The following is a 71425-nucleotide window of genomic DNA, read 5'->3' as shown; positions in this document are numbered from 1 at the left end:
ACATGACCGGAGTGTCTTCCGAGGTAATTACACATCGGTTAAATATTGATCCTTCAGTCCGGCCTATAAAACAGAAGCAAAGACTCTTTGCGGCAGAAAGAAATCAAGTCATCCATGACGAAGTCCGCCAATTACTGAAAGCGGATGTATTATTCGAAGTAAAATATCCTTCTTGGGTGGCCAATCCTGTGATGATCAAGAAAAAAGAAGGAGGATGGCGGATGTGCATAGATTTTACCGATCTAAATAAGCACTGTCCTAAAGATTGCTACCCCCTTCCGAACATAGATAAAAAAGTAGAAGCTTTGATAGGCTTCGAAATTTTCTGTTTTCTTGATTTGTATAAAGGATACCACCAAGTTTTAATGGATGAGAATGATGCTTCAAAAACGGCTTTCATTACTGACTTCGGCATTTTTGCTTATAAAAAGATGCCATTCGGTTTAAAGAATGCCGGAGCCACATATCAAAGGATGGTAGACAAGCTATTTCGGCACCTGATCGGAAAAGAGGTTGAAGTCTATGTTGACGACATAGTTGTTAAAAGTAGAAGCACTTCGGATTACGAAGACAATCTCAAATCAACCCTCGACGTGCTCAAAAAAGCCAACCTCAAACTCAATCCCCAAAAATGTACCTTTTTGGTAGATTCAGGAAAGTTTCTGGGTTGTTGGGTTTCAAAGGACGGACTCAAGGCAAATCCCCTAAAGGTTCAAGTTGTTCAGAACATGGCAATGCCGAAGTCCATACATGATGTGCAAAGGCTAACTGGATGTCTAGCCGCACTGAATAGATTCCTTTCCCAAGCAGCCGAAAAGCAACTGCCGTTCTTCAATGTTTTGAAGAAGGCACCAAAGTTTGAGTGGGGAGCCGAACAGAAAAAGGCTTTTGACGAACTCAAAAGTTATTTAGCCGAACTCCCTATTCTCTCTGCTCCAACAGATGCCGAAGTGATATTCTTATATTTAGCGGCATCAGATCAAACCATTAGCGCGGTACTTGTACGAGAAGAAGGCCTAAAGCAGCGTCCTATCTACTTTACAAGCCGAGCATTAAGAGGTCCCGAAACAAGGTATCAACCTCTGGAAAAAATTGCTCTGGCATTAGTAAATGCAGCAAGGAGACTGCGGCCATATTTCTATGCTCACAAGGTATGCGTCTTAACCGATCTTCCACTTCGGCAAGTTTTGACTAAGCCTGAAGCGTCAGGCAGAATTGCCAAGTGGGCCATAGAGTTGGGAGAACATTCAATAGAATATCTACCTCGGAAAGCCATCAAGGGACAAGCCTTGGCAGATTTTCTGGTAGAGGCAAAGTTCGATCAAGCAATCCCTATTATTGCCGAACAGAAAAGCCCTACCAATGATGAACCAACACAGCCCCAGGAACCCGATGTAGAGCCGCCGGACTGTTGGATTGGATTCGTAGATGGAGCTTCGAATAAGACGGGAAGTGGAGCTGGTATTCTACTTATCGCTCCCGACGGACACGAGGTAACTTATTCACTTCGGTTCTTATTCCCAACCACTAATAACGAAGCCGAATACGAAGCCCTTCTTGCCGGACTTCGGTTAGCGCAAAGTCTATTTATCAAATCTCTCAAAATCCATTGTGATTCACAAGTCATAGTGAATCACATGTTGGGTACAAGTGAAGCCCGAGATGAAAGGATGAAAAAATACTTGGACAAAGCGCAAAGCATTAGCCGAAGTTTCTCTTATTTTCGGATAATCCGCATTCCCAGAGCGGAAAATGGCCGAGCAGATACTTTAAGCAAGTTGGCCTCATATCCGAGCTCAAAAGTGGAGGAATTACCGCACAGAAGCATTGATGATGCTGAGGTACTTTCAGTAACCAGCTCGCCGAACTGGATGACGCCAATATCAAAGTATCTAGATCAAGGACAACTGCCCGAGGATAAGAGAGAAGCTCGGAAAATCACATGCCGAGCACTTCGGTATGAACTTCATGAAGGAGTCCTATATAGAAAGTCCTACCTTCAACCGTTATTGCGATGTGTAGGACCAGAAGAGACGGACTACATCCTTAGAGAAGTTCATGAAGGATCGTGCGACAGCCACATCGGAGCTAGAGCTTTAGCTAAAAAAGTTCTGAGATGGGGATATTATTGGCCAACTATGGTACAAGAAGCAGTACAGCTCGTTAAGAAATGTACGAAGTGCCAAATCCATGCAAATATCCCAAGGATGCCGCAGACCGATCTATGTGCTATGCAAAGCCCTTGGCCTTTTATGCAATGGGGCATAGACATAGTAGGACCACTACCACAAGCTCCTCGGCAAATGAAATTCTTGATCGTTGCCTTGGACTACTTCACAAAGTGGGTGGAGGCTGAACCATTAGCTACGATAACGAGCTCGAAGGCATTGGATTTTGTTTGGAAGAACATAGTTTGCCGATTTGGCATACCCCATATCCTCATTTCGGATAATGGGACTCAGTTCACCGACAAGACATTCAAGAATTGGTGCCAAGAGTTGAATATTCAACAGCGGTTCACTTCGGTCTCTCACCCACAAGCAAACGGACAAACGGAAGTAACAAACCGTATTTTGGTGAAAGGATTAAAAGCTCGGTTAGAACAAGCCAAAGGACAATGGGTAGAAAATCTTCCTCAAGTCCTATGGTCTTACCGAACTACACCAAAAACCTCCAACGGTGAAACTCCGTACAGTCTAGTGTACGGCACTGAAGCCGTAATTCCGGTTGAGATCGGCATACCCAGCCCCCGAACACTCAATTTCTCAACAGAACTGAATGATGACGGACTGAGAGCCGAACTAGATCTTGCCGAAGAAAGAAGAGAACTGGCCTGCATAAAAGCAGCCAAGTACAAGGAGCAAGTAACCCGGTATTATAACCAAAGGGTGAAAAAGCTGCAGTTTCAAGTGGGAGATCTCGTATTGAGAAACAATGAAGTAAGCCGAGCAGAAAAGCTGGGCAAACTTGAACCCACATGGGAAGGTCCGTATCGGGTGTCAGAAGTCCTGGGAAAAGGGTCTTATAAATTGACTCACATGTCAGGAGAACAAGTACCCCGAACATGGCATATTTCCAACCTCAAGAAGTTCCATTTGTAAGAGACAAGGTCCGGTCAGTCTTGTATCTAGTTCGGTCCTAGGGATATGTGCTTTCATGTTTCTATTTGTCCTTTATGCTGGTCGTTTTATAAAAGTTTAAAATCTTTTTCGTCTTTTTTATTTGTCTTTATGTGCGTTTAGTCTCTATGTGCGTTTTGTCTCTTATAAATATTACTGAGGTATATTGATCTTTAAAGGCTGATCCCCTTTTTAGATCATGTATTAAAGACAATTGTGAGTCCAAGCTTCTAAGGAAGATACAAGACCACAATTCAGCTTAAGAAACAAGCAGTTCGTCTGAAACGGACTGCAATAAGCCGAAAACCAATTCGGTCAACCAGGGAAAGTCCAATCCAAGCGATAAAACTCGCCAAATTAGGACACAAAGGGAAAGTCCAATCCAAGCGATAAAACTCGCCAAATTAGGACACAAAAGGAAAGTCCAATCCAAGCGATAAAACTCGCCAAATTAGGACACAAAGGGAAAGTCCAATCCAAGCGATAAAACTCGCCAAATAAGGACACAAACTAAGTCCGGTCAAAGAAGAGTTTTCTTCATAAGACTGAGGACGAGTCCGGCCAAAGAAGAGTTTTCTTCATAAGACCGCGGACGAGTACAATAAATGAAATGAAAAATCGCTGAACTGTAAATACGCAGTGATAGAAGCGAAATGAAAAAATTTCATTTATTAAGTCTTGTTCGGCATACAATTTCGCTGCCCTACGAGAAGGCGTTACACCATTACAAAGGACTATTCTACTGTCCACGGTTGCTAAAGTTGAGCCACCTATCCAAAAAATCCTCATGATGCTGAGTTCGGGTGTTCCGAACAGTTGAAGAATAAGTAGGTCGACGAGATGCTCTGATCGACCTACCGCCCCTTCCCTGAGTCCGGGAAGTTCTAGCACCTCGGCGGCGAAGAGTCTCTTCACGAAGCATCCGCTGATCTTGCTCACTCATAATCACAACTCCTCTACGAACTTCAGGGCGTTCTCGTCTTGACATTTCCGGTTGTTCCGGAGTCCGTTGCTGACTTGGAGTACGTTCTCGTCTTGACGTTTCCGGTTCATCCTGAGTCCGTTGTTGGTTTGGAGTAGAATCTTGAGCAAGTGGATTAGAGGTTTGAGTTGGAGTGTGAGCATCTGTTGGCGGGAAACGCCTAAGGAATCTCTCGATTGAGGGACGCCGGGAAAGAATGATGTCGTACCGAGAAGCCAAGCGCCGCAATGACTTCACAACTTGTTGGCAAGCCGAGCTCTCCAGCGCATTGTTCTTCCGGAGTACATGAAGCTCCTCCCACAGTTCATCAACTTGATTCTGAACTTCAGATATGGTCATTCCCCCGCGCCCGCAGATGAAATCCTCATATGCAGTCCTCTCAGCGATGACAGTGTTCAGCTCGGCCTCCAGATCTTTCTTTATGGACTTTAAGTCCTTATTGTTGGACTCCAGCTCCACTAACCGAGCCAAGAGTTCGTCATACTTCACCTGGTCATCTATGGCTTTTTTCTCAGCTTCGTTTAAAGCCGAAGAGTATAGCCGCTTCCAGTGAAGTACCTCCAGCTCCTTAGAGTTAAGAATACAAAGCAGCTATGTCAGTTCGGCATTTCAGTTTACCGAGCAGGCAGTAAACCACAACAGGAGTAAAAGAGATTACGAAAAGCTATAAAGAAGACACGAGTGTAGAAAGAAGATTTTCTTCATTCACAAGAAAAATTTTTTACACAAGGAGGGCTTCAAGGCCATTTTACAAGGAGAGAAAGAAACTAAACTAAGAGAAGGGAGACGAAATCATACTCCGCCAGTTTCGTCTCCGGCTCCTCTGTGGGTTTCAGCCTCCTTCTCCTTGCCTACTTCGGCTTCAGCCTCGGCCTCCCTACTCCCTCCAGCCTGCTCGGTGCCCCCATCGCCGATCTGCTGCACCTCCTGCTCGGCATGCCCGTCGCCGGCCTGCTGATCCGTCTGCTCGGTCTCCTTGCCGGCCTCGTTTTCCTGCCCACCCTCTTCGTTAAAGATTGAAGCGGGTGAAACAGGTCCCAAGGAGGCAAAGATGGCCTCCATGTTCTCGTCCCGGTCAGCGCGGCAGTTACGGACTCTTTCAGCAGAGAGCAGGACCGAGGAAGAAGCAAGCTCCTCAAGGAGCGGCAGACTCTGGAGACGAGCTGAAATCTCTCGGCCATACAGCGGCAGGACGACTTCGGGTCCCTGCTCAGCGTTATCGGTCATCAATTTCAGCAGATCACCGATAAAGGCCGAAAATTGATTGCTCAAAAAGAGTTTCTCCGCGAAAACACGGAGAGCCTCCCCCTGAGCAACCACGGCGGCAGCCTCCCTCTGTTTAGATTGCTCTCTCTGGATGATGAGCTGGTTTTTGGCACGCTGAGCTTCATCCTGAGCCGAGATCCTAGCGGCCCTTGCCTTCTCAAAGTCTGCCCGAGCCTGTTCGGCCTGGTGACGAGCAGCATTCAACTTCCTCTGCATCTCAGCATAATCGTTGGACGCTTTGGAGAGTTCAACGGCGACGAGCTTGGAGAGCATATTGTTCCTCTGAAAATGGAAAAAGGAAAAAGTCAACAGAGGGGCCACAAAAAATATAGGAAAAAAGCAAGGCCAGAAAATCAAGAAGAGAATTCACCTCTACAAAGTCCGTTGGCCATGCAAAAGGCTCACAGACATGTTCCGAAGGGGCCGCCAAGACAATGTCTTTCTCCGGCGCTCTTGGGGGTTTCTGAATCTTCCCCTTCCCCTTTGCCGAAGTCGACTCCGGCTTTTTTGGATCCGAAGAAGAGGTCTTCTGCCTTTTCGGATTCTTCTCGGCATCAGACGCCGAGCCGGTGGCTTTCTGTCTCTCCGGCTCATTAGATTCGGAGGATTTGCGACCGAGCTTGTTTAGCATGTTCACTGCCAAAAAGCAAGAAAACAAGGTTAGTCTTCGTCGTTAAAGCAGTAAAGCATAAAAAAGAAATCCTCACCCTCAGTCTCTTCGTCCGAAGACGAGATATCGAACACGAAGTCACCCTTGACGAGCTCAGATTCCGAGTACTGTTTCCTAATCATAGGAATCTTATTGAGCTCGCCCTCGAGCTCGTTCAACGGTTCTAACCGAGGATGAGGAATTACGGACTTCGGCCCTCTCCAGGGAAAGCCCGGAGCCGCTGTCCTATTGTAAAAAAAGAAACGATTTTGCCATTTCGGCCATTTGGTTTTACAAAAGGCTCTAAAGGGCTGTAAAGGGATCAAGTAAAACCAGGATCCCTTCATCTTAAACTGAAAGAAATTAAGGATTGCCCTCAGAGACAGATCCTTTCCTAATCTACGCAGTTCGGCAGCAAAGGCCGATAAGTGCCTCCAAGAATTCGGAGTCACTTGACCTAAAGGGAGTTGAAAAAAATCAAGAAGCTCTACAAAGGCAGGGGGAAGAGGGAAACGAAGCCCGCATTCCAAGCAGGCTTCGTAAACGGTGGCGTAACCCTCCGGCGGCGAATCAGCCCTATGAAGGTCGTAGGGAATTACCACTAAACCCCCAGGTAGAAAATATTTTCCGTGTAAGGATATCACAGTATCCTTACTCAAAATGCTCGGAAAATATTCTACCGTCTTCTCCCCGGACTTCTTCCGGCCAAGAGACCCCTTACCCCCCTTCCTACCGCTACCTGATTCAGAAACAGATTCAGAAGAAGAAGACATGATTCTTACTCTCTGATGGTCGAAAGTCTGAAGAAAGTCTTGAAGAAGCGGAAGAAAATTTTTCGAAAAAGGGAGAGAATACAGAAGAAATAATCGCAAAAGTGTTTCCAATGATGAAGAAAGGAAATATTTATCGGATTCGCAAAGGCATTTCAAATTCGTCGCACCGTTTCAAATCCCACTTTTTCTGGATTCAACGGCCGGATTTACTGTCACATTTAATGCAGACACGCGCATGGCACGTCCCCTGACGTCAGCCTCCCCCTTACATTTATCCAAAATGCCGAAGTGATTCACTTCGCTTTTCGGGGGGGTGGTGATGGGGTACGAACTAAACAACTAAACCCTAGTTGCGAGCCCAATAACAGTGACGGCCCATCAGCCCAAAACCCAAGAAAGAGTATCAGTTCGGCATGACCAAAGAGTTCGGTTCGGCACAACCAAAGAGTTCGGTCGCAGCCTACAGCTCGGTAAAAGCCAACCAATCAAGCTCTACTCTCAAAACCCAAGAAAGAGTATCAGTTCGGCATGACCAAAGAGTTCGGTTCGGCACAACCAAAGAGTTCGGTCGCAGCCTACAGCTCGGTAAAAGCCAACCAATCAAGCTCTACTCTCAGATCGGCAAAAGAACCAATCAAGCTCTACTCTCAGATCGGCAAAAGCTAATCGGCAAAGTTCAGCAGTTCGGTCTCAGTGTTCGACCGAACAAGGAGATAGTGGACCCATGCAGGATCTCCACGACCTCCATTACACCCACGATCTATTTAGTGGTGTTAAGCAGTTATCAACCATCCACGATCTAGTGAGTGGTGCTGCAAACCACGATCTTAGTTCAATGTATAAATAGAACCTAGATCAGATAGACAGAGGTTAAGCTCTCTAGATCCTGAATCTTATAGCAAATCAGTATTGTAATCTGTAAGCGAAACCAAGCAATACAAATTTGCCCTCTTTTCTTCCCGTGGACGTAGATTTACCTCAGTAAATCGAACCACGTAATTTTCCGTGTTGTGATCGTTTATTACTTGCATTTATTCCCATCAAAAATTCGCCACACCATCATATTCAATCTTACATTAGTGATTAAATTTTAGTTTGGATGCTTCTGGAGTTCTACTCCAAAGAAAAAATAAAAAGCTATTGGGATTGGTTTAATTTATCTCATAATGTGTAGATGGTGCTTATAATTAAGTTGATTTAATCTAGCAATTATCATTGACATTTTTTGAGATTCTAACTAAATTTAAAATTAACATGATTTCTCAAATATATATATATATATATATATATATATATATATATATATATATATATATATATATATATATATATAGTAAATGATTTCTCATTATTGTGTTTGTATTCGGTATCATCCGAACAAGACTTCTATCTATGAAGGATGAAATCAATGGTTTCATCTTCACGGCTATCTTTATTCTTCCAAAAATGGCCCATTCATCCATCAATCATCGTCCCAATCATAAAGAAATAAAATATGAAAAATTGCTAAAGAAAATCATTTTTGCGGATTACTTTCGTTGACAAAATCAACAACTTAAATAGCTAAATCTTTAAAGATCTTTATAAAATTCAGATTTTGAAAATAATCACCAAGTTTATATTATTTCTTTTTCATATTGATAAAGTGATGATTCAGACTCTACTGTAAATGAGTTGATAACTTTTTCTACTTATAAGGTTTTTTAAAAGGATAAGTGGTCTGTTTCTAATGTAGAATCAAAGCGAGCCTAAGTCAGTAATGTGTTTCTTTGTTGAATGTGTAGAAGTCTGATTATCATTTCGGCTCATACATTGCGGGAGTGTATTGAAAACTCCTTCTTGTCACGCATCGACAAATTGATGATCCTGACTCTTTGATAGACAAGACCTTTTAAACACGGACAAATTGGTGATTATTACTTTTTGTAAATGCTAGTAGTAGAATTTTGCACCTTCCCACAAATTTTATTAGATGGTTTGTGGCACATTACAAGTAGAATCCAAGTTAGATAAAATAGGTGTACCTAGTTAGTGAAACCGGGCACAAATTTTATCCATTTAATTAGTGTATTTGATACTTATAAAACTAATATTGATAGATCGTCATATTAAATGCTACTATTAGGCACATTTCAGACTAATATTGTGTCATTTGTAAAAACTTACTCCTAGTACTTTGAACCACGTATCTTCGGAGTATTTTCTACGTGTAACAAAATAATGTTATAAATCTCTAATTACGAGGACAAACAAAAACGGAGAATTCTCGATATTTGGAGCTCAAATGTGACAATTCGAATAAAGTTTTGTAGCATAGTTTTTTCTTCTCTGTCAGAGGAAGAGATCATAGATTAAATATCAATCCTTTCATTCTCCAACTGAATATAAAAAATAATAAAAGTAAAAATATTAAAATCAATTTGTATCCTTGTTCATATCTCGTTCAGTAAATTAAACATTTTGTTTTAGTCAAGAGGTTATGCGTACAATTAATTACAAATTTTCCCACAAATAACAACTTAGTTCAGTATGTAAATAGCGTAAAACTTGAATCTCATTATTACCTGGCTGGCCTAATACCTTTTAGGTAAATACTTAATATTTTAATAAAGTAGTTGTTCAATCAAAGCCCCCATTTAAGTCATTTATCAGTTCATAAATAAAAAGGACCATTAGTCCATTAGCTTTTTAAGATGGATAAATGGCCCATTATATGAATATTTAAAAACTTGCAATTCAGTATGATTATTTGTTTTCGAGTTTACATTTTTTTTTGTGATGATAGTAATTCGTACCGAAAATAACTATTGACAATTCTATAGATGGACACTTGGAAGAAACTCTAACTTGTCCATACAAATATATTCCACTATTTTCTCTCTTCACCAATCACACAAAATAACACCATATAAACTCTCGTGTCAATCCCTAAATGTATAATATATTATGAGACAGAGGGAATATAATTTTTGGATAAATATAAAAGCACTCCTATATAAAAAAACAATAAATTTATATCCATTTTCTAATAAAAAATAAATATATGTTTTGATGGTTAAAGAGGTAATGTGATGCAATTTTAGAATTTAGAGTAAATGGAGTTGAATGAGTAGAGCATGCTTTTTGACCAAAAAAATTCAATCTCATTGAGTAATGATAGAATGCGGCGAGTACTCACCTGTACTCCGTTTGTCGCAATTGATTGCTACAAAGGAGAGGTTGGCTGGCTACATATAGAATAACACTGACACTGAGTTTGATGAGGCGTGGGCCGTGGCAACCACCACGATTGTACACGTGTCGCATAGTATTTATGTGGAGCTGGACCAGGTGCACACTCGCGAAAATAGTGGAAGCTTCTCGTTAAACCACAAAAAAACTGGTTTACATAAATACGCTCACTTATCGGTTTATTATAAAATTCAATATACAAAATTAAAATCCAAATAATTATGTAAACTCAAACTTTTATGTACTGAAATCATGCTGAAAAAATTAAAAAAAATAAATGAAGTAAGAAAAAAAAAAGAAAAAGTATAATAAATGATGGAATAAAATAAGAATAATAGATATTTTGCTTTTTATTAATTGAGATATACTCCTACTATATATATGTATGTATGTATATCTAAATTTACTTGAGTGTATTTTATTTCAGAATAATGACTGGCTCATCAATTTCGAGTATCATATTTTGATTCATTTATAAGCTGAGAGATCAAAAGTTGAACAGGTGATGAAAGCAAATCACTATCTATTGGGTAAAGACAATGGAGTATACTACTTTCCCATCCCATCACCGGTGATCAACTTTTTTATTTTTAGTTTTCTCACATAAGTGATTAATTTCTTTTTTAACAAAAGACAAAACTTAACTCTCCCTATTTTATTCAACCTCTCTTATCTTATTCTATCTTTCTTATTTTATACTCTCTTACTTTTTCCCCTCTCGTACTTTTTTCTCTCAACTTTAACTCAATATATATCATTTTCTTAAATCTCATGCCCAAAAGAAATCCATCACTTGTGATGAGCCAGAGTGAATATATAGTACTCCATCCGTCTCACAAGAATATGCACTCTTTCTTTTTAGTCTGTCCCACAAGAATATGCACTTTCCAATCTTGAAACTCTTTTCTCTCTAATAAGGTGAGACTCATTCTCTGCTAACAATACTTTAATTACTTTTTCTCTACAACTCTCTCTTATTTTACCAAATTTGCATTAAAACTTGTACCGAATCAAAGTGTATATTCTTTGGGGATGGAGGGAGTATTACACATGCATGATTATATAGTGAAAAAAATGAATCCACTCCCTTGCTCGAAATTTAACCCATTCCACTATATTTTGATCCCTTTCAGATTAACATCATTTCAAGGCGTTTACAAATGCTTCAAGAGGTACATAACCAAATAATGCTCAATATCTTTCCCTTTTAAATGAAAACAATTGAAAGCCTTTCTTAAATTTATTTGGGCCTACCACTTGAATCCCAAGCCTTAACTCTCTTATTTAGTTGCTATAGTAATACTCCCTTCTTGGATAGGTAGGGAATGGAATTTAAATTAGTTAATCAAAGTTTTTGCAATTGATTAAAGTTAATGCTCCGAAAAAGCAACTTTATACGCGCACTAAATATAGCTTACATTTTAGTTTATTTGTTACTTGAGGCTTTGATCCAAAATTATTGTGAGTTCTATGGAAACGTGACAGGTTAACAAAAGTAGAGGAGTAATGCGCATCTTTAAGTTTTTTCACCTTAATTTGGGTAAATAATTGATATTGTACCATCACTTAGAGCGTTTATTCAAAAATGTATTTACTTTTAATTAGAAATTGACACACAATATCTGATTAAAAATTAATTTCTTGGTGAGTTTAATTTTTTGTTGTGCGGGCGTTACACATAACCGCATTGTTTAAATATTTCAGAAAGACGTACCAAAATGATTTATCAAAATTCCTTTCTAGAATATCAAGTCTCTTGCCCATCATTTTCCTTTATTTTCGGACACATTTTCAACAAGCAAGTTGCTTTTGTTTTTAGTATGGACCAACTTCGAATTATCTTTTCTATCTGGTAACCAGCGTTAGATACAAAATGATTGTTTTAACATTTTCTGCAAATCATAAATAGCGGTGGGAATAAATACCGAAATATCAAAATTCTGCACTTAAAGTACATAAAAATACCAAAAATATCGGTTTTTCGGTATGGTAACATTATCAATTTTCCTATACCGATGTATACTGTGGCATATCGAATATTCAGTATATACCGAATCCATAATACTTAAAGAAACCGGTATATATTGAAATATTATACTACTATATATTATATTACATTATATAATATTATATTTAATTTATATAGTACAAAATAGAATTAAAAAGAAAAAAATCCTATGAAACCTTACTTTTAAATATTTTTGGTATAAAATAGATTTTTTTCGGTATTGACGATATTACGGTATACCATATCGTATTTTGGTATACCGCAATAATGGTAAGATAAAAATATAAAAAATTAACCATACCAAATTTTCGGTGAGATAATATTTTGTCATATCGAAATTTTCGGTACACTATGCATTATGACGTTCTTGATACAATATACCGTACCGATCTACCTCTAATCATAAATGTTTTACGTATGTACAGGCAACAAGGGAAAATAATATTGGTATAAGAAGGAATTTTGCCAGAGTGAAAACAAGGTATAATTACTAGTAAGTACTATTTTCTTTGAATTTTGAGTAAAAACTTATTTCTCTGTGATATTTTGCATATTTTTCTTTACTTTCTTGTGTAACTAAAGATGTCATCGTTGTATTACATAATCTAGGAATATGCTAAAGCATATGTTGTCTATTAAGGCTTACAGATTTTTATTCTTTAACTTTATTTTTATTTTGCTTTTCTTTATTGGGTGGGGTACTATAGGCTCTCGTTTTAACGAAATAAAATTGGGCTATAAAATTAGAATTCAGGGACCATAAAATGTCAGGGCTATAAAATGTCATATTCAGGGCTATAATATGTCACATTCAGCATTCTCCTTCATCACGTTCACCACTTTTTTTTTTTTTTTTTGATATGATGTGATATGTATGAAATATGAATTGACATTCTTTTCTTATCTTGAAACTAAAAATCAAGCTTACTTATCCTACTCCTACATACTCCCTCACGTCTTTAAACGCGATTTTGATCGGTCGATGGTGACTATGTATGACTTGCAATAATATAGGAGTATTGAATTTATTGAACAAATTTAGGTCTGATCTGTGCTTTCTTCAGAGATTCATTTCTGGAAATTAGTATGACACAAAACCTAACACTTCCATGTATTTGCAACTTTATCCATTTCCTGTTCAAATTATGATGTCATTGCACGACACGTGATAAGAGGATGTACACATACTAGATTTTAACCCATCACTAATAGTTTCATATGCCAGAGGATTTAGACTGCTTTACAAATATTTCCAGTGTAGGATTTAGAAAATTCTCTCTCATATAAATAAAATCATGAATAAATCTTTATATGATGTGATGCAAAATAAATTAAATAAAATATATTTAGAGGGAAATATAATGATGCGAGGGGTCATATCACATGGGGGTACATTCAACATATACACTCACTTGTGTGTTGTTTTACCTCACGTTTCAAACTTTTATCACAAAACCTTGTTAGGTTCTAAATTAATTTGGTGCAATTTCACCACAATGCTCATACCAAATCGAGGACTTCACTGCCTTGCTTCAATTTTATATCTTTCATTTGATCATAAGTGTTTCATATCACATTAAAAATTTTAGTTACTAATTAAGTACAACGCTTCACTATGTGGGATACATAATGTGCATATTTAAACTACATTTTGATCTATAATATAGGATTTTATGTTGTGTCCATATTACTATTTACCATTGTAATAGTATAATTTTTGGCATTGACATGAGTGTCCTCAGAAGGACATGGAGAAATAGAGATGTTAGTGAGAGAAAAATTAGAGAATGAATGATATAAACAAGACCATATATATGACGACTTTCGTTAAAGTTTGACATTGAAATAACCGATAATGTCGGAAAAGCAACAGTGGCACTATCACGTTAATAACGTTTTTTTCTTGACGACTAAACATTGTAACAAGAAATTAAACTATAGTATTACATTTCCGCATATTGTCATTCGAAATCTTATACTAGTATTCTTTCAATAATTTTGCTAAATATCTTTAATTAGAACTTTACTATTACCTTCAGTGTAGAAGATTAAGCAATAATCAAATACTCCCTCCGTCTCTAAAAGTTTGTCTCATTTTTCCATTTCCGTCCTTCCCACAAAATTTACCCCATTTCACTTTTTACTATTTTTTGGTTGTAGACCTCATATTCCACTAATTCATTCTTACTCACATTTTATTATAAAACTAATATATAAAAATAAGACTCACATTTCACTAACTTTTTCAACTCACTTTTCATTAAATTTCTTAAAAACCCGTGTCGGGTCAAAGTGAGAGAATATTTGTTTAGAATAGATATCAATAGTGTTAATATTGAATTACTTATGTTTTATGATATATTTTCATATTATCAAAGTTTATTACTCTCTCCGCCCCACTTTAGGAGTATCATTTGATTTTAGCATGAGTTTTAACAGATGTAAAAGAAAGTTGGTGAAAAAAATATAATAGAATGTGCGTCGTACATTTATAGTATTAGTTTGTAATAAAATGTGAGTGAAAAAAAAATTAGTGGAATATGGGGCCTATTACCAGTTATGGAATATTTCAACAGGGAGTCCTAAAGTGGGACACCCAAAAATGGTAAATCGGAACTCCTAAAGTGGGACGGAGGGAGTAATAAATATTCAATTAATAGTACAATATATTTATTTTCCAAATAATTAAAACTAGCAAAAAATAATGATTAATATTATAAATAAATTAATTAGAATTTTCGAAAAAGAATAATTTTATGAAAAATAATAATTGCATCAGTGAAAGTAAAAGTAATTTGGCAAGTTATGTGAAAAAAGTGTGCTGTGCTTTGTTTGGTAAAGAATAGGTGGTACAGCAAGATGGGCCAAATTATCTGTAAAATGGCAATGGGTATTTGATAAGAGCAAATTGGATATCTGTGCCAAAGAAGAAAAGTACTATCAAAATAAGAAATCTGTGCAAAAAAGAAGAGAAAAAAATGGGTGTAATTAAGTACACCAAATTCAGAGACCACGTGGCATTCCAGCTCCGCGAAGATGTGGATATTTCCTCCGTCCCCCAAATTTTGTCACGAGGCACGGGTTTTAGAGCATCCACAGTGGGGTGGACGATGACACATCCATCGTCCGCGCCCTATGCTTCGTCCGTGGACGATAGGCCTTCGACCATGCATCGTTCGCGGTATCGTCCGTCCCACCGTGGGCGACGCGGACGATGCAACACATTTTCTTCTTTTTTTCAATTTTTTTTTTATCTATTTAAACCCCATTTCACTTCCATTTTCCATACCAATAATTCTCTCTCATCTCTCACTTTCCCCACACACCATTATTTCTCTCACAATCTTTCTCACTGAAAAAATAGACCCGGCGACAACTGGTGTACATCGGAGGGCATTACTCAGGCCTTATTCGATTGCGTTCATGAGGCTGCGGCGGAATGCTTGGCCGAAATGGAGAGCGAGCGTGAAACGGTGGAGCAGGCCCAGGCGGCGGCGCAGATCCCGAGGCTGATTCGACGTCAGACGTTTGTCCTCTACGAGCACGACGTAGCTCACCAACGTCTGTTCGCAGACTATTTTTCCGAGCAACCACGGTGGGGCCCGACGGTTTTTCACCGCCGTTTTAGAATGCGGCGAGATTTTTTTCTCAGCATTGTCCAAACGTTGGAGGCACGTGATGAATACTTCCAGTATCAGGAAGATGACATCGGTAGACCTGGACTTACGCCTTTGCAGAAGTGCACGGTTGCGCTCCGGCAATTGGCCTACTGCACCACGGGGACATGTTCGACGAGTACCTTCACGTCGAGGAGACAACTGGCCGCGAGTGCCTGAAGAATTTTTGTAGAGGAGTTGTGGAGGCTTATAGCAACACATATTTGCGAAAGCCGACGGTTGAGGATTGCCCGGCCCTGATGATGATGCACGAGACGGTGCACGACTTTTCTGGAATGTTAGGGAGCATCGATTGTATGCAATGGGAGTGGAAGAATTGCCCGACGGTGTGGAGAGGCCAATTTACTAGTTGATACAAGGGCAGTCAGTCCTCGAAGCCGTCGCTGACCATCGGCTCTGGATCTGGCATGCTTACTTCGGTGTAGCGGGGTCGAACAACGACATCAACGTCCTCAACTCATCCAACCTCTTCACCGAGCAATACAATGGCAACGGCCCGACCATCGAGTTTACTGCCAACGGACGCCAATATCATATGAGGTACTACTTGGCCGATGGCATATACCCAAGGTGACCTGTTTTTGTGAAGACGATCAGCTGCCCAATGGGTAACATGAGAGTTTTATTTGCGCAAAAGCAGGAGGTTGCGCGGAAGGATGTGGAGCGGGCATTTGGTCTGCTCCAAGCTCGGTGGGCAATAGTGAAAGGTCCGATGCGTTTCTAGTTCAAGGAAGTCATCGCCGATGTCATGTATGCGTGCATCATCTTGCATAACATGATAGTCGAACACGAAGGTGGAAGAGTCACCGATTGGGGGATGATGAAGATGGATCTAGCTCCAGCACGACGACCCCGCCCCACGTTCGAGGATTACCGATGGACTTCAATGAGATTCTATCTAGATAGGCCTCAATGCGTAACCAACAAGACCATGCTCAGCTCATGAACGACATGATTGAAGAAGTTTGGAACCGTAACCGCCATTGAGAATTTGTAGTTTTTTTTATTTCGCACTGTAACCTTTGAACTTTCAATGAAATGATGTTTTTTTTTTTCCAATTTTTGTGGTGTTTTAAATATTCAAATAAATAAAATGTTTAGGGCGGATTATAGGGCGGAAGGAAATAAAAAAAAAGCAATTATCACATAAACTTTGAATTTTACTCAATTATCCCATATATTTGTATCTTGGATGAAATATTGCATCGCGTGAAAGCTGGAATCCATATTTTTTGCAAGTTTTTATACCCAACTAGCATTAATTTCCTTCCAAATCCAAAATCACGAGACAATTGAAACTTATGAAGCAAATTATTTAATCATTCAATTCCTTTCCACAAGAATTGACATACTCCCACTCCCACTCACACTCACATCAATCATTCAATTCCTTTCCAATTAAACAGAGGTCTCTGAAAGTAAAGTAGGCATTACATCAGCCTACTTTTAATGAAAAGTGGCAGCAATAGAACTAAAACCTCCAAAAATGGCAATGGTGATCAAACGGATAGCACCAAATTTCAAAGAAATAAATGTGATGCGAATCATCAAAATCAGGCCCCATTTAAAAAGTTAGGACATTTCAGGATTGGCCTCTGCCCTTTTTCACCACATTCTGGTGTGCAAAGATTCAATTCCAATCTACCTATAAAGCTTATTCCTTACACGTCCCTTCTTTCTCATTCTCGTCTCATAGTAGCAAATACTACTACATCCCAAACCCAAAGGAAGTGCTCAGGTAATCACGCACGACCATTCTTTAACTCACAGTATAGAAGCTCAAAAAGCATTGTAGAAATAGAGTAAGCATCAAAATGTAGGTTTTATCAGGCCAATCCTAGATCATGATGTTCTTTAATAATTGAAATACTTACTACTTTTTATATGAGAGTATTTGAAAAGGTTTTGAGAGAGGGTTGATTCACGGCTGCGGCTGGGAGTGGAAGCTAGGGAAGAAGAAAAGATAGGGAGAGCTTTCTAGGGTTTTCAAAATGGGGATTTTTGGTGTTAAGTGTTAATTCATTTTGAATATGGCCCAAGAAGTTTATATAATTTGTTTTGAATATAGACAGAATGGATAGATTCACAGCTGCTTTGATCCTACTTTCGTGGCTTTCTTTTGTGACCATGAATGCTCAAGTCCCCGATTATATCCAAAACTTCACTTTGCTCGAGTCTGCTGTTGCAAAGGGAGCAGGTTATCTTTTATTTTATTTTATTTTATTATATTTTATCCTAGTATAACTGACTGAATTAAGCCGTTGTTTTTGTATAATACTACTAGTTTGTTTGGACGGAAGTCCACCAGCATATGCTTATGTTGAGGGCTACGGTAGTGGATCTTCAAACTGGATTGTTTACATGGAGGTAGGTATTTGAATTAAACCTATAATGTATACCTAACTAAATCATTAATTTGTTTCCAAAAATATTTATATCATGTGTACTCATATTTTAAAGGAAATCTGGTTTACTCATGTTAGGGCGGTGGATGGTGTGAATCACTAATGGACTGTATAAATAGATCAAAAAAGTATCATGGAAGCAGTAAATATGAAAATGACACCAACTTTGTTGGAATACTAGACTCAGACTCTCAATTGAACCAATGTAAATTTACTCAACCAATGATTTTTTTATTGTATTCACTTAATAGCAAATTAACTTTCTTTCTTTGTTATTTTTAGATTTCTACAATTGGAATAAAGTCTTTATTCATTACTGTGATGGCTCAGTGTATATGTCGGACATCAAGAAAGTAGATCCGGTAAGTCATCAAACATATAGTAATATTCATAGCATGTTTAGTGTAATTAATTAGAATATGATAGTTTAATTAAAATCGTTTCAGAGTAACAACCTCACATTTCGAGGTGCGAGGATATATCACGCTATGATGGAGGAGATGCTTCACAAAGGAATGGGGAATGCGCACAATGTATATATATGCTTCACTTCTATCATTAGCCTATATTCATATTGCTATTAATTATAAAGGTAATATATAAGTATATAATTTTGATTATTTGTAGGCTATCCTATCAGGTGGGTCAGCAGGTGGATTGAGTACAATTCTACACTGTGATAGATTTAGATACCTCTTTCCGAATACTACTAGAGTAAAGTGCATATCCGATTCTGGTTTTTTCATCCACGGGTAATTATTATTGATAATTTGTGCTTTTATTTCAAGCACACACCCTTAGTTAGTTCTGTCGCATGTGTATTTGTGTTGAAAATAAAAAGTTTCCTTACTTTGCCAACAGGGAAGGTGCATTGGCAAACAAATCTGGACCACATTTTGCTCATGTGATTGAAACACATGTATTATTCTACTCTTTACTAAGTATCCGACTTTTATATACCATAATTTATGATGGCCTTATTGAGATATAGAGTAGAATTGTAACATGCGTGTTTTTTGTGTCACACAGGAACTTGGTGCGTTATTGCCTAAATCATGCACGTCTAAAAGAGACCCCAATTTGGTGAGATAACTCACTATAAATATAACATATTTAAATCATATACCTTTTATCCAAACAAGACAACAACAATAATATTTTATTGAAATTAATTTCAGTGCCTCTTCCCAGAGTATTTGATTGAAGATGTTTCCACGCCACTCTTTTTAGTCGAAACCGCTTTTGATTCCTTCCAGGTAAGTAACAAGACAATACTCAATACATCCATATATATATATATATATGCATGAGACTACTTCAAAAAAACTTAAATTACTGACAAATGACATATATAATGCGAAATAATAACATTATAATACAACATACATGCCAAATCATGATCATGAGATTTTCCAATCTAATGGTAAATAATTATGCATCTTATACGGATGTCATTATTAGTTAGTTTTTAGGTCATTTTATAAAAATCAGAATTGAGGTCATTTTTTATCATTTAAAGTCCTCTTTCTAAAATGACCTAAAAATAAACTTACAATGACCTCAGTTATATCTTAAAACGACCTCTGTATTTTTGGTCCATTGTTTGCATAAGATTGAGTTTTGCATAGATCACAACTATATATATATATATATAGGGTCTTGTTAGGTTGAGTTTTTTTAGCTTAATTGAAAATTGAGATGTATTTTCAGCCACTCATTTTGAAATGTCAACTGCAAGTAGATTATGTCAACTAAGGGGTATTATCGTCATTTCATTTCAATAGCCAGAATATCAAATGTCAACAACTCGTATTAAAATGTCAACAACTAAAAAAAATTTAATTTTTTTAATTTTTTTAATTTTTTTTAATTTTTTTTTAAATTTTCGCGCGATGTCAACTACTGAGACATTATGTCAACTACGATGTGTAGTCTGCACATCAAATGTCAATAGCTCTGCACATCAAATGTCAACAGCTTATAATTGACATTATATATGTGTAGTTGACATGAATTGTATATGTAGTTGACATTATATGTGTGTAGTTGACATGAATTGTATATGTAGTTGACATTACATGTGTGTAGTTGACATGAATTGTATATGTAGTTGACAAAAAATAAATAAATAAATAAAATAAATAAAAAAATAAAAAATCGAAAAAAAAATAATTTTTTAAAAAAAAATAAAAAAAATATTTATTAAATAAAATATATGATGAAATTACAAATATGCCCTTTCACAATTAATTAATGTAAAAATATTTTCCATGTGGCAAATTCTGGACCACTCATTTAATAAAAATGAGTGGCTTATAATGCATCTCAATTCTCAATTAGGCTAAAAAATCTCAATTGATCACAACCCTATATATATATTCATTAAATATGAAATTATCAACTATTACTCATAGGTATACAATTTAATATGTTGCAGATTAAATACAGCTTCAAGCCAAAGTCGATACAATGGGGTCTTTGCGAGTTGAGCTTGGAACAATGTAATTCCCAACAAATAAGAATCATAGAAGGTAACTTTAACTTTGTTTCAAGTTTTAAATTTTGAACAAGCAGTTAAACTGAAACCAAAAATTTCTGATAATTGATACGTTTAATTTCAGAGTTTCGACCTATTGTTCTCAAAACATTGATGAAACTTGATAAGTCTTGTAGTAGAGGGGTGTTTGTTGATTCATGCTACCTTCATGGCCACATTGCTAGAAGATCAACTTGGACGCGCTCACCTCTAGTTCGTAATACTGTAAGATATATTACTAATTTCGTTTTTTTGTTCTATAATTGTTTTGACGCTTTAATATGCTACTTGTTTATTATATATATTAGGTGCTAAATTACACTCTAATTTTTAAAAAATATTTGTGAAATATAATTATTTGTTGTACTATGTAATGCAGACGATGGAACAAGCTATTGCTGATTGGTATTTTGATCGAAGTCCATTCCAAGAAATAGATAATAATGCTTCACCGCAAGTTTGTCCTCATTCGGACCCATAGATGACAACAAAATATGTCTTGCTCCTCCGAACTAATATATACTCTTGTTAATTTTATTTCACATTGTTATCTCTATATGTCTAGATATTTTAAGATGTAGGAAATTGGCATATCATGTAACGGCTCGTACGTGTTGGAAATGAGGCTGGTTTTGATGACCAAGAATCAGCCACACTCAATGAAGCTTCAAGTCCTTATAGCAGAAACGGTTAAGGGGAATTAGTTATGAGGAGCTATCCGTTATTTCAGTTACAAGAGCTGAATTGGAGTTGAGAAGCTTAGATATAAAAGAGCTACACATCGGATAAATAACACACAAAGAGAATTCAAGAGAAGGATTCATCAAGAGAAGTCGAGTTTTCTTCTTTGAGTGAATTGAGAGAGTTGAGAGAAACACTTGTATCATCTAGCTGAAATTGCATATTTCTTGATTGAGTTTTCATAGAATAGATTGCTTGAGGATTAGCCAGTGTTGGTGAGTGTGCAGCTCGTTCTTGAGCTTGAGTGATGCCTTGTATCTGTTCCAAAACCGTGATCAATATAACCTCCATCTTCTCTCTTGGATGTAGGCTCAATGAGCCGAACCACGTAAACCTTCGTGTGCTATGTTCTTGATTGTGTGGTTGCTGCACAACAAGTGTTCGATAAATTGTCCGAGCAGGTGTGCTTCACAGTTTGATCTTCATCGCGATCTTCATCACAGTACGTGTTTTTAATTGTTGTAGCCTATTTTGTTCCTCATCAATACGACTTGGTCAATCCGAAAAATATAACTTATACAAGTAAAGTATTAATGAAGCATAATTGTTTTATATTTATTTTGACAAGTATATTATGCACTTTAAAAAATTACAATAACTGACAATTCTCTAAAGGTAGTCCAAATCAACACTAATGGCACTAGACAAAGTGAAGGCATGCCTTCTCTTCCCTCTTTTGTTTTATACTCCGTAAGTAGTACACCTATTCTATTGGTCGAGCCAATAGCAAGCTAACCCCCTATTTTTAATGATATTATCTATGATCACCCTATGTTTAATTTTGATGATCCTTGCAAAATTCTTCAACTAATAAATAGTCTTAGATTTAACCATCAACCCCCTTATTAATCTCTTTGTTGGTTTGTAAGGGGGTTTTGGTCCTATTTAGAGTCTATATATTATAATAACAGAAAAAAAGAATTAGAATATAAAAATTAATCGTACAGTAAGGGATGGACTCCGATTGACCTCATTTCATATTATACTTTATTTTCTGTCCATTTTAACTATTTATTACTTCATCCGTACCTCAAGAATATGCATCATTCCTTTTTAGTCCGTCCCACAAGAATATACACTTTCTAATTTTGGAAAGTCTTTTCGTTCTAATGAGGTGAGACTCATTCTTCACTAACAATACTTTATTTACTTTTTCTCTCTACATCTCTGTTACTTTACTAATTTTACATTAAAATCTGTGCCGACCCCAAAGTGCATATTCTTTGGGGACGGAGGGAATATTAATTTATTATCTTCACTAAACAACAACATAAAAGAAATCCACTGCTTATAATGGGACAGAGAGAGTAAAATTATAGATGAGTGGTATTTGTCATCCTTTAGAAAAAGGACAAACTTGACTCGTACCCAACTAAATACTAATGATACCAAAACTTGAAATTTACCCAATTAAATAATGTTAATAACAATAAAAAATGCATAAAAATGGATGATTGAATTAAAAAACATCATCCCAATCTATGTATGTCCGTCTCAAAAATAGGCCCAAATGAAACGGATTATAATACCCCATATTTTTTGCGTATTTGCAAAAAGAGGTAGTTTCATGAATAAGGATCAGTCCATTAATCATTGCTTAAGACGAACATGACAATTCACGACTAATTATTCTCCCATTTTTAGAAAACGGTGGATAAGATTAAGGTGGTAAAGGCAAGGCGTCACGCATTACATTTATTGGGTCGAAATTGATTTTTCCGTTATTAAAATATACTTCAACATAAGCAACAAAAAGATGTTAAAGTTAAGGTCAAATTCACTTTTTTTTTAATTCCTCATTAACAGTGTGTCAAAAGAAAATCAACTTAAGATCAAGTGCAACATTTATTGTGATTCATAATATGTTTGTTTTTTGTTTAATTTAGTTTTTATAACTTTAATTAATCAGAAGGAAAACTTTTGATGGATTTTATAGAGAACTTTGAAATCCACGTGTTTAGAGACATCATATTGAATTGTCTGTGAAAAGAGGTTCTATCATAGGAGAAGCACTATGGTGACACCATAGTTAAAACGACAACTTAGTCAAATAATTTGCGACACATAGGCAAACAATCTGTGATACATAGGCAAACAACTCGACATATGGTTCCGAGCAATCTGCGATACGAAATCAAAGCCCAATGGTGATACCATAGTTAAAATGACAACCCAGACAAGCAATCTGCTATACATAGACAAATAACTCGGCATATGGTTCCAAGAAATCAGAGATATGGAATCAGATATAATCAAACAATTTGTGATAAATAGGCAAGAAACCTGCCACGTGGCTGGCTAAGGTTTAATATATTACTCCCTCTGTCCCATTAGAAATGAAACGTTTTCCTTTTTTGTCTGTCCCATTAAAAATGACACGTTTCTAAAAATGGAAACAATACTCTCTCTACTTTTTCTTCTCTCTTACTTTACTCTCTCTTCATTAACTCACAAAATAACACTACATAAAATCCCGTGCCGAAAAGCAAATGTTGCATATTTAATGGGACGGAGGGAATACTAAATATAGGGATTCTCATTGTTGTTACATTGTCATTTTAATTGTGGTAGTCATTTTCGTGTAATCCTTCTTTCATATTCTAATTAAGTTATCTTGATATAATAATTTCTTGTTATGTCCTTAATTATATATGGTACTCCTATAATAATAACACTATCTAAGAACAAAATAGCATTAAGGTCCTATTGCCTCCTTAGTGTTAAGTTTACACTTAATATCTACCATTGGATTAAGATGTTGGATGGATTAGATTAGTAGGAGATGTGATAGTCCGTGTTACATTATTAGGTCGATTTGGTACATTATGGGGTAGAATAGGAAACAAAAGACACAAAACAATGAACCAATTTATGGGGAATTTGTAACTTAACAAAACATTCCTAGTTTGAGTTAGAACTCAAACGTTATATTTTGACAATGCAATTAATAATGAATTTAATTTAAGACATGTTAGAATTTTAGCATTAGTTTATGGTGAATTTGTAACTTAATAAAACATTCCTGGTTTGAGTTAGAACTCAAACGTTATATTTAAACAATGCAATTAATAATGAATTTAATTTAAGACATGTTAGAATTTTAGCATTAATTTCATATCAAACCTCCCTAAAAAGGTTTGTGTATATAAAGACTGATGAAAAGTTATATCTGAACAAACGAAAGAAACATGACAAAAGTCATACCAATAGTAAAAATGGTGACACTAGTTGTAATCTTTGCAACAATATTAGATGAATCTATGTCTGATACTCCTCCACTAGGGCCTGACTGCTACAAACAAGTGCCACAAATTTGCCTTGATAGGGTTCGTGATGCCATATGTCAGGGAAGATATGGTCCATATAAAAATATAGTTGGAGAATGTTGGATATATTTTAACACACAAAATTTAAGTGGTGACTGTTATGATGTGATGGCTAAAGATGTTACAGAAATTTGCATAAAATTTTGCAATGCAAAGCCCGACGTTGCAATGTATGTAACGAACAAAATTTGGGCATATTCCCAGGACCCACTTTAGTAGTCCAAGAAATTATTCTAGGGTGGCAATGAAGTGCCATTAAATTACTTTAATAATATATTAAATTACTCTTTGCTAATCATAGATTGCTTGCCGTGTCGCAGATTGTTTGTCTAAATTTTCGTTTTAAATATGATGTCACCATAGTGCTCTCCAATGATAGAACCTCCTTTCACATGCAATTCAGTCTAATGTCTCTAAACACGTGGATTTCAAAGATCTCTATAAGCTTCATCAAGAGTTCTCCTTATTAAATAAAGTTACAAAAACTAAATTAAACAATAAAAAAACAAACATATTATGAATCATAATAAATGTTACACATGATCTGAAGCTGATTTTCTTTTGACACATTGTAACAATGAGGAATAAAAAAAAGTGAATATGTTCTAACTTTTTTTCTTGCTTATGCTGAATTATATTTTAATAGCGGCCAAATTAATTTGGACCCAATTAATGTATTGTGTGATGCCTTGCCTTTACCACCTTAATCTTATCCATCGTAGTCTAAAAATGGGAGAATAATTAGTCGTGAATCGTCATGTTCGTCTTAAGCAATGATTAATGGACTGATCCTTATTCATGAAACTACCTCTTTTTGCAAATACGCAAAAATATGACAGCTTCAAAAGATGTTTCTTATAAGAGTTTGAAAGGATTAGAGTTAAACTAGTTGGAATAGCACCAATGTATTAAGGCATGAGTGTCATCAGTTAATCAAACATCTCTATATATTTAATACAGAGAAATTGAAATCTAAGGGCTTGTTGAGTATGTAGATAGTTGGGCTTTCCTTGTCTTGTTTAATGTATGGACTGGATTATAATCTGTTTCATTTGGGTCTATTTTTGGGACGGACATACCGAGATAGGGATGTTGATTTTAATATTCACTTTGACAAGTCTATCATGCACTTTAAAAAATTACAATAACTGACAATTCTCTAAAGGTAGTCCAAATCAACCCTAATAGCACTAGACAAAGTGAAGGCATGCCTTCTCTTCCCTCTTTTGTTTTATAAGTAGTACACCTATTCTATTGGTCGAGCCAATAGCAAGCTAACCCCCTATTTTTAATGATATTATCTATGACCACCCTATGTTTAATTTTGATGATCCTTGCAAAATTCTTCAACTAATAAATAGTCTTAGATTTAGCCATCAACCCCCTTATTCATCTCTTTGTTGGTTTGTAAAGGGGTTTTGGTCATATTTAGCGTGTATATATTATAATAATAGAAAAAAAGAATTAGAATATAAAAATTAATAGTACAGTAAGGGATGGACTCCGATTTACATCATTTCATATTATACTTTATTTTATGTCCACTTTAACTATTTATTACTCCATCCGTACCTCAAGAATATGCATCATTCATTTTTAGTCCGTCCCACAAGAATATACACTTTCTAATTTTGAAAAGTCTTTTCTTTCTAATGAGGTGAGACTCATTCTTCATTAACAATACTTTATTTACTTTTGCTCTCTACATCTCTATTACCAGGGACGAAGCCACTATGGGGCCTGGGGGGCCACTGGGCCCCCAGCTAAAGAAATTATTAGTATAGAGTATATGCTATTATATATACAAAGTTTGCGAATAGTGCAGTTGGTATTAGCTCAAGTCACTGTGGTTATTCACCTGAGTTCGAATCTTACAGTCTCCAAATCCATCATTTTTGTCATTTGTTTAATTTTCTTACATTTTTATGCTCCCTTATATTAAGTTCGACTCCCCTTGAGCCTAAAAATCCAACATTTTTTTCCTTTGCTTTATTTTCTTAAACTTATAGGAGTTTGTTTTAAGTTCCCAAAGTTCAATCCATTCAGCCTACAAATCAATTCTTTTTTTCAAACACTTTTACTTCCAAGAATTGTTTTAATTTCTTATATTTCTATGTTTCTAAGTTCAAATCTTTCGGCCTATAAATCCAAAAAAATCTTATATTATTTTCTTACACTTTTATGTCCAATAGTTTACTCCCATTGCTATTTTATTTGCATATATCTAACCTTTAGTCTTATATTATGAAGTAATTTATTTGTACCTTACATTCTAACTATAATAGAGATTATATTTCTAATTTCTATTATTCATTCTCTATTTTTTTTCCCCTCTCATTATTCATCTATATCTTTTGCAATTCCCTATTGCTTATGCTACAAAAAATTTCGGCGATGCCGACACTAAAAACATATCTAAGCTTTGGACCCCAACAAAAAATTTCTGACTTTGTCACTGTCTATTACTCCGTGCCGACCCCAAAGTGCATATTCTTGGAAGGATTAATCATTGCTTAAGATGAACATGACGATTCACGACTAATTATTCTCCCATTTTTAGAATACGATGGATAAGATTAAGGCGGTAAAGGCAAGGCGTCACACATTACATTAATTGGGTCGAAATTGATTTTTCCGTTATTAAAATATACTTCAGCATAAGCAAGAAAAAGATGTTAAAGTTAAGATCAAATTCACTTTTTTTTTAATTCCTCATTAACAGTGTGTCAAAAGAAAATCAACTTCAGATCAAGTGCAACATTTATTGTGATTCATAATATATTTGTTTTTTATTGTTCAATTTAGTTTTTTAACTTTAATTAATCAGAAGGAGAACTCTTGATGGAGTTTATAGAGAACTTTAAAATCCACGTGATTAGAGACATCAGACTGAATCGTTTGTGAAAAGAGGTTCTATCATAGGAGAAGCACTATGGTGACATCATAGTTAAAACGACAACTTAGTCAAACAATTTGCGACACATAGGCAAACAATCTGTGATACATAGGCAAACAACTTGACATAGGGTTCCGTACAATCTGCGATACGAAATCAAAGCACAATGGTGATACCATAGTTAAAATGACAAACTAGGCAAGTAATCTGCGATACATAGACAAACAACTCGGCATATGGTTCCAAGAAATCAGATATAATCAAACAATCTGTGATACATATGCAAGAAACCTGCCACGTGACTGGCTAAGGTTTAATATACTCTTAAATCTAGGGATTCTCATTGTTGGTACATTGTCATTTTAATTGTGATTGTCATTTTCGTGTAATCTTTCTTTCATATTCTAATTAAGTTATCTTCATATAATAATTTCTTGTTATGTCCTTAATTATATATGGTACTCCTATAATAATAAGACTATCTAAGAACAAAATAGCATTAAGGTCCTATTGCCCCCTTAGTGTTAAGTTTACACTTAATATCTACCATTTGATTAAGATGTTGGATAGATTAGATTTGTAGGAGATGTGATAGTCCGTGTTACATTATTAGGTCGATTTGGTACATTATGGGATAGAATAGGAAACAAAAGACACAAAACAATGAACCAGTTTATGGTGAATTTGTAACTTAACAAAACATTCCTAATTTGAGTTAGAACTCAAACATTATATTTTGACAATGCAATTAATAATGAATTTAATTTAAGACATGTTAGAATTTTAGCATTAGTTTATGGTGAATTTGAAACTTAACAAAACATTCCTAGTTTGAGTTAGAACTCAAACAGTTATATTTTAACAATGCAATTAATAATGAATTTAATTTAAGACATGTTTGAATTTTAGCATTAATTTCATATGAAACCTACCTAAAAAGGTGTATATAAAGACTGATAAAAAGTTATAAAGAGTGATAAAAAGTTATATCTGAACAAACGAAAGAAACATGACAAAAGTAATACCAATAGTAAAGATGGTGACACTAGTTGTAATCTTTGCAACAATATTAGATGAATCTATGTCAGATACTCCTTCACTAGGGCCTGACTGCTACAAACAAGTGCCACAAATTTGCATTGATAGGGTTCGTGATGCCATATGTCAGGGAAGATATGGTCCATATAAAAGTATAGTTGAAGAATGTTGGATATATTTTAACACACAAAATTTAAGTGGTGACTGTTTTGATGTGATGGCTAAAGATGTTGTAGAAATTTGCACAAAATTTTGCAATGTAAATCCCGACGTTGGAATGTATGTAGCGAAACAAATTTGGGCATATTGCCAGGACCCACTTTAGTAGTCCAAGTAATTATTCTAGGGTGGCAATGATGTGCCATTAAATTACTTTAATAATATATTAAATTACTCTTTGCTAATCATAGATGGCCTGTCTACGTGTCACATATTGTTTGTCTACATTTCCGTGTTAAATATGGTGTCACCATAGTGCTCTCCAATGATAGAATCTCCTTTCACAGGCAATTCAGTCTAATGTCTCTAAACATGTGGATTTCAAATATCTCTATAAGCTTCATCAAGAGTTCTCCTTCTTATTAAATAAAGTTACAAAAACTAAATTAAACAATAAAAAACAAACATATTATGAATCATAATAAATGTTACACATGATCTGAAGTTGATTTTCTTTTGACACACTGTAACAATGAGGAATAAAAAAAAGTGAATCTGATATGACTTTTTTTCTTGCTTATGCTGAATTATATTTTAATAACGGCCAAATTAATTTGGACCCAATTAATGTAATGTGTGACGCCTTGCCTTTACCACCTTAATCTTATCCATCGTCTTCTTAAAATGGGAGAACAATTAGTCGTGAATCGTCATGTTCGTCTTAAGCAATGATTAATGGACTGATCCTTATTCATGAAACTACCTCTTTTTGCAAATACGCAAAAATATGACAGCTTCAAAAGATGTTTCTTATAAGAGTTTGAAAGGATTAGAGTTAAACTAGTTGGAATAGCACCAATGTATTAAGGCATGAATGTCATCAGTTAATCAAACATCTCTATATATTTAATACAGAGAAATTGAAATCTAAGGGCTTGTTGAGTATGTAGATAGTTGGGCTTTCCTTGTCTTGTTTAATGTATGGACTGGATTATAATCTGTTTGATTTTGGCCTATTTTTGGGACGGACATACAGAGATAGGGATGATGTTTTTTAATTCAATCATCCCTTTTATTGTTATTATCATTATTTAATTGGGTATGATTTTATTCCGTGTTTCTGTATTTAAATCTAGTTTTGCATAGATCAAAGTTGTATGAATAATAGTTCATAATTTTATATTTAGTAGATATATGTGATTGTGATCTATACAAAACTCTATCTTATTGCAAACACTGGACCAAAAATACAGAGGTTATTTTAATATATAAATGAGGTCATTTTAGAATGAGGAAATTAACATGAGATTGACTATTTCATACTACTTTAACTAGGAAATTAGGAGATGGATCTAACTCATAATCACTAGATCGATAGTATAAAAATCTTAACTAAGTTAAAGAAAATCAAGAGGTGGATTTTGTGCCACTGTCTTTTCCTTGGTTGGGATAAAGCATGGGATGTGGGTTCCTTACCACATCGCATAAATCTTATACATATTATTATATCATCATCAATTGATGGTTAAATTCATTGAACTCATTGGTTTTATAAAATCTCAATTTTATTTGTAATTATAGTCAATAAATTAATTAATCGCTTCTTTGGTGAATTAAAAAGTTTCTGTTGATTGATACAGTACATTACTCCTCCTAACAACATTTTCCAAGTCTAGAAGTTCAATGATATCATACAGCTTGTTTCCAACTCATAAATACTTGTTTCTCAAATTTAAATTCTTGAAAGTTGAAACATTACCTTATTTCGAAATATCTCAAATGCACCACAAATACTACGAATTGAATAGAAACCCAAATTTGTTACCATTTCATTTTCCTTATTCTAATTAAGCATTGAGAGAGAAAGTAGAATATGGTGATCTGATATTGACATGATATATAATTATCATCTTTTCCCCCAACAATTGAAATGTTGAGTGGTAATCAAAAGTAGGCCATCTCAAATTAACTTGTGCCATCTACCTTTCCATCTTAAGCTTCATTGTTGGAGGTAACCTACTCTTTGCTTCATTCTCTATTTATATTTAATTTTTATACAATCTCAATTTCAACTACTGTTTTATATTCAAATACAATATGATATCTCGCATTATATCATTTCAACTACAATCTTATTTCCCCAATTCGCTTTATATGTTAAAAAGATTTTACAAAATAGGGTAGTTATACAGATTTAATTGAGACAAATTAAATGTTAAGTATAATTTAATATTTCACCTTTAAATTTTATAAAACTGTTCAAACTTTATAAATTAAATAAAATAAAGATGTAAAATTAGATCTAGCACCAAAAAAAAGTCCACCAATGGTTGACCAAAGTCAACGAAAGCAACTAAAGAGTTTGACTAGTTGGCGCACATCACGGACCTAACTAGGAGTACTATTATTTCAATTATTTTGGTTTAATGATACTCTAATATACTATAGTACAAAATATAATTATATACTGTAGATTACAAGTTTGGATCTTATAATATTTTAAGAGCTAGTAATATGAAATAATTAAAAAAATATATATTTTCGTTAAGAGTTGAATAATAAACCTTTAACGATTGGGCTACTGATTATGATATGAGATATATCGAAACAAAGAGGAGTACATTTTATACTCAAGGTACGATCATAGTATTTTATGGTTTAATTAGACTTTTTGGAATCCCCCTAAATCAACCACATCCCCTACCTCCAAATTTCTTCTTTATGGAAAAATATATTTGTATATAAATATATAGAATTGGAAGGGAGCAGCATTAATTTTGAGTTGATCAAATCATGAATGCTCAAGACAATAACTGGGCTGTTAATGATGCAATTACTACTCCATCCAAACCTCCCCAGCTTACTAAGCCAATGCACAAGGTATAATTAATCATGATATCATCTTTGCAATCCTGCTTAAGTCCTTTTCTTTATGTGTATAATAAGAGCATCTTACTTTTTTCTCAGACAACCTGTTCTATCATCATCACCATCAATATATATATATATATATATATTTATACCTTCATTTGTACATGCCAACTGTTCTAACAACTTTTGTTTTTATTAAATAGTGTATCCAAGAACTAGAATCTTTGTTTTGTTAGTAGAGAGCATTACGTTGTCGCCATCAATGATCATGAAGCCTCATGTGTTTCTTTCATTTTTCAACAATTTCAAATTTGCAAGAAAAAGGACTGATTGAGAAATCAGAGTGATAACATGTGGTGCTTCATTTGAATAAGCAATCAAACTTGTGTTCCTTTCCACAGTTGGAAATGGCTGAAAATACATCAAACACCAAACAGTGGAGAAAATCAAACCTGTTCTTGGAAATACCAAGCAGATCATTGGAAGTATCTCGTCAAGAATTCGTTCAAATAACGATGCCATCATCCACACCAACTCCCACTCCCAAGAGAGTGAACTTCCTCCTAACACCTAGTCCTTGTGATTCAAGACCATATGGATCACCCCAACCTTCCTCTGCCCGAGGCCTGCCTTCCATCCGGAGCCTCCTGCCAAAGGGCTTCAAGCAACGAGCTTCCACTTCAGAGACTGATAAGGCAGCCAACAATGATCCAGTCTCTTCAAATGTCACAGGTGGTTCACAAGATAAGCCATCAATGTCAAGATCATGGTCATTTTCAACAATGTTTACTCCTAGGGCGAAGAGGGCATGCTCGTTGCCAGTAACCTCGGTAGCAAATTCAAATCCTGCCTCTTGCCCTGCTGCACCTGATGATGTAAGAATTTCTTCTTCTTTTTTTTCAATCTCAAAGAAAAACAACTTTGTTGAATTGGAACAGCTATGGTTGTAGGCAAAAGGAGTTAGGCGCATGTCGAGGTCACTTTCTGTCCCGGTGATGAGAAAAGAAAAGGTCACACGGAAAATGGATTCATTCTTTCGTATTATCCCATCCACACCTAGGCTAAGCAAGGATGGCCAACCTCAACTACCAAGTGCAGATGATGGTAACAGTGGTGAAGATATACCAGAAGTGGAGGCTGTTTGTAGGATTTGCTTGGTTGAATTACGTGAAGGTGGAGAGACCCTTAAAATGGAATGCGGCTGCAAAGGCGAACTAGCTCTGGCCCATCAAGAATGTGCAGTTAAATGGTTTGCCCTCAAAGGGAACAAGACCTGTGAAGTTTGCAAGAATGAAGTTACAAACCTACCTGTCACACTTCTTCGTATCCAAAGCTGTATAAATCGCACTGCACCCCTCAATAGCTATTCGGATTTGGAGATCAACGGGTACTGGCGGTACATCTTCATCTCTTAACAATATTAAGTGTCTTTATTTATTAGTTAGTTTGTTTTATTACAGGGTTTGGCATGAAGTGCCAGTTCTCGTAATTGTGAGCATGTTGGCCTACTTCTGTTTTCTTGAGCAGCTTTTGGTAAGGCCTACTTTCATTCTGTTTAAGTTTAACCATAGATTTGAGATGATTCTGTTGTCATAAATCTGTGTCCCCTTCAGGTTGGCAAAATGGGTAGCAGTGCAATCGCCATATCACTTCCATTTTCGTGTGTACTCGGCCTCCTTGCATCCATGACGTCTTCAACTATGGGTTCGTGATCAAACCACATTTCATATATATGCCTAATGCCTTTTGCATCAAACTTATTGTATTGATCTTAGAGGCTGCAACAATTTATAGAACTTCCACTTCACACAGTAGCCGCTAACACGATGTGCTTTTTCTAGTGAAGAGGAGATTCGTTTGGGTATATGCATCGATGCAGTTCTCCCTCGTGGTTCTCTTCGCTCTTGTTTTCTACAACTTGGTAAAAATACATGTCTTGTATTAAGATACTTTGTTTTTAACCTGTACGAAACAGAGTTCATAAACACAAATTTTAGTTGAAGAATACAAGTTTGATTAGTCCAATGGTTTGCAGGTTCATGTGCAAGCAGTTATGGCAATTCTACTGTCCACGTTTGCTGGATTTGGTGGGGCGATGAGTGGCAGTTCGATCATCGTTGAGGTGATGAGATGGAAAAGGAGAGGAGAAGTTGCGGAATAATGTAGGTGATGAGATGATGGTGCATCCAAGTCAGCGCCGTCGCCAGCGTGGAGGCGAGGCAGAGAATCCAGAAACGGCTTTAGTAGGATATGAGGTTTTGGTCCAAGTTAGAGATGATTTTTGATATGCTGGGTTTGAAGAATGTGGAAATGAAGAATTTTGTATGAGTAGTGTAGATTGAGAGTTTGATCATGGCTGGCTGTTTCTTGCTGTTGCAACAGTCTTTGAATTGTGTTTTGGACAGTTGATTATTTGTGTGAATAGTCTTTTTATTCATTGCATTTGTTTCATTTCATCAATACATGTATGTCACTCATATATTTATAATGTCATTCTATATGCACATATGACGTGTGGCATACATGACAATGGTTAAATAATTTCAAACCTATTACGGTTTTCACAAATTTATAAATCTTACGAACCATTCGACCAATGTTTTAAATTTATAAGGACCAAAATGCAAAATTGATTGACCTAATTTTCGATTTTCTTGTCAGTCAAGCAGCCACAAGCCGGCAATCTGATGAGATTAACTGTTCCCACTAAATTTGCTCAGCCTCAATCCCCGCCCCTTCTCTTCGCCTCCCTCTTTCAACGCTCCACACGTAGTCTCTCTCTGTCTCTCTCTCGACTATATCTTTCAAACCTCTGTTATGTTTTCATTTGCCTTGCATATGTTTGATTAAATGCCTAAGTAATTTGTTTTGGCAAAAGGGGTGCCTAATTGGCTAAGTAGAAGGCCTATCGTGACTGCGAATAGGATGGCTTGGGGTTCGGAGAAATGTGATGAGAAGACTGTGGAGCATTCGACAGCGGGATTAGTGCGGCCGGCAACTGCAGATTATGCAGGAGAGGCGATTCAAGCGGTCAAGACCGGAAAAGTAATCGCTGTGCCAACTGACACCCTCTATGGCTTTGCTTGTGATGCTTGGTATTATCCCTATTATCATATTCTTTTCATTTATCAAATTCTTTTTCACCCATTAATTTATCATATTGTGCTCTCTTTGATGTCTGTCTGGTGTTAACACTGCTTGAATTTCTAAGCTTTCAGGTTGTTTTCAACTTTTAATCTTTATTCAGTTACTGCTGTTTTTGTGGAAAAGTATACTTGATTTATTCGTTTATGTAATTTTATGCTTAAGAATGATGAGAATTTCTGGTCTGAAATGTGATAAAAAGGGTTAGAAGATTGATGTGTTTGTACTTTGTGACTGTTTGCATAAGTTTTATCTTAGATTGGTGGCTTGATGTTTATCTTTGATTGCTGGATGCTGCAGCTCAATGGAAGCTGTGCACAGGATATATGAGATCAAAGGCCGAAAGCATACTAGCCCCCTAGCTATCTGTGTTGGGGATGTTCAAGATATACAACGTTACGCCACTACTCACCATTTACCTCTCGGGTTGCTTGATTCACTGCTTCCTGGACCTGTAACAGTGGTATTAAGACGAGGTAGTTGAGAGAAAAAGTTTCCGTTAATTAGTAGTTTGTTGAACCGGCTTGGTCGTTCTTCTTGATGTTTGAATTCTCATCTCAACTTTTGAATTTCATGCTACTTTTCCACCTTATTACTTGTAGTTGATGCATTTCTGTGTCTTTGCTAATATATGTGTTAGGGGATTCAAGCATCCTTGAAAAGTCTTTAAACCCTGGGCTGGACAGCATAGGTGTGAGAGTGCCGGACTCTGATTTCATTCGGTTAATTGCTCGTGGTTCACAGAGCGCCCTGGCCCTCACTAGTGCTAACCTTAGTGGGCAGTCTAGTAGCGTAGATGTGAAAGATTTTGAGAACCTTTGGCAGCATTGTGCGTGCATTTACAACGGCGGGGTGCTTCCTTCGGGACGTGCAGGATCAACAGTGGTCGATCTTACTAGGCCAGGGGAATTCAAGATTCTGAGACCGGGAAGGTAAGCATCCTAATATTATAGTATGCCCCTTTTTGGATTACAAATTGGATATTGGTTTGGATCCTAACATTTGATAGGTAAATATTTTTAATGATCGACAAAAAATTTCATCTTGGCAGTGCGAAGGAGGAGACAATTGCAATCCTTGAGAGATATGCTCTAGTAGAAGAAAAATGTCTCTCATGACCGCATTCACAGTATTACTCTTCTCTTCATGTATTCTACTATTCAATTTTTTTACAGAATCAATTCGATTGCAATACATGCATAATATTTAGTATCGGATTTGTCGTTGAATTTCAATCTGATATATTATCTTCCATGCAGTTTTATGATATTAATGTTATGAAATACTATATTTAAACTTGTAACTTAAAATAGTACAAATTATAATTGTGATATTATATATTGGTCTTTTTATTTGTCGTACACTATACAAATTAAATTAAATTTATAAATTGAAATATATTACTGTATTAAATTCAATTCAACTTATAAATTTAATACTGAAAATTTCAAAATTCTAGTTACTATGTTATGGATATTGTTTTGTATGTTTCCTTTACTTATAAAGTCTAATTATAAAATCTTATAATGTTATACTCCATCCGTTCCAGCTAAAATGACACATTTTTTAGCTGACGCGGCATTTTAGGAGTTATTGGTTAATATGATTAATTGGAAAGAGAAAAAGTAGATGTAATATTAAATATAGAGAGAAAGAAAGATGAATAATTTAATAAGAGTGAGAACAAAATGTTTAGTGTATTAATTGGAGAGATAAAGTTTCTAAAAAAATGTCATTTTATTTGGAACAAACTAAAAAAGGAAAACGTGTCATTTTAAGTAAGATAGAAAGAGTATTAATATAACTAAAAGATAAAAAAAATAACAATTCTGCGTTTCATTAACTGTTATAAATGCAGTACCAAATAATAGTTCTGATTAAATTCATAGATTTAATGAGCTTTTAATCATAGTTTATTTTGAGACTTTCTATCCCAAATATATGCAAAATTCATCAAATAAATGTTTGTAGAATTTAATAAAGTTAAATGTCTTAGAGTGTCATAAAATATAAATAATTTTATTTTAAAATTATATTCTTTATTTTTTCAAAAAATGATTGTTTGATTTAATTCTTTATCATCTAATAAAAATAATTACATGTATATCTACTTTTAATTATGTATTCTTCTAAGGGTATATATAAATTTAATATAATTTTATATTATAAAATAGATAATGGAGTATATTAAATTCAAGTAGCACTAATGTCTATTGGCCACAATAATTAGAATTTAACTACCATATAGATAATATTAAAAATCAAATATATTTAAATTATGTCAACGAAATGCAATAAGAGCATCCACAATCGCGGATTTCCCGGCAGACGTCCGACCGGGGTGCCGGGTGTCCGCGCGGGACATCCGCCATTAAACGTGAGAGGGGAGGATGCGGACGTCCGCTGCGGACTCCGCATATTGGCGGACTTCAGGCGACGTCCGCGCGGGACGTCCGCCATTGCGATGCCACGACGGACGTCCCGCGCGGACGTTCCGATTTTTTAATTAAAAAAAACTCTATATATAAGGCTCGTTGAACTTCATTTCATTCGCACCACTTGTTTTAACGAGTTTCTCTCTCTACGTTTCTATCAGTATATCTAAAATGGCTAGTGGTAGTGATGGGGGTGCTAATGACATACGCCGACGAATTAACGAAGAGGTGCAGGCCTATACGTCCCGGGAGATAAATCGCCTGATACAAGCGGGCTTGCAGCAACAGCAGCAGCAGCCGGCAGTACCTCGCCCCATCCATCATCTAACTATAGTACCCCGGGACCACATCGTTGCACACCATCGGTTGTATGAGGACTACTTTGCTTCAGAGCCACAGTTTGGGGATAATTTATTCCGGCGACGTTTTAGGATGCATCGTCCGCTATTTATGCGTATCGTGAGTGCTTTAGAGCGTCGATACGAGTATTTCAGGTTCAGGGAGGATGCAGTGGGTAAACCCGGTCACACGCTCATACAGAAGTGCACTACCGCAATCAGACAGCTGACGTACGGAGTCTCGGCAGACATGTTCGACGAGTACCTCCACATCGGTGAGTCGACTACCCGTGAATGTTTGCAGTATTTTTGTGAGTGCGTTAGGGAGATATTCGGGGATAGGTATCTTCGGAAGCCTACCCCCGAAGATTGTCAGGCTCTGATGGATATGCACGGGAGTCAGCACGGGTTTCCGGGAATGTTGGGTAGCATAGATTGTATACATTGGGAGTGGAAGAACTGCCCCGCCGCCTGGAAAGGGGTGTACACTACCGGCTTCAAAGGAAAGCATCCAACGATTGTCGTTGAAGCGGTAGCTGACTACCGGATGTTGATTTCGCATGCTTATTTTGGAGTAGCTGGGTCGAACAACGATATCAACATCCTCCAGTCGTCGCCCCTTTTCAACGAGTAGTGCATGGGCATTGGTCCGGCCGTCAATTTCGTTGCCAACGACAACCAGCACAATATGGGATACTATTTGGCGGATGGGATATACCCTATGTGGCTCGTCTTTGTGAAGACGATCAGATGTCCATCAGATGAAAAGAAGATCTATTTTGCGAGACGTCAAGAGGCAGCGCACAAGGATGTGGAGCGGGCATTTGGTGTGCTCTAGGCTCGATGGGCGGCAGTGAAGGGTCCATCACGACTGTGGTATATTGACAGCATCGCTAATGTCATGTACGCATGTATTATCATGCACAACATGATTGTCGAAGAATAAGGTCCAACACTGACTGATTGGGCCAATGATGATGTCTATGCTGCGAGTCTAAGCCACGACGTGGCCACCGCCAATATGCGTATGGGGATACCCCATGGAGCTGCCGATCGGGTCCGTGCATTTGCCGACATGCGCCAACAACAAGCTCATATTCGACTCCAGAACGATATAATTGAAGAGCTATGGACGCGGAGGGGTGCACGTTGATATTTTATAATGTAATTTGTTTAAATTTTTTTTGTTGAACTGTACTTTTTTCATTTTTTAATTTAATGAAATTATCATTGCACTTTCTCCGGCCGTATTTGTGTCGAAATTTTATTTCCGTAAATTGTTTAATTTGGTGAATTTGTGATTTTTTTTTATTGTGGATGTCCGCCGGGATGTCCTAGGGGATGTCCGTATTCGTGTCGAAATTATCATTGTGCAGTGGGATGTCCTTATGACGTGGCAGAATGTGTTTCTGGGAAGTCCGTTGGAATGTCGCCGGGATATCCGCACCATTGCGGATGCTCTAAGAATAAGATATTTAAACATATTATTATAATGTATTAAAGTATAAAGTGAACTAAACTAGTTTGACACAAATACGTAATTAGGTAGCACGTACCTTAAATAAAATGTAAACATGTATTAGGTTGCCCATACACATTATTCATCTAAAAATTATACTTGTATAAAAATTTAAATAATAATTATTTCATCTATTTTTTTTTGCTATAAAGCTTTTTTAAAATAAATAGAACATAAAAAAATCAAATAAATTTATTTTTATTGAAAAATGAAAGCACATACGTTATATTAGCAAAGGAATAAAATGGTTAGATTTCATAAATATTCTATGTTTATTTTGGTACACATAGATTAAGATGCAATATAGATCATAAAAATAATAAGACATATAAGACATAAAATAAAAATATATTATTATCTAAGAAATAACTATAACAAAATAATATATGTAACAATATAATAGCCTGTTTAATTTTAATTAATTACGTTAACTACAAGATATAAATGAATTGATTTTTATGGTAATTTTTATGCAAAAGTTTATATCGTCGAAATGAAATTCCTATTTCTTAATTTCAGTCATATTTTTATACTGTTTCTTAATTATATATAATTTAAATTATTAATTGCAAAATTAAGTGGATAAATTAATTACTCCCTTCGACTTTTTAAAATAGAAATTCCTGAAACGGTATAGATTTAAATGCACAATTTATAAAGTGAGAGAGAGATAAAAAGAAAAAAGTGATAATGAAGAACAGGTCTCACCTCGTTCGAATGGAGAAAAATTCCCAAAGTGAAAAGTTTCTATTTTCAAGTGACGAACCAAAATGAAAATCGAATCTATTTATAAAAGACGAAGGAAATATGATTCAAAGCTAATTCTATAAATTATAGTGAGTTTCAGCTTGTCATGTGACATTTTTTTTATCAATTTTAATCAATTGTTTGTTGTGAGCCTAACAGTACAACTGAACTCCTAAAAATAACGTCATAATATATGTAAACCAACCTCCAACCAATTCATATGATTAGTCTCTTGGTATTCTCTACACAAATTAGAATTAGGCGGGTTCAAAACTTGCTAAAGATTAGGTATTTGATTTTGTTTTTCAAATTTATTGTTTTTTATGCAATGAATATTCTAATTTTGTGTAGGAAAATTTTTATTTCGAGATTTAATAATAATTTAAGGGTACTATGTAAATCTTCTACCTGTATGCAAAGTGTTCGACGAATAGACTGTCATTTTGATTTAAAAGTTTAGAACAAATAAGACTTTCTTGATTCAAAAAATATATATTTTTAAAATTAAATAAAATTTTATTAAAATAAAATACGACAATAAACTTAGACTCTGTCATTTTGATTTAAAGATTTAGAACAAATAAGACTTTCTCGATTCATAATAAATTTATAATTTTAAAATTAAATAAATTTTTCTTAAAATAAAATACGACAATAAACTTAATTTGTAAATGGGACTTTGATTAAATATAAATATTCTTTGTGAAAATCAAATAAGATTTTTGTTTCAAAAATAAGACTTAAATGGCACATGCATACTAGTTTTCGCTAATTAAAAAGCCTTATGTTGTTGTATTGAACTGTCTTATTTATTTTAGAAAAAAACTTACAATGCAATTAGAGTCGTATGTATTAAAAACAATCAAATTTATTTAAAATGATAGTATTATTAAAAGAAACCTCATTTAGAAGTAAAAGGAAATAAAATATTGTATTTGTATCTAGTAAAAGTTTAATTAGTTAATATTGTATTTGTATCTAGTAAAAGTTTAATTAGTTATAAATACATGAGTTTATGGATGTATTTGTAGATTACATGATAATATCATTAATATAGTCATGGGCGTTGCTCAAATTCTTGCTCTCTCTAATTATAGACCGCAAGCAAAAAAATAAAATCAAAGAGTTGAATCGGGAGAGATGGCCGCAAAAAAGTTTGAAGAGAATATTTGGGGGGGGGGGGAGGGAGTAAACGATAGTGTGATAAAACTGGATATATATTGTCAATGAAAAATAGCTAGGATAGAGAAGGAAGAAGAAAAGAAAATTAAAGAAAAGAAAATTAAAGAAAAGAAAAGATTTTGATAAGATTTTTATGTGGAGGCATTTCAACTGTGCGATGGAGTATTAGATATGGAATTTAATTTGATGAAATATTTAATGATTACGGTTAAAGTTTTTTTAAGATTTAAAATATATTAAAGGGTATTTTAGTAAGTAAATAATGGAGTACATTAATAATAAACTGGTTTAAATAAAACCGTTTCAGTTCAATTAAAAAATAAAGGGTATTATGTACGTTTATCTTTTTCTCTTATTTTTATTTCTATTTTACTTTTTCTTTTTAGGGGTATAACGAATTTTAAGCAAATCAGTAAAGAACTGACACTCTAATTAATTATTTCGCAAATTTGATAAATTCTTATTTGAAAAGAACAAAAATTCATCTTTTACTTGAAAATAAATCTAATTAAACTTATGATTTTGTACTCAATATTCAGTAGTCCACCCATCTTAGACACATGGAATGCGAAATATGGAAATTCATCTGCTAAATGATACAATGAAACAGTATAGGGTTGTATTAACTAATATTACACACAAATATTGAAAAGAAGGAGAAATTCATATTGCCTTTTTATGCATGCATTTCTCTCACTATGCTTGCTCACCACTTGCCTTCCATTTTCATAGACAACTCAGTCAATTATTTTTCATATTTCCTTTATCTGCATGCCTTTCTCTCTCTATGCTTTGCTCACTTGCCTTCCATTTTCATACACAATTCACTCTATTAATTCTTCTTGAATTTCAAACTTTACTTTTACCTATTTATTTTTCTTGTTCACAGAGCATTTTCTGATATATATATCATCTCAAATTGAGCTGGGATTCTACTTTTCCGCGGTACTTGTTCTTTTTCCTTCTTTGCTCTCTTCTCTTTTCTTTTTTGCTTGTGGATTCAATTTATTGAACTCTAGTTTTTTGGTTTCTAGTTTTCAAATGAAGAGGGCATCTGTAGCAAGAAAAGAGGAATTGAGCTTCTTCAAGGTCATTTCAGATGATAAAAGAATGGTATAATTAAGTCCATTTCTTTTTTCAACACGCTTCTCTTCTTTCCCTTTGTTTTTTAGGTTACATGTTTCTTATCTTGAGTATTACTGTCTTCATGTTTGATGTATAATTTACTTTCTTTAGGATTAGATCGATATTTAATTTTGCAACTAAAATTTTTTAGATTATCCATGGGCTTGTTTGTATTGGTCTTTGATACCCAATCAATAAGCATTTGCACCAAAATTTGTATAATTGCTTGCTTAACTGAGCTTGTTTCTTGTGGTAAAATTAAGTAGAAAAAGTTTATGAATTTTTTCCTGAATCAACAAGATCCCTCTTATTATGAATGGACAAAACATTTGGTTAAATAATTTGGTATCTGCTTAGTTTGAAGGCTGCTCGAAGTGTTAATTGAGCAAATATTTGGTATCTGTTTAGTTCAAAGATCCTTGTTTCGATGCAGAGATTTCCCCGTGGAAATATTCCACGGGTGCAAGGACTTGTAGGTCGCAAAGTTACCCTCAGAGACGTCAACAAAAATTTGTGGACAGTAGAGGTGGCAAGAGATGGGGATGACTTCTATTTTGACAAGGGGTGGTCTCAATTTCATCAAGAAAATCATTTGGAGCCTGGTGATTATGTGTCATTCGACTACAAGCACGGCGGTTTGTTCGACTTCATATTGCTTGGAGGCTATGCTTGTGTAAAGAAAGGTGCCGGCTGTCCAAGATGTAGTGTGAAAGTGGAGGTAGAGGAGGTGTATGAGCTCACTGATGATGATGATGATGATGATGATGATGATGATGATGATGATGATGATGATGATGATGATGATGATGATGATGATGATGATGATGATGATGAAGATGAAGATGAAGATTATGTGGTAGAGCAGTGGAAGAAGTTGAAGGAAGTAGAGATTGAAGATGAGAGCGATGAGGATGATGAAATTGAGGTGCTATTGAAGAGATCACCATCTTCATCTTCTTGTGAGCCTTTTCTTTCCAAATTTCCTACATTTCTATGTGTATAGATAATTATTTAGTGTGTTTATATATGCAGTGAGACAGAAGAAGCACGATAAAGAAGATGACTACGGGCGCTACATCTTCAGATCAGGACTGGCAGTCCGACCCCAAAATCCTTATTTTGTGTCGACGTCAAGGAAACTGCGCAAGAATGTGCTGGTAAAATATACACGAATTTCCCATCTTAAAAACTCTATATGGTAGTATTATGATATATGATTGATAAGTGGTGATGTTGTAGCACATCCCGAACGAGGTGATACAAAGGTGGAAGCTCAAGCTTAAGTCGAAAATGTTGGTGGTGGACGTGAGTGGGAGGAAATGGGGTAGCAAGATCAAGAAGTGGAACGACGGGCGCCTCTGGTGCACCGGTGGATGGAAAAGGATGTGCACGGCTAACAACATAAGCGCCCACGACACCTGCATCTGTGAGTTTGTGCAACGAGGCAGCGACGACATGCATATGCTCGTCCATGCTGTTGAGTAGACGCATCGCGCATCTTACATATTTATCTCTAATTTTAGGACTCTTATTTATTGTCTCAGAATTGTAATCCTGATCAAATGTTTGATGCCCACTTCTTTGAATCATCTTTACTAGTAGTATGATTATCAAATTTTCAACTTTTTGTGATCTATATATAGCTAATTAGAGGTAACTAGTATGAGTAGTAAAAATTATATTTTGAAAATAAGTGAAATTATTTGTAGGGCACGGAAGAATGTACTACTACTACTACTATCGAATCATTTTACCCCTGGCTATAATATCAAATGCACAAGTAAACAAGAAACGGTAACAAAGACTATGAAATACTCCGTATATATAAATGAAATAAAATGCAAGAATTGTACTATCAGATTAACACATTACTACAAAAACTTAGCAACAAATCCTTGTAAATAAGCAGTAATGAATTAACAAATCATTGAACCAATGAAATGAAGTACAGGAGTAACAAATTTATTGAGTAACAAAAACAAGCAGTTGAATTGGTATATGTATATATATATATATATAGATGAACGAGTGATCAAGATACAAATCTGAAATTGTGATTCTACAGAATCTCTCTCCTGGCGGCGTACCCGTACTGCGACCGCTGGATATTCTGCTGCCGCTTCTTATACACCACTACGCCGGCGCCGACTACGAAAGCTCCGGTGATCACTCCGACTGCAACGCCGGCTTTCTGTCCTACGCTCATTCCGCCTGTTGAGTCTTCCTTGCTATCCAAATCAGCCGCATTGGGCTTGCTCTCGGGCTTGATGTCTCCGGCGTCCGCTTCCGGCGCGGGAGCGGGAGCGGGAGAGCTGTCGTCTGCATTCGGCGCAGGAGAAGGCGATGGTGAGTCGAGATCTGACGGCGGCGGCGCAGGGGGTGAGGAGAGGTGAGCGGGGGAGGGGGAAGGGGAGGCAGGAGGCGGCGAGATTTCGTCGGAGGATGGATGCGGAGGTAGAGAAGGTGAATGGGACGGGGATTGATCGGAGAGGACGGGGTAAGCGAAGAGGAGAAGTGAGAAGAGGAGAATTGGGGAAATGGAGGCCATGATTGAGATCTGGAAACTTGGATTGGGAGTAAACTTGAAAGTGTGTGGAATAGTAATTGACTAGATGGGAGAGTGAGATGTGAGATCCGTGAAAATGGAAGATCTGCAGAAAATGGAGCTGTATATGTGTGATGAGAGATAGAATTGGAGATGGAGGCGTGGGAAGCGGAGCTAAGTTTTGTTAATGTTTTTATCCAAGCTAAGGATCAAAATCCCAATTCCTTTTTTTTTCCCCTAACAAGGCATAATTTCGTTTATGCTTAGTATTAAGTTGATAATTATTACTAATAAATAGAAATAAAGAAATCTTTAAAAATTGATGGATTAGTAGAAGTAGAATGTCCGAATGACACGTGTGAACAGATAGCACAGCATTAGCTGCCATTTTCTCCCATTTTACGTTTTGCAACTTCACTCTCCAACTAACTTACGCGTCTTCTAAGTAAGTAAAATGAATTCCAAATTTGAACCTCTAATTTAATAAGAATTGTAGCACTATTAAATTAGCAATCTAGGATAAAACTCCCAACTTAATAATGATTTACTACCACCATACCAATCTTTCTCTTTCAGTAAAAGCGAGGAATCAGTGTAGTAAGATTCTCAATTCTTCCATTTTTCAACTCAATTTCACTAGAACAAAAACTAACAATTTTAATCTAGAATTTGGTCATTATACTACAATTTCTTCATAATTAATTAGACGACCATCCCAAAGACATCAAATATGTTAATAAGAGGTGCAAAAAAAGAAGGGGGTTGGGCCAAGACAGTTTAACCAAAAGCCCATTATAAGGTCAACAATCATCCTCAATCAAAATCCAAAACAAGGTCTCCTCTTCCTACTCTCATAATCTCAATTTCTTGTAACGATGATCAGCGTTCTAGCTCAGGTTTTTCTTTTTGTTTCTCTTTATTTTTATATTCATCAAAATTATCCCACCTCTATCGCCAATTTTTGTATATTGTTGCCGCATTTGATTTGTGTTTGTATATATGTGCAGGAGCGTCTATTGGGCGCCGCGCTAGGGAGCCTCTTAACCGGGGGCGTGGTTTTTGAGCTGCGCCGAAGCATCTATAAATCCATTAATCAATATGAACCTCAGGAAAATTTGATTTCTGCAATGAATTTCCATTTCTTTGTTTTGTTTCAACTATGAGTTGCTGGAATTATACATTTGGTTAATTGTGCCAATTTCGGTTGAGCATAAGATTATTTCGGTAGTGGAATGTAGCTTTATTCATTGATTGCTTGATCGGTGCCCTAATTGTTTTCATTTCTTAAGTGGATTGGCTTTAGTTTTGAGAAAATTGAAGCTACAAACTTACATATGACTGTTGAATTTTCATTTATGCTCTTCTTTAAAAAACTATAAATGGGAGATGCAACCATAATTCTACTAATCCAAGCCTTATAAGTTATACCCGCACACATATGTAGGGGGTGGGTACTGGGGAGCGCAAGAGCAAGATCAGAGGTAGTTCGTACCGGATCGAAGGTTGTTGACTATGCTGCCTCTTTGGCTTGACTAATGGTTGGCTATTGGAGTAAAACCTGAGTTTTGTGTTAGTGTTGTTAGTACTAGACATTGTTCTTTCAGTAATTATGCACAGTCCTTGGAAAGCAGCTACTTCTTTTCTTAAAAAAGAGAGCAGCTGTGTCTGTATGTTTTCATGGAATATCAAGGTTGTGAGAAACTCCATCATCTAGAAAATAAGATAACAAAGTCTGATTTCAGCTACGTGAAAGAAATAGTTCTAACGTGATCAACCTATAATACTGCCTGAGTGCTCTGTGGTCCGTAACGAGGTCGGAACTACCAATGTTTTACAATTGTATGAGTTCCACCATGCTGCATTGAATTTCGTTAAGAGTCTCCACAAAATAAGCATAACTGCCTATAGTTATCCACACAGAGAGGCAGCCTTTTAATTTAGATATTCTTTTAAGATATCAATTTTACAGTTTTTTACTGCTATCAATCTTTTCTACAAACATATATCCTTGCCTTTGATTGGTAACATTCAGGATTCAAGATTTTAATTTGTTATAATGTATCAAGTAAATCATATTCAATACAAGTGGCCATCTGACTGAAGATTAGGAAATTTTATTACAAGTGAAATGGCTTTGTTAATGATGTTTTTTATCACATAAATATGTTTATGTATGGTCTCTTAAGATTAGTTATGACTTAGATCAGTGCAGGGGTTTTAACTGTTTTATGGCATTAAAATGCATATTGTGTGGGTGGCTAAAGTGGAAATGCTGTTAAAAGGAGGTCCTAGGTTTATATAGACAAGGCTGACTGCATGTGACATCTTCTTGCATCACTTCAAATTAAAAAGGGGAAGAGGAGGGGAGAGTATTAAAAAAAAGAAATTTCACAGACTTACCAATTTTGGAAAAAGGAATATAGATGGATTAGGAAAGAGAGGTTCCATACTAGATAAGTTGTTGATGTATCCTATACAATATTTATTTTGTTCATTAACTGGTTTGTTGCATGTAAAACTAGGTCCCTATGTTCTCAATCAGTGAGACTTTAGTTATGATTAGGAAATATGGCATGCTAGTCTATCATCTTTGAAAAACAAACCGATGGTTATTCCATTTTCTTTTTTTTGAGGGAAACCAATGGTTGTTCCTGAAGGTGAGTATTTGCTACTGAAACTACCTTTTTTGAGTGCAGGAAAAGGATCTATAATAAGTTGACAGTACAACATGTGCACGAAACTTCTTGTTAAAACACAAGTACTTGGCAATTTATTAATTTCACTTCTGCTTTTATCTTGTTCTTCTCACCAAGAAATTTATTGGTTTCACTTCTATTTTTCTCTTGTTCTTCTCTCCAAGAAAATTTATTTTATGGGATATGAATTTGAGTGGTGAATTGATATTCTGATTCTTTTCAAACTTGATTCTTGAATTTGATGGAGTTCATCCGGGGACATAAAGCCCTTGTTCCATTAAATGATATTTTTGATGATTTTGGTGGAGAATGTTTCTGAAATTGTTACTTTGATAGTTAAATATCTTTCGAGCATGACTTTGGCTTCTAACTTCAAAGATGGATCCGACAGTAATCTATCTTGCACACATGGCTAATGTAACATTAATTGTGGGGCTTTGCACTTTAATTTCAGATTGAACATGACTTCTTCCTTGATGATCTTGGTGATGAGAATCACGTCGCTAGATGACTTTACTTCTAACCCTTGACTTCATTTCTAACTTGTCACTTTAAAATTTGAAATGGCTTAAGGAACCTTTTTTATGGTTGTTGGCTGCGGATTCTTTCCATTTATGATGATTCAACATTTAAGATGCTTGATCTCTGCCCCCTACTTTATTTGGTTAGTGTGAACTGTCACAAAATTTTTGGTAATCATTTTCGTATCTGCAGAATTCATCTTTAATTACAGATTTTGGGCACAGGTTCCCAATCGGTTGATATTAGGAGTATCAGTTAACTATGTGATTTAGAATTTAAATTTGACCAACTTACTAGAGTGTAAATATAAATGTTAAGTGAGATATTTTACACATGCTGACATTTGCCTATTTTATTTTTAGTAATTTTCTTTTATGATTTTGGACGTGCTACCCCTTTTTAATGTACACCAAGCCATTTGTTTTTGGACTTGTCTGAATTGCAATTTTCTATGTGCATGTGTGCATAGCTATGTAAAGAATCCAATGTGCTCGGGTAAGTGCTAGTTGGGAATTATAGACACAGCTATTCGACATCCCGGAGTTATTAGAATGGTTTTATCACTTTATGTTACTTGAACTTGTGTTTCATCTGCATTTCAGCCAGCAGAGCCTATTTTTGGGCGGAAATCACAGCAAGAGTTTGCTCATGTGTGGAATAAATCTGTGGATAACACATTTGGAGCGATGATTGAGTATCTAAGCTCAGGTCGATGGTAGGCATTCTCCCATGCTATTGATTTCCTCAATGCTTATCCAAGCTAGCAACTGTCCTTTCTGAATCTTCCTGGAAATTTCTTTACTGTGTGGGCGAGGAGTATGGATGTATCGTCTAGCATATCTACATTTTCTTCGAACACAGGAGTACGTGTTTGTTTTGATGTTCGATTGTCATTGACCCCATTGTCTTTCCCCCAAGCCATGTTCTTCATTATTTGTAGCCTTCAATTCATAACGGTAAACAATTCCAAGCAAATTTGACAGTTTATTTATCTCAATTTTTTCGGCATTTGCAGGTTCTAAAATTTTCTTTTTAAAACTGAAGGTTGGAGGTATTAAAAGTTACTTTCCCAAAACGAACTCCTGAAAGAGTTGAGAGGAACAACTATCTATCACTATTAATATGCAACAGACTAAATGAAAGATCTCCAAAGCTATCGGAAACTAACAATAGAGAAGTAGAAGATAAAGATGAATAATATTCAATAATTATTTGAATCGCATGTAAGGTAAAGATATTTGGGTTTGTCGCATTTCTGATTGAATTTAATTGAATTTTTCGGTACTCAGTGGGGTCGGTCAACCCCGCGGGATCTCAACTCCATCCATCCGTCTCCACATGCTATGCTAGTGAGACTAAACGTATATCATTATAAATATCCATTTTCTTTGTTCCTTCTTCATTGGCCATTTGGCCCTATGATATGATGTGGTCGTAAGTTGTTGAGTTGGGTGGGTTCTATATATGTAAAGTCAGTTAGTTCCCTTTTTAGGCACTAAATCATTACTGCTCTCTATTTTGTGTTTCCCTACCTTAATCATCAAATATTCCTTCATCTTCAAATGCAATGCTTTATTTTCTCGACTTCATTTTCTAGTTATGCCCATCTTACTCGTGAATGCTTTATCGTGATTATGAAATAATTGATCCTGATCATAAATTATTACTATAAAAACTTATTGTTATTAAATAATTTAAAGTAGTAATCAGATGCAATTCCTAACTAATGTACGTGGAAATAAGTAAAATGTGGTGGTTCTCAAACATTCCACATACATGTGACAAAATAGAAGAGCATGTTACTTAACAAATCCACCAGTCAACACTGACAAACTAAATTATGAAGAGATCAAATACACAAACTACATATATATGATTATGATTCTGATTATGATTATGATAGAATCCCAAGGCATGTTGTGTCAAACTTCTCCTAGTTGCTCTGGTTTGGCTCTGTCGATGTTAGCTTTCCGCTTGTTCATCACGTCGTAAACTCCCATTCCGACGAGGGCCACAAACAGGACACTTAGGGAAATTCCGGCAATGCCACCAGCTCCCAGCCCGTGCCCCCCGCTGGTCGGGCTCTGGCTCTCATGGGCTGGGGCCGACTTCTCGGTGGCTGCTAGAGGTAATTTGGTACAGTGTGATGAGTCACACGGGTTAGTTCCACCCGGATGCTGCATAGCATCCGGGTGGAAAAATGCGAATGCCTCTGGGGGAGATTGCAACCGGGGGCTCACTACTTAGGCCGTGAGCCCGATCTTCAGCGTTTGTGAAAAGAGATAGGAATGAAATGAGCGCTAAGGCCAACAATGGAGCCATTGGGTGTTTTTTTGGGCTAGTTTTGGTTATGACTAAGGTGTTTGTTGATGTGGAGTTGTGGTGTTATATATAGGGGGGGATTTATATTTGGTGCAACAAATCACAATTATTTTTAAGGTATTAGTATAAATGTGATACTCAAGTAGGTATATCATTGACATTATATTTGGTTCAACAACTCACATTGCCAATTAAAATGCTACTTAAGTAGGTTAATCAGAGCCTATTGTACCCATATGAATAAATAGGGAGTAGATGTAAAGTTAAAAACCCATATCATTATTTATCATTAATCTTCCGCCTGAAGAGTCCTGAAAATCGTTGTCCCCAAATTTGTAATCTGTTTACTAATTGTCAAGAAAAAGGATTATCAATCATAGAATGGCAATTTTATGTTCTGTTTCATCTTTACTTGTGTGTATTACTACACAGTCTACACTAGTGTTTTAAAAACCGGACCGGCCGGTTCGACCTGTTCAACAGCGAACCGGCAGGCAGTCCGGTCCGGTTCACCCCTAAAAACCATTAGCACATTAAATCGCCGCGAACCGGTGGAACCGGCCAGTCCGACAGGGAACCGGTTTTTCACTTTTTCAAAATATTTTTTTAAGATTTGTTGTTGCTAGGAATTGAACACATGACCTCATCTCTAAATACCTACTCCTTTACCACTCTACCACATGGTCATTTTGAAATATTATGAAAATTAATAATCCTTATACATTAAATCTGAAATTCTTTTTCCACCGAAACTAATAATTCATTTTAATTTTATATTCTTTTAAGAAATTGTTAATTATAATATATTTCTTATACTTTAATTATACTTTTACAATCACTAATGTTTTATAATATAGGAGTTTATAATTATACATAGAGTTTAATACTAGTTTTTAATATTGTGTATTATAATTTATTATTGTATTTAAACTTAACGTCATTAAATATTCTAATATACTAGTACAAGACTTGTTTTCTATAATAATACTACTAAATGTATAATACTATAATATTTATTGATAAAACATTTAATTAAATTTTATTATTTACTACTAAATAAATAAATATATATATAAACAGTATTCCGGTTCAACCAATGGTTCGACCAGTAAACTGGTTGAACCAGTGAACCAGTAACGACGTCGGTTCGCTTGCCGGTCCGATTTTTAAAACATTGGTCTACACGAATGCATCACATATACAATACATTTATTTATAAAAGTAAAATAAGAGATGAAACAAATAATTTTGCTGTAACCCACTCGTGAAAATGTTTAGTAGTACTACTTACGTACAATATTTATTGTACTAAGATAATTAAGGGGTGCAATGTATTGTTTTTCTCGTCTCCATAATGATATTCGATTAATTGATACTTGATTAAAGTTGGTCTCGATCAATAAATAGCTAGGAAAGCAATTTCTTAAAGTTGAGGGTCATTAAGATTCTTTTTTAAATAAACATTATATTATTTAGTTGTTCTCGTAGCTTAATTAAAGGATGAGCAAAGTTTTGCAAAATGGATGTAGTATTGAGTGCAATTATAAGAGGTGACTGCTGCACCATTTTTAAAGCAAAGTGTATTCTCACAATTATTATTTATGCAAAAGTTGCTAACGCATGCTATGCCACAAATCAATGCCATCTTCCACGCCCAAGCCAAGATATCATGTGTGTTTTGTGTCTGTGTTTTGTGTTTTGTGTTTTGTGTGTGTTTGTGTTTGTGTGTGTGTGTGTGTGTGTGTGTGTGTGTGTGTGTGTGTGTGAGAGAGAGAGAGAGAGAGAGAGAGTCACCATAAAAATTAATCTCGGACAGCAAAAGTAATTGGTGGGTAAGTTTCACAAGTTATAGGCAATGGTCACAAGATTCTTGAGCATATATTAATTCAATTATATCAATAGTCATAGAGAGCAATATTATTCAAGAAAATATCGATCACTTGTTGCTGTATAAAAATATCCAAACTTCATAAATAATCCCTAGCCAGTAGCTAGGCTATCTCTGATTATGAATTGTCAAAATAAATATTACTCGCATATCAATACTACTTATAGTTCTGTGCTGTAGTTGCACATGTAAAATGAGGTAAGAGAAATAAATTAAGAAAATTCCTTTTATAAATCCACATGTTGGTACCTGAATTATAGCCAGGGACGGAGATAGCTTAGGCCAAGCCGTCGCTTCAGCGGGGGCTTGGCCGGTGCCGCCCTCGTAGATTTTCTTATAGTGTTTTTAGGTTTTTTTTACAGAGATGTAAGGAATTGAAGGAAGAAGATGAAGAGAAAGAGAGGGGAGAGAGAAATATGATTGACCTTGGGAATAAAGTTCACGTTTATCTTCCTTTATTGTTTTGTGGGATTAGGAAAATAGTAGTAATATTTAAAATTCTACATTGGCATTTAAGCACCAAATTTTCAATTAGATAAATTAAATTCAATTCTTTCAATTGGTTAAATCAAATTCAATCGAAAGGTATAATTTAATGGTGGAAAAATGAGTAGTACTAATAAACAGGAGTACTTTGACTTAATTTATCATGATTGAGTGCGTTTAAGTCACTAATAATATTAGTTTAGGAATATATTAATATGTTCTTCAATCTTTAAAAATGTTTTAAGAATCAAATAGTACTATTTAAAGTTTTAATATTTTATTTGTATAATGATATATTGTATTAATCAATTTATTCATTTCAATAAATTTTTTTCCATAATTATTCGTCTCATATTTCATTTTTTGTCTTTCTACTAACACGTATTCATTTATCTTTTACTAATTTTGATAAATAGGCATCACATTTCACTCCTATTTTATCATAAAATTAATAATCTACATAATTATACACATTCACTAACATTTTTTTTTTCATTTTTAATATTTGTAATAAAGAGGTGTAGATAAAAATACATTGCTCCTTTCATGATCAAGTACAAGAAATACTTATTTTTCGGATTGGTCCTAGTATAATTGTTCAAATGTTACAAAATATATAGTGCAAGATTCAAACTTATAATTAATTTGAATGGGAGAGCACTCGTATATCATTATCAAGTCTGTTATAAGCAAGAAAAATAGGGAATAAAAGCCAAATCTATGAATAGATTTACGTGAGATAGATATAGTTTAGGTTTTTGATTTTACAATTGTCACTTTAGCCGATATATTATGATAGTGAGAACCAGTCATGGTTAGCTTATTCTATAGCTTAAGATTTTCAATAAGAGTATCCACAACGCACACATTCCGTTCATTCCTCGTCCAAGTGATGCTCCTTCATCTTGTTTGTTTTTCTTTTAATTTTATGCACTTTTCTTTATATTCTCTCATTTTCAATTCTTGAATGTTCATTACAAGAAGAAAGACCCGTGAATGATTCTGTGAAGGATCATATGAGGTTTGTTTCTTAAAAAAGGGAGAGGTGGTTGATGATTTTACAGAGATTGATAAAAGATAGATTATTATACATATCATTATATAATGATATCCATTACATAATGATCCATTATATCGTCAAAAACGTGTTCAAAATTAATCATAATCAATCAACAAAAATGTTATGCAAGTATAAATTAATGAGATCTGTCTGAATGCATTTAGAATTAATGTGACGAATAGAGATTTCAATTTTAACAAAAAAGCAACTGCTGATAAATAATGTCAATTCAGGTATTTACCACCGACAACCTTTTACATATATTAAATTTCTCTTAAAATCAAATTTTGCTCAAATTGAATCCAAAATGACATGCTAGAATATCGAAAACAATGTCGTTTAGTCTTTATTGACATGCCAGAAAATCTAACTAATCAAAACGATGACTTTTCATAATAAGAAACTTAAAACTTATTTTATGTTCTTTCCATTCTCTTGTGGTTCCTCACTAGGAACTTTTTCTTCTAGAAGGACAACTACAATGAGTCAAGCTTTTTCCTCAAACCGTTTTCAATTTTTATGATAAAAATGGATTGTAATATAAAAAAATAATTCAAAATTAATGAAAGGAGGAAGCACCGCAATCGATCAAGAACAATCTAACTTGTATTAAGAGAAAAGTGTGTTGTAAACTTTATTAAGCTGGAATCAAGAAGTTACTTCACATTGCAACTGGCTACTCTATTTATATACATCAAGATCTAAAAGAGTTAATAAGTCTTCACTCAAGAATTAGTTACAACCGCCGCTTTCGCTTTTTGAGCTCCAACGGCTAGTAGCCGTTAGTTAACTACTTTTTGAATCTTGAATCTTCTTGCTTAAGTGAGATGCATTCCATACTTCGATTCCATGCACTTGCATTGCTTCCTTAGCCCATCTATTCATAACAAAAATGATATTCTTTGATGTGTTGATTTGCTACTTCAACACTGATTTTGGCATGTCACATCCGCGTTATTTAAAGTCACTGTTGCATACATTGTGTAAGATTTAAGTTTATCAAAATACTTGATAGTAGAAAAACATGTTTGTTTGTTTTTCCACGACCCAAATTAATTGATACTAGTAGTTAGTGTATTTTCGACAAAGAACTCGAAAATATGCAAAAATATCCCAAAATCCTTACTTGCTGGGAAAAGAACGAAACTTGTGACAGAAAAGAAAAATAAAGGGTGAGAATTATGTTATACTACTATTTTCCAATAATTAATTTCCTAAATAAGGCGATATTTATAAGAAATCTATATCCTATGTATGTTGTTCGACTGCTTAAATGAAACTCAATAAAGAAAATCTAAAACTGAGCCTTTAACCCTAATAAAGGATTGCATAAGTTATTCCTTATCTAAACATAATCTTTCAGTATTTTATCTGTTGGGATTGGCAATAGGTTTGGGCTTCAAGGAAGCATCAAGGTTGTTGGGCTTGTGGTTGTGTCGGCCTAGATGAGGCTCGTTTAGATTTCATAAATATAATATTTTATATTTTAATTGATAGATATCTAAATTCAAACTGAACCTAAATTAGGATTAAAAGTAGGTTGTCTTACAAGTGGGCCTTTTATTAGGTTTACAGCCCAATATACCTCTTTTTTAATATTATTCCTGCTTCTGATAGACGATGGCAGTAATTTTGAAGTAACCAATTCTTGCTGAGCATTTGTAGAAAATAATTGTAGTATGTATTACAAGTACGTATTACTTTTTTTCTGATTTTTTAGTAATAATCAAATTTTTATTTGTTTAAAATTTCTTTTATTAACTGATTTATTTACCCTAACTTAAATAGATATCATAATTATCCTTGTATTTTACTACAGACTTAAATGATTTGTTTTAAATCTATTTAAGTATTGATTTTGTTACTTTACTTCTAGGTTAATGGAAAAAATCGAAAAAAACCTCATGTTGATATCGATTCTTATAATGTTGAACAAAAACCGCAACAATTGAAGAATTATGGAGTAGTTGATAACAATCCTGAAGAGATTAAAATTGATAAAAGAGAAATTAAGGTTGATCCTAGATTACGAGATTCTATTGATAGTTTTTATGTGAACATTCGAGATCATATTCGTAAAGAATAAAGGTCCTTGTCAATCAAAAGACCATGATTTCCAAAATAACCACTAGAAACTCAAAAGATATGAGAAGTTTTAAGATGTTTGTATAAAGACTATGTTTGACTTGAATATGGTATGAAAAAAGAATATTGCTTTCGGTATTTTCTTTTCAAGCGCGATTATTTATATTTTAATATTTTATTAAAAATAACTATTTAAATATTATATTGTTTGTTTAGTTCGACCCCACGATTATAAATTCCTGGATCCGCCATTGGCAGCGGGCAAAGGTTCAAGACAAGCAGCCCAATGCCAAGTCGCAAAATCGAAAATAGAAGAGTATAATGACGTCTCAGTCAAACACCAACAGATAGGCTATTCGCATAAAACCCAAAGAGCCAACGAAACATCAAGAGCAACAACACAAACCTGGTATCAATCTTCACTCCAAAACCTGAAGTGTTGCACTTGATCGATCGACAACTGCGTTGTAGGGGAGGTTTGGGAAGCCACTTTATTCCATAATGTAAACTGCCAAAATGAGCTTCTCTTTTCGGCCATCCAGTTTAGCTCAAACTTTTGAAAAATCATTTTATTTTTTATGTTCCAGATCAACCAAGATATGATATAAAACATAGAGATTCTGCATATTAAATCTAGCTCTTTTAGTTAACACCCAACAATCTATTGATTTTGGTGGGCCCAAATTACATAATTTTAGAATTTATCTATCTTTTAAAATTTATTTGATATAGAAAAAATTAATGCATGAAGATTGGCTTGGCTGCAGTATACGATTTACTTCAATATATGCCACCCTTGTCTAGTAGTGTCACGGGCAAGAAGATGTGTTGGAGGTAAACAATCAACACTTTGACCACGCAAATGCATGTTTCTTTTCTGATTTGTACGTGTTTGATACTATCTCAATGTTTTGGCAGAGGTTTTACTCACGTTACTATGCTGTAATGGTTGTCCTCCTCATCTATGATTCCGGAGTGAACTACAACTACAAATATGATTTCTGAATTATGAGTTTATCTTATTAATAGTCTCTTGACTTTAAAAATATATACAATAATCTGAACTAAGGGTTTATGATTTATTTGACCATTTTTTTGTATTGTAACTTTTCTAGAATAAAATTAAGAAATCCGGACTAGAATTAATTTGAGATCTGATTATGTTGATTGCTCCCAATCTCAGCATCTCTTGTTCTCTATTTTATTAGTCATTGTATCATGTATGAATGCAATAAATAGTCCTCCAATTGACTATAATTAAATATGCTAAAAGTAACATGATCAATTTTGGTTCGCTTAACAGGCCCAAATAAAAAACTCGCAAATCAGCCCAATGGAGTCACATAACATGATTTTTGACAGGATTGTGACTTGTGAGATTGTCAACCGCATTCGACGCTATCGTAAAATGCTTTTTAAATTCATAATGTGAATGTTACGACTACCAAATATTTTAAATGAATAAAATTCATAAAGTTTTTTACATTACACTATAATTAATTAATAATTAACTAGTTAAGTGGAGGGCAGGTACATAAATTTCTTATCGATATCGAACAGTATTTGTCACTAATATTTAAAACAATTTTTTATATGCTGACGGACAAAAATGAACATATACTGGAGTAATATATTTTCCCATCTTAAAAACACACATGCTAGCTCAATAAAGTCGCAATTCTTTCAAATTCACTAACTCCATATAATTTTACTAGTTAATAAATAACTTATGATTATCACTTTATCAGCTACATGACAAAAAGATATCAAGGCATGGCATTCATTATTATACTAATTATTTATGATCAACTCAGCCCTAAACTCAATTAAATTAGTCACCGACAAACCATCGAAGATGAAAGAAGGTTCCTACAATCAAACACTGTCTTGATACTCATCAGTTGTAATCATGGATAACAAAAAGGTCCAAACCCCAACACACTCACATTATCGCATTTATTGGCAGCAATCGGCGGCTCCACCTCTCCTCTTCTCCACTCCATTTCTCTCCCTTTTTCCAGATCCAAATCTACAGCAATTTCACTCCCACCTTCATCTCTAACTATGTAAATTCTATCTCAACCATGAATTGAGCCTCAAATTTACTCCACTATGGGTCCGAATCGGTTTCTCCCCGCGGCGAAAAGGGTTCCGAGAAGGGTCTGGTTAGGGTTCCAAATGTCAATCGTATTACTGGTGGGTGGAAATCACACCTCCTCCAGGTTTTGCACTCGCTAAAGTTTGTGTTTTTCCTGTTTTTTGCTTGCCCCTATTCTTCAATTTTACCGTAATCGATCTGCATCTTTGAAATATTTGGGAAATTGGATCTGATTCTGAGGAAATGGACTTGAATCTCTTGAAATGGCAACTGCTTCGTGGCCCGATTGTGAGGCGTGTGTTGTTGAGGGCCTTTATGCTTGTTTTAGCACTGATTGTTATCTCTATGATGCAAATTGCCCGTGATGTTCGATTAATCGAGCCGAATTTGTCGAACATAGACGAATGCCCTTTGAATGTGGGCCCGAACCCCGGTCTCAATCGAACTCATATGTCGTCGGGTTTCCCATTTCCTGTGTTCGTGGCTCCTGCCGCAGCAGCTTGCGTAGAAAGTGAGAATATGGTTAGAGCTGTGTTTGAGGAGTTGATGGGGAAGAAGCTCTTGCAATCGAGTGCAAGAGCATTGTGTGTTGGGGAGGGATCTTCCTCGGCTGTCGTGGCGTTGCGTGGTCTGGGATTGACCCACGCCTTCGGTGTTGACAAGCACCCCTTTTTCTCCCTTTTCAAGAGGAGATTCGTGTATGAGCTCGGCTTTGAGGATAGCAGTTTCGACTTTGCATTCTCGAGAGATCTTGATAGGGTCTCTGTCCCGGCTCTCCTAGTGCTGGAGATCGAGAGAGTATTGCGTCCGGGTGGGACTGGTGCTATGCTCGTGGGAGGCCGGAGGATTTACTCAGGCGGCCTGGTTAGGTCTGCTGCTACTGTTGCATCGTTCTTGAAGAGCTCTGATGTGGTCCAGTTATGTGGTTTTGGTTCTTTCTCTGTGGTGGTATTCAAGAAGAGACTTGAAAAATCTGCTTCTTTTGAGGAGTTTCGACTCCCTGCTGATTGTCCGTCGGTTGCAACGAACAAGCCCTTCATGAAGTACATCGAGCCCCTTAGATCCGGGCTAGTCAAACCAGAGCTTTCGTACCTACCAGACTTGATGAACATTTCCTCGAGGAACAAATTGGTCTTCATCAACATTGGGGCGGGGGAGTTTGCAAAGAAGAGCATTGCAAAAATATCTAAAAACTACAAGTCGAACTCCAACCACCTTGCACCTCTGCAGAAGTTCGTTGTCGATCATAAAACCTCGGTCCTATCATCTTACGTAACGGACCCTGGTACCAACTTCGTGTACTATCCTGCTCTTGGTGGAGATGCTGCTGCTACTGTCACAGAGTTGAGCTCGGACGAGCATCTGGTTGCGCCTTTGCACGATGAAGCCTTCGACTTTATTAGCTGGTTCGATGGAACAGTAGGCGCTGGAGACTTTGTAGTCCTCATGATGAATGCCAAGTCTGTGGAGCTCAACATACTCATAGACATGTTTAAGAGTGGAGCAATATGTCGCGTTGATGAAGTCTTCCTGCGATGCGAAGACACTGCAGAGTCCAAGACGACGATGATGGGAAACTGCTCCTCCCTTTTTGCAAGTCTGAGGAAGAGTGGCGTCTATGCCCATCAGTGGTTTGGAGAGTGATTGTTTGTCTGAGCTGGTTCGTGTTCGTGTTTGTGTTTGTGTTTATGAATAAAGTGTGGAAAGATGGCGGATTGAGTAGAAATCCACCCATCTCCTCACCTATGATGTAATGTGTTGAATGTGTAATTCCCTCTTGTCGTTACTGGAGGAAATACTATTATGTTATGGTTTGCTTTGTAATTTATGCCTCTCCCTAATTAAAGACGATGATCTTCCTATGATCTACTATCATTTAATCATAGTTTATACATACTTTAAATGATTAATAGGAATAGAAGAAGGGATAGAGAAGCTCATGTCTCTTTTCTCTGTCTGGTACAAATAATTTAACTTTATATAAAAAACTTTATACTACTTCCTCCGTCCCAAAAAAATATGGGCATATAATATGATGTCAGCAGGGGCAGCGCAGTTTAGTGTTAGTAAACAGTGAAACTTACATTATTAATAGTATTTTGATGGTAGTATAAGTTTTAAATGACTTGATATATAGAGATAAGAAATTGTGAAAATTTTCCATAAATGGAAATATCCATATTTTTGTGGATAGAAAGAAAATGAAAAATGCACATATTTTTATTAGACGAGGGAGTATGATTCTTGGAAGATGAAAACTAAAGATTGATAGTAGTAATACTAGTCAATCTTGGATTTCATGTGATTCCAAACACTAAATAACCATATAAAGTGAGAGTCGTGTGCCTGCAGCGAGAAACCTCAAATGCATAACAAAGTTCCCTTAAAAAATAGGGCATAATCAACCAAACGAATTCGGAAATACTATGAAGTATAGAATGCACAAAAACTACTTAAATACAAAGGTAAAATTCAGTAGTGCAGTCTAGTATTTTTCCGAAATATGTGTACATGTCTATATAGATCAGGAAAACCAGCTAAACATGTCTATATAGATCAGGAAAACCAGCTAAACGGAGAAGATAAATACCCTCTTTAACATTATAGGGAAAATTCCCCGTGCAGTGAGAAATCGGAAAAGTGTTAACAAAGAAGCCTCAGATGTACTTACTTCTTGGCAACCTACACGCCAAGTCCTTAACAGGCCCATTACTTATATCTTCGTGTTTTGTAAACCACATATGTAACTGGAGATCATTACCCAAGTGAGTAACTGTTATGAGCACGATACTCCCAGTTAGTGTCATTAACTCTGAGTTTCTGTTCCATTTCCATCAGATGCGTTTCTCTGCAGTCTCTTGCACTTGCACCAGCACAAGAACTGAGGGATGAGTCCATCTTCTCCAATGACCCATGCATGCTGTGAGACATTCTCTAGCGTCATTCTTTTTTCTGGATCTGCATAAAAAGATCATAGGTGAATCAGGGAATAACAAGGTTGAACTGTCCTAGAAAACAGTAACATGGTTAAAATCAGAGACAGACCTTTGCAGAGAAGGCCCTCGATTAGGTTCTTTAAGAGAGGATTCATCTCATCAGGGAGCAACAGCGGGCTATTTACAATCTGAGGGTGCGGTGCATAATTTGTAATCACATAACATGCCAACATAATTTACCTAAATGGCATCCAAAAGATATGTGCATCACAAACCATACCTTATCATAAGTGTCCTGAAGCGTCTCCCCTAGAAATGGATACTTCCCCAGAACCATACAGTACAACGTAATGCCAACCGCCCAGGTGTCAGCAGCTTTTCCATGATAGGTTAGGCCTACATATGGCATGGGTTGGATGATAAGACAACTAGAATATGTAGTTCATACTAGACCCATCACAGACAGAGAGAGCACAAACCTAAACAGCACTCAGGGGCAGTGAACACCGGAGTTCCTGGAGAGCGTCGAAGATCGTCATTATCTTCCTATATATAAAAGGGAGCGGAGCATGTGAGAGTAGAACAGTAGCTGATGCCAATAGGGCAATGCTTTTTGCAAAGAGAGTAATAATCGCCGTCACAGAAAGTTTAAACATGGCAAGAAGAACACTCTCAGCATGACGGCAAATGATTTGCCTATTAATCAAGCGAGCAGCAACAGGATGGGCATAGTTCAGACTGAAGCCCCACAGTTCGCTTGCTTCAGTTATATGAAATGTTTAACCTTTTCATAAGTTGAAATTTAATTTCAGATATATGACAAAGCACCATTACTACTACACCTGAGCACGGTTTTGTTTGACAGAGATTCTTCATAAGAGATCTGCTAATATTTCGAGCATAGCATTATTAAGTAATCAAATAGGAAGGGGACAAGATCCATGTCCTTGAGCAGGAGAAATCAAAAGACTAAAATTTTGCCCAAGGTGCTAGACTTCTATAGAAGTACTATTAACATTAATTTAAGCCTCACAACTTCAAAATTTTCACTGACAAAATTCATAGATGGCCGAATAACAGCTCAAGACATAAACTATCATGTTGTGCCCCCTGTTAGTTGTCCAGGGGGGTCAGAAGTTCAGGAGAAACAAAATCTCTACTGAGGCTCTCCAGGTTCCACAGCAAACATATGAACACAATGCTGAAAACATAGAAATATATACAAGGAAATATCATTTACCTCAAAAATCTGGCTGACGCCAAAATCACCTATCTTGACTGTGCCAGAACTTGTGACTAGTAAGTTATCAGGTTTGATATCTCCATGCACTATATTCTGTTGATTGCAGGAAATAAATCATACGCAATGTGAAAGCGCTTGAGAATTTGAGGTGAGCAGCAAAAAGCTAAACAGAAAAACTAAAGTGGCAAAAAGAGTAACGATTGTACATTAGGTTAAACTTATCAACCATAATTTAGCACAACTCTGGCAATAGCAGAGCATCGGCTTATATAATATCCAATCTCATCTTAAGATTCTTAACTAAAACACTGAAATAAAAAAAGTTGTAAGCAGTAAGTACAAACAACACAATCATCTTACCAAGCAAAAGAACTATACATCGAATCATCAACAGAAAAATATCATTTTTAAGAAACTGTGAGAACAACTAAAGCATAATGTAGTGAAGTATCCTAGTTGAAGAAATTAAGAATTAGCTAAACTGATTAGAAGACCCTGGAGAGGTCTGTAAATTATAGATGAGAAAATTTATTATAAGCGAGATTTTGCTAATTCCTCACACAAGTTAACATCAGGTCTGTAATTTGTACAAGAACCTGGAACTTTATTTCATGGTTGCATATTAGCATATAGTGAAGTGGAAGATAAATGGCATGCATACTATACACCAAGCACAATTGACTATGATTTTCACTGATATAAGATTTCAAGAAATATACTTATTAGGTAAGGTAGGTTCATACATGAGCATGGAGGTAAATCAAACCAGAAACTACATCACGTATGTACTTCCGTGCAGTTTCTTCTCCAAGACAACTAGGTGGACCAGCGCCATCAAAGACCCACTTGCCCTCCACATATTCAAGGACTGCACAAAAGTAGGAAAATGGTTGAGCAACAACAAATATTGACTTAGGGAGAGGGCATAACAAGGAAAAGCATATGATACCCATATACAAGTTATCGTCCGTTGGGTCATCGATAACCTCGACAAGATTGACTATATTGGGATGACTCAGCACTTTCATGATTAAAACCTAATAACACAAAAACTCATTATCATGTAGACCAGAGAGAATTAGATAATATTATAAGCAGGATTATCAAAAGAAGGTTACAAAAGTAAGACCAGAGTAGTTTCTGCAAACTGAGAGCTAATCATCAAGAACAAATATTTAAGAGGGTCAGCAATCTACCTGCTAAAGGACAAACTAGCAATAATGAAGAACGTGAAAATAAGTATTACCTTGTATTTTAACAATAGTAATAGCTAGTGAATCATTACCAAGATTGATAAACTAACAAACTGAGCCGGGCCCACACGCTATACTCCAACTTAAGCTTTAAGATGAGGTGGTCAATTAATTTGGTACTAGAATAGGGGCAAACGAAATGTTATCTATTATATTCACATTGCAGAGTTCTACTAAAAACACATTCATGATAGCTTCAATGGAAATTCAGTTGCATCAACGCAAGGGACCAAGCTAATATTCAAATGATGCTGATCCCTATTAGCTAAAGTTTCAAGATTAGATTTCCATTTCACCAACACATAGCTTAATAAGTGTACACTCAACCTGCTTTTGACCCTGAAATATTAATTCCAGATCGCATAGTAATAAATCATCAATACCTCACGACGAACATCACTCAATGCAGTTTCTGAGGGTGAAACTCTCAGCTTTGATAAATGAGACTTGTGAAAGATCTGGTACCCAAAAATATAGAATAGATGGTTATTTGTATTAGAGGTTTTTATTATCATTCATAAACACCTAGAATTAAATAGTGCAAAATACTTGAGCAAACATGAGAGAAGACACTACCTTTATTGCGTAATATGTTCCATGTAAACGGCTTTGGTAGAGAACCTGCACAATAACATGTTTAATTCAGAACTTCATATCTAGAAGCTATAATCTCCTAACTATATGCTCACCACTTTCCCATAGCTACCAGCGCCAATCTTCCGCACCCGGACATATTCATTGATGGTCTTGTTTCCATTTTCATCCTGGACGTAAACCAGTTAATATGAGCTTTGCATCAATGATGATAATGCAGGCTAAAACACTGCATTAATAAAGGAGAGCTCCTTGAATGACATCAGAACAAAAATCACATGGCCAACCACTCTACCAAAATAAATATACGCCAGAAATTTTACTGCCCTGCATGTTGGGAATGTTTCTGCAGACAATTTGCTTACATTTAGGCTTCTCTGATTTACTACTTTAGTAATATTTGAAATATCGGGTAAAATTATTTCAGCACTAAGCATAAGACCATCATGTTAAGTCGATAACCAAACATTCCAGTGATTGCTTAGTTACACTCAATGGGAAGGGTTCACACTTTCGTCTTTTTCTTCTTCTACTTATTCTAAGTAACTTAATTTTTTCTGTAAGGAGGGGTAGTCTAGCTAGTTAAAATTGTATCATGTTGATTATTCAGTTCATATCCTCACATCCAGAGATGTTATAGCGGCACAAGATCCACATATGCTTGAGAAAAGGGCAGAAATAAAAACTTGCTCTGCAACTTACCTCCGAACGAAAGACACTGTGGGTTTCCTTAACAGGGAACTCCCTACATATCAGCTCGTGTTGAATCAAGTTCGTGAGAATCTCGTGAGATCGTTTTGCTGGGCTTTGAAAGTCAAGGTCATCTGCATTCCCAGACCCATCCGTATCATCATTATGGAAACTACTACCCTGCTCATCTTCGGGATCATCATGCAACAATAACTCCTCACTCATATTCTTGCTAGTTGCCTTAGAGGGTTTTGTCACCTTCTTGGGACTTTTCAGAAATGAGAAACCAAAACACCCACAGCAGCCCATTTCGGTCACTTTCTCAATTGAATTCCTCTTAGCGAACATCCCAGTACCAAAACTCTGGCCCAGGAATTTACACACTCTAAGATAATACTCAACTGCAAAACCTGGAAAAATAGACATCAAACTTTAAAACAATAAGCTCACCTAGCAAGCAGCTAAAAGACACATGGACAAATCTTTGAATAATGTTGACCATGAATAGGAAATACTATAACTTTTTCATATTCAAGTTCCAGGACTCCAATTTGTTGTGCTAATTGAAGTAAATTCAAATATAGCCAATAAAGTTCTCACCTTGTCCAGAGAAATTGGCCAAGTGGGCTTCAGACGCCCAGTCAGCAACGTTATTCCAGAGGATACCATTCAGAAAAATGAAATAAGGAATTGACAAAATTGATCCATATGCGATTCAAGGCCGACATCGCTTAAACTTCACTTCAATTAGTGCTCCAATTAACAAAAGAGACAAAACGCAATGGACGCCGACCCCTTAAAAATGAAGTTAATTTCAGAATAAAAGGGAGAAAAAAAAGGCTTTGCATCCAGAATATAGGTAATTTGACATCAACCAAAACTCAAATTCAACAGTTGACAGTGAAATCAATAGACTGAAAAGCTCAAAAGAAAAAAAGTAGCGTCTCTTACCAGCGTAGTGGAGATTGTATCAACAACGGTTGCTATTAGCCCTAGCTAATAGAGCGAACAGCGAGCTGATTCTCATTGACTCAATTCAATACTTGGAAACGTATAAAACGGGAGAGGCATATTTATAATTTCGAATTATTAGAGTTTCTCTGCAACTTTGTGGAAATTTGACGGCCGGATCCGATTATTGAGATGGATTCGTTCTGGTTTCGTCCAAATTAACGGAAAGATGGGAGGATTTGGGGTGAAGCCAGGAAGCGACGGTGGGAATTTGTAATTGAGGGGTTTTTTCTTTTATTGTTCTAAAATAAATCTTAGATTCCGTGAGTGTACTGGACTTTTTTTTTCGATTTTGGGAGAGACGCATGACCCTCATGCGTCTCTTTTTAATGAAACGCATGACGGATATGACTTTTTTTTTTGTTCCGATTTTGGGAGAGACGCATGACGGAGATGCGTCTTTAAGAGAGACGCATAAGGGTCATGCGTCTTTCTAACGACGCACGACCATCATGCGTCTTAGGGAGAGATCTCCCTAATGCGTCTCTTAACCCATATATATGAAACCATTCTTGGTTGTTTCTCTTTTATAGAAACATCCTTTAATGTTTTATGTTTCACTTTCGATGTGGGACAAAATCATTCTTGGTTGTTTCTCTTTTATAGAGACATCCATGAAAGTTTTATGTTTCACTTTCGATGTGAGACAAAATCATTCTTGGTTATTTCTCTTTTATAGAGATATCCATGAATGTTTTATGTTTCACTTTCGATGTGTGACAAAATCATTCTTGGTTGTTTCTTTTTTATAGAGACATCATTGAATGTTTTATGTTACACTTTCGATGTGGGACAAAATCATCTTCGGTTGTTTTATGTTTTATAGATACATCCAACACTCTTGCCTTTCTTAGGATCATCATTTATCACGTCAAACACTCTTATTTTATAGAATATTATTTTATTTTCTAACAGCCTCAAAATTCTTACCAACAAATATATTTTTTAATTAAAAATATTGGATGGTTTTTAATAAAACAATTTAGCAATCGCACGCGGTGTGAGTTTATTTGTAATCAAGGACGAAAAATTAGTTGATTTTTATGGGATTTTTTTATAAAGGTGCCAAAAATAAATTACTAATTTCTCTTGAATTAATCTATTTTCAATAATTTTTTAATCACAAATGAACTCCTCTATGCTTTTTCTATGAATTATACTTTATCTATTCTATTAGAAATGAACATTTCTTAAAATGTAAAATATCATCGTCTTTATTTTTCCTTTTTTTTACTTTATTCTCTTTTCACTTAATTTAAATAAATATATATGAATTCTATGCCAAAAAACAAATATTTCTAAATTAATAGGATGGAGAAAGTATATGCTTTTCTAAGGTTGATTAATCAATAAGGTTGTGATCGTTAGATTAATTAACTAGTGGTTAATTAATTATGAAATAATATCTCTGTCTGAAGGACTAATCTCATTTGCCAAACTGTCAAAATCAGAAGCCAACCCAATATCAAAATCAAAGTCGATATCAAGACAACATGTGGAATTTGAACATTTCCATAGGGTAATCCATTTCACAATTTCTCCAAGCCAAACATGCTTAACTTTAGAATTCTTATAAGATGGACGCCAACAAATTAAAGAAGATGCATTTCTCCAAGAAAGATTTAGTCCCAAATCGAAAGTGAAACGTAAAATATTCAAGGATGTCTCTATAAAAGAAAAATAACCAAGAATGATTTTTTTCCCACATCGAAAGTGAAACATAAAACATTCAAGGATGTCTCTACAAAAGAGAAACAATCAAGAATGATTTTGTCCCACATCGAAAGTGAAACATAAAACATTCAAGGATGTCTCTATAAAAGAGAAGCAACCAAGAATGATTTTATCCCACATATAAAGTGAAACATAAAACATTCAAGGATGTTTCTATAAAAGAGAAACAACCAAGAATGGTTTCATATATATGGGTTAAGAGACGCATGAGGGAGATGTGTCTCTCCCTAAGACGCATGATGGTTGTGCGTCGTTAGAAAGACGCATGACCCTTATGCGTCTCCCTTAAAGACGCATCTCCGTCATGCGTTTCTCCCAAAATCGGAACAAAAAAAATCCAGTACACTCACGGAATCTAAGTTTTATTTTAGAACAATAAAAGAAAAAAAACCGTAATGGAGAGATCGTCGGGGCAAAAATGGAAATATAACGTGCTAAATTTCCAAGACAATATTATCACTATGGTCCAACTAGCCAAAATTAGGGGGTAATTGTACCGTACATACAAAATGTTTCACCACTGTTTCAAATTAGTAAAAAAAGTTTTAACTTAGCATATATCATACAAAAAATTTAACTAGTGATCCAAATTAGTACATTCCATACAAATCAGTCTAACGCCGCTACTTTTCATCCTTCCCACCCCTTTCTCTGAGATTAGCCCATAAGCAGCGTACGTTCTCAACAACGCAGTTTGCACAAAAGGGTCAGATTGGTACCCAAGCTTCGCAGCCAGCCAGTGCATTATCTTCCCTTCACGGAGAGATAGAGCCTCGACGCCGCTTTGAGCAATGGCAGGAAGGTGGAAACTGAACCTGTCAATGGAGAAGAATTTGTTATGCATCGCTCGAAAAACACGAGCGCCTTGTAAGGATTGTCTCAGCGGGAGAGGTGGCTGTCGATCTTGTTGGTGAGCTGGCGCGGTGGCAAGCGATCAACGGGGATGAAGGAGAGTAATGAGAGGGCTTAGGAAGGGAAGGGGAGGCTCGAGAGGAGGAGTTGGAGGAGGTTGTGGCAGTAGAGGGAGTTACAGAGGATTTGCTTGAGGTGGGGGAGGGTGGTAGCTGTGGAGAGATGAGGTGGGTGAAGTTGGGTGGAGTGCTGAGGGAGAGCCTAACTACGAATTATGGACTTCAATATATTGGAATGATTAATGAGTGAGAATGAGTTCTCTCTAAAAAATTTATGAGTGCAATATGTTTGATGAAGTTGAATAGAAAAAATTATGAGTGCAATATGTTTCATGAAGTTGAATAGAAAAGTAACGGTGTTAGTGTTTTGGATGGATTGTACTAATGTGGATCACTAGTTAAACATTTTGTATGATATGTGCTAACTTAAAACTTTTTGTACTAATTTGAAACATTGGTGAAACATTTTGTATGTTTGGTGTAATTATCCCTAAAATTGGTCATGAACATATGTTTATTTTACGATTTTGGTCATAGACATTATATTTTGAATTTTTGTATCCCGAACATTTCAACTCGGATCACTGTTGGTCCTAAACTAACAGTTCCGTCAATTTTTAAACGGTCAATGTTTTTAACCCGATTTTGACCAATTAAAGCTATTAAGTATAATTACTTACTATCTAATTATATTCTTAATTATTTTAATAAATTATTATTTAAAATATAAAATAAATGGGTGTTAAAATAATTATTCTTAATTCTTCTTCGGTTCATCTTTTTGAAGAGCCCTAGTACATCTTTCTCCAAATTGAAGAACCTTAGTAAATCTTTCTCCCAATTGAATTTGGTAGATTTTAATAATATACAACGATTCTCGCTGCCAATGAAGGTTCACCCGGCGCCGAGGAAAAGCAACATCACGCTCCGCTACGACGTCACTTCTCTCCTCGCTCAGGCCAATGGCTGCCGGCAGAAGAAGCTTCGCTGGCTGGCACACATCTTCGCGAAGATTCTAGAGCTTCGATTCACTGCCGCCACATCTGCCGGCTATAGAAGCTTCGCACACCGGCGTCACTAAGATTGTCTACCCTGAATTCGAGCTTGATCTTTGGCGGTTCCGCTTGCCGCTGAAAACGCGGCCAGAGCTCGTATCCGCCGCCTACGAGGACGGCGACCTGGTGGTGACTGTACTCGAAGGGGCGGATGAGGACGACGACGACTGGGATTTGGGGAATCGGGGTAGGCTTGTTCTTGTACAGTAACTTCAAAATTCAAATTATATTCTCTTTCCCTTGGTCCTGTTGAAAGATATGAGTATTATTCATTCAACTTGTTCAGAGAATTATAATAGGTATGCCTCCTTTAAATAGGCCAAGGGTTACATAAAATTGGCAAGATTTGCCATAATACTCATTCCCTAATTAATTTTTTTTCCTAGCTTACCTATTTTCCTTACTTACATATTTTCCTTTCTAACACTCCCCCTCAAGTTAAGTAATGGGATTACCGATACTTACCTTGCCCAATACCTCATGGAAGCTTCTTGCATCGACAGCTTTCGTGAGTATATCCGCCAACTGATCTTCAGATCTCACAAAAGGAAGTTCTACCGTCTTGGCCTCTATATTGTCCTTGATGAAATGTCGATCCACCTCGACATGTTTTGTTCGATCATGCTGAACTGGATTTTCAGATATACTGATTGTCGCCTTATTATCACAGAACAACTTACATGACTTCTGTGAGTTTAAGTTCAACTCAGTCATCAATTTCCTCAGCCACAGAATCTCAGTCAACCCACTCTTAATCCCTCAAAATTCAGCTTCTGCACTTGACAAGGCTACCACTTTCTGTTTTTTGCTTCTCCACGTGACAAGATTTCCTCCCACAAAGGTAAAATATCCAGCAGTTGATTTTCTGTCATTTTGGTTCCCTGCCCAATCAGCATCCGTGAATCCATGAATCTCTAAATGTCCATGATTCTCGAATAGAATCCCATGGTTCGCTGTCCCTTTCAGATATCGAACAATCCTCAGTGTTGCTTCCCAGTGAGCTACTTGAGGTGCATGCATAAACTGACTAACTACTCCAACTGCATAAGCTATGTCGGGTCTAGTGTGGGATAGGTATATCAATTTCCCAACTAAACGTTGATATCTCGTGCGGTGAGTGGCTTCAGCTCCTTCAACTATCCGCAGACCATGATTCTGAACCATAGGAGTATCTGCTGGCTTACAGTCTAGTAGTCCTGTCTCGGTTAACAAGTCAAGTACATATTTCCTCTGACTGATGAAGATCCCCTTCTTTGACCTTAGCACTTCTATACCCAGAAAGTACTTTAGTAATCCCAAGTCCTTCATTTCAAACTCTGCAAACAAATTCTTCCTTAGCTTGCTTATTTCCTCTTCATCATCTCCTGTGAGAATCATGTCATCTACATAGATGATGAGGCATGTAATCTTTCCTTCTCTTTTCTTCAAGAATAATGTATGATCAGAGTTGCTTTGTTCATACCCATACTTCTTCATTGCCTCAGAGAATCTCCCAAACCAAGCTCTAGGTGACTGCTTTAGCCCATATAGTGTTCGTTTTAGTTTGCAAATCTTTCCTCCTTCGAAATCTCCAACAAATCCAGGTGGTGGCTCCATGTAAATGGGCTTCTTCAGTTCCCCATGTAAGAATGCGTTTGTCACGTCGAACTGATGTAGTGGCCATTCCCTGACTGCCGCTATTGAGAAGAGCACTCGAATAGTACTCATTTTTGCTACCGGTGAGAATGTTTCAGCATAATCAACTCCATAAGTCTGAGTGTATCCTTTGGCTACAAGTCTCGCCTTATACCTTTCAATCGCCCCATCTGGCCTCCGTTTGATAGTGAAGACCCATCTGCATCCCACAGTTCGAACTCCATCAGGTTTAAGACATACTTCCCATGTATTGTTCTTCATCAGAGCCCGCATTTCTACTAGCATTGCTTCTCGCCAGTGAGCAATTTTCATAGCCTCCTCGGCCGTATATGGGATTTCTTCTTCTTCGTAAAGTGCTGCTTCAAACACCCTAGCCATCTCTGTTAGATTTGCTTTAGCCAGATTCGCCATAGAATATCGGCTTCTACTAATCCTCTCAGGACTGTATCTCTTAGCCGGGACCCCACGAGTAGTTCTGTTGGGGAGTATATAGC

General features: G+C 35.9%; 7 protein-coding genes and 1 pseudogene across 8 annotated transcripts; 5 read left to right on the top strand and 3 right to left on the bottom strand.

Annotated features, from left to right (window-relative positions):
• Window positions 1–17301: 17301 nt before the first annotated feature.
• LOC121743715 (pectin acetylesterase 11-like) lies at window positions 17302–21720 on the top strand. The gene is made up of 13 exons (XM_042137059.1): window positions 17302–17443; window positions 17774–17902; window positions 17990–18072; window positions 18189–18315; window positions 18393–18472; window positions 18557–18643; window positions 18738–18862; window positions 18972–19029; window positions 19140–19193; window positions 19289–19366; window positions 20548–20641; window positions 20732–20871; window positions 21026–21720. Exons 2-13 carry the CDS (start codon window positions 17779–17781, stop codon window positions 21125–21127), a joined length of 1152 nt encoding a protein of 383 aa, XP_041992993.1. The 5' UTR covers window positions 17302–17443; window positions 17774–17778; the 3' UTR covers window positions 21128–21720.
• Window positions 21721–31599: 9879 nt separating this feature from the next.
• On the top strand, window positions 31600–34089 carry LOC121744711. The gene is made up of 7 exons (XM_042138296.1): window positions 31600–31686; window positions 32079–32552; window positions 32628–33064; window positions 33138–33210; window positions 33291–33381; window positions 33519–33598; window positions 33713–34089. Exons 1-7 carry the CDS (start codon window positions 31600–31602, stop codon window positions 33836–33838), a joined length of 1368 nt encoding a protein of 455 aa, XP_041994230.1. The 3' UTR covers window positions 33839–34089.
• A 194-nt stretch (window positions 34090–34283) lies between these two features.
• Window positions 34284–36033, top strand: LOC121744059 (yrdC domain-containing protein, mitochondrial-like). Its single transcript, XM_042137499.1, has 5 exons — window positions 34284–34446; window positions 34556–34772; window positions 35122–35297; window positions 35462–35753; window positions 35873–36033. Exons 1-5 carry the CDS (start codon window positions 34365–34367, stop codon window positions 35937–35939), a joined length of 834 nt encoding a protein of 277 aa, XP_041993433.1. The 5' UTR covers window positions 34284–34364; the 3' UTR covers window positions 35940–36033.
• Window positions 36034–41792: 5759 nt separating this feature from the next.
• Window positions 41793–43765, top strand: LOC121743944 (B3 domain-containing protein REM20-like). The gene is made up of 5 exons (XM_042137352.1): window positions 41793–41987; window positions 42077–42155; window positions 42601–43126; window positions 43200–43324; window positions 43407–43765. Exons 2-5 carry the CDS (start codon window positions 42084–42086, stop codon window positions 43650–43652), a joined length of 969 nt encoding a protein of 322 aa, XP_041993286.1. The 5' UTR covers window positions 41793–41987; window positions 42077–42083; the 3' UTR covers window positions 43653–43765.
• A 461-nt stretch (window positions 43766–44226) lies between these two features.
• On the bottom strand, window positions 44227–44715 carry LOC121744710 (early nodulin-20-like). Its single transcript, XM_042138294.1, has one exon. It carries the CDS (start codon window positions 44713–44715, stop codon window positions 44227–44229), a length of 489 nt encoding a protein of 162 aa, XP_041994228.1.
• A 4964-nt stretch (window positions 44716–49679) lies between these two features.
• On the bottom strand, window positions 49680–50343 carry LOC121744163 (annotated as a pseudogene).
• A 7769-nt stretch (window positions 50344–58112) lies between these two features.
• On the top strand, window positions 58113–59513 carry LOC121744709. The gene has a single exon (XM_042138293.1). The coding sequence runs from the start codon at window positions 58113–58115 to the stop codon at window positions 59511–59513; it is 1401 nt and encodes a 466-aa protein (XP_041994227.1).
• Window positions 59514–60322: 809 nt separating this feature from the next.
• LOC121745240 (serine/threonine-protein kinase GRIK2-like) lies at window positions 60323–65798 on the bottom strand. 2 transcript variants are annotated; one of them, XM_042139059.1, is made up of 13 exons: window positions 65537–65798; window positions 65186–65380; window positions 64598–64995; window positions 63991–64065; window positions 63878–63922; window positions 63685–63759; window positions 62998–63085; window positions 62792–62916; window positions 62046–62141; window positions 61285–61351; window positions 61086–61201; window positions 60915–60993; window positions 60323–60827 (listed from the first exon to the last, which is right to left on the bottom strand). In XM_042139059.1, the coding sequence occupies exons 3-13, from the start codon at window positions 64931–64933 to the stop codon at window positions 60676–60678; spliced, it is 1254 nt and encodes a 417-aa protein (XP_041994993.1). In that variant the 5' UTR covers window positions 64934–64995; window positions 65186–65380; window positions 65537–65798; the 3' UTR covers window positions 60323–60675. The 2 variants fall into 2 exon arrangements, with proteins under 2 accessions (XP_041994993.1, XP_041994994.1); XM_042139060.1 differs by lacking the exon at window positions 65186–65380.
• Between the last annotated feature and the right edge of the window lie 5627 nt (window positions 65799–71425).

This window comes from Salvia splendens, chromosome 8 (genome assembly GCF_004379255.2).
Source record: "Salvia splendens isolate huo1 chromosome 8, SspV2, whole genome shotgun sequence".
In the NCBI taxonomy this organism is placed as follows: domain Eukaryota; kingdom Viridiplantae; phylum Streptophyta; class Magnoliopsida; order Lamiales; family Lamiaceae; genus Salvia; species Salvia splendens.
The sequence above is the reverse complement of the archived record's forward strand: the minus strand, read 5'-3'. Positions and strand labels throughout refer to the sequence as shown.

Excerpts from the sequence above, each read along its gene's own strand:
- LOC121743715 (XM_042137059.1), top strand. The coding sequence starts at position 17,779 with ATGGATAGATTCACAGCTGCTTTGATCCTACTTTCGTGGCTTTCTTTT. Across the intron at positions 18,073-18,188 it reads ACTGGATTGTTTACATGGAG|GGCGGTGGATGGTGTGAATC; the intron begins GTAGGTATTTGA and ends TACTCATGTTAG. Across the intron at positions 18,644-18,737 it reads GAATGGGGAATGCGCACAAT|GCTATCCTATCAGGTGGGTC; the intron begins GTATATATATGC and ends GATTATTTGTAG.
- LOC121744711 (XM_042138296.1), top strand. The coding sequence starts at position 31,600 with ATGAATGCTCAAGACAATAACTGGGCTGTTAATGATGCAATTACTACT. Across the intron at positions 33,382-33,518 it reads CATGACGTCTTCAACTATGG|TGAAGAGGAGATTCGTTTGG; the intron begins GTTCGTGATCAA and ends TGCTTTTTCTAG. Across the intron at positions 33,599-33,712 it reads CTCTTGTTTTCTACAACTTG|GTTCATGTGCAAGCAGTTAT; the intron begins GTAAAAATACAT and ends AATGGTTTGCAG.
- LOC121744059 (XM_042137499.1), top strand. The coding sequence starts at position 34,365 with ATGAGATTAACTGTTCCCACTAAATTTGCTCAGCCTCAATCCCCGCCC. Across the intron at positions 34,447-34,555 it reads CCTCTTTCAACGCTCCACAC|GGGTGCCTAATTGGCTAAGT; the intron begins GTAGTCTCTCTC and ends TTTTGGCAAAAG. Across the intron at positions 35,298-35,461 it reads AACAGTGGTATTAAGACGAG|GGGATTCAAGCATCCTTGAA; the intron begins GTAGTTGAGAGA and ends TATATGTGTTAG.
- LOC121743944 (XM_042137352.1), top strand. The coding sequence starts at position 42,084 with ATGAAGAGGGCATCTGTAGCAAGAAAAGAGGAATTGAGCTTCTTCAAG. Across the intron at positions 42,156-42,600 it reads TTTCAGATGATAAAAGAATG|AGATTTCCCCGTGGAAATAT; the intron begins GTATAATTAAGT and ends GTTTCGATGCAG. Across the intron at positions 43,127-43,199 it reads ATCACCATCTTCATCTTCTT|TGAGACAGAAGAAGCACGAT; the intron begins GTGAGCCTTTTC and ends TTATATATGCAG.
- LOC121744710 (XM_042138294.1), bottom strand. The coding sequence starts at position 44,715 with ATGGCCTCCATTTCCCCAATTCTCCTCTTCTCACTTCTCCTCTTCGCT.
- LOC121744709 (XM_042138293.1), top strand. The coding sequence starts at position 58,113 with ATGGACTTGAATCTCTTGAAATGGCAACTGCTTCGTGGCCCGATTGTG.
- LOC121745240 (XM_042139059.1), bottom strand. The coding sequence starts at position 64,933 with ATGTTCGCTAAGAGGAATTCAATTGAGAAAGTGACCGAAATGGGCTGC. Across the intron at positions 61,352-62,045 it reads GCGTCAGCCAGATTTTTGAG|GAAGATAATGACGATCTTCG; the intron begins GTAAATGATATT and ends TTTTATATATAG. Across the intron at positions 60,994-61,085 it reads TTCAGGACACTTATGATAAG|ATTGTAAATAGCCCGCTGTT; the intron begins GTATGGTTTGTG and ends CCGCACCCTCAG.